Consider the following 72,089-nt stretch of genomic DNA (forward strand, 5'->3'; position numbering starts at 1 on the left):
GATACTGGAATAAAGACTCTGTTTCTATTACGTCGCTTTTGGGTCCTCATTCACCAGCATAACAGCTAAGCCTAGCGTCATCCTAGTTGTGAATGAACAAATACACGTATTACACAAATCAAATCAAATCAAATCGTATTAGTCTGAGCCTGGATCTCAAGCTAAGCACATCTGGGACCTGTTGGATCGGCGGGTGAGGGCTAGGGCCAAAACAAATGTACGGGAACTTGCAGGTGCCTTGGTGGGAGAGTGGGGTAACATCTCACAGCAAGAACTGGCAAATCTGCTGCAGTCCATGAGCAGATGCACTGCAGTACTTAATGCAGCTGGTGGCCACACCAGATACTGTTACTTGTGATTTTGACCCCCCCTTTGTTCAGGGACACATTCCATTTGTTAGTCACATGTCTGTGGAACTTGTTCAGTTTGTCTCAGTTGTTGAATCTTATGTTCAAATAAATATGTGCACGTTAAGTTTACAGGAAATAAACGCAGTTGACAGTGAGAGGAGGTTTGTTTATTAGCTGAGTTTATATCAACAATGGACTGATGAAACGAATACCTGAATTTTTTTGGGGGTGGAAGTGTTCCTTTTAACCAGTCAACTTCAGCACTGAGGCAAAGGTACACATTTCAGGGGTTGAAATTGCCTTGTCTCATGACTTAAATATTGATAAAACAATTTAAATACAGTGCTGGTGGGGCTACCACTCTTAGGAACCATCTTATATTTTCTTTGAGCTAAAATGTGACTTGCACAATTTCCCATGAACCTCCTAGGGGGAAGTGGTCTATTCCAATGTGAATCAATGTACTGCAAATTATATTTTAGATTGTCACAACCAATAGTAATAAAAGTACTAGTCTCTACCAAACCATTACATTAGTCGTGTTTAGTTACAGGGTGTATTCCTGACTAATGGAAAAGTAGTCAACACTTTTAGTTCAGGAACTGTGGGTTTGATTTTAAAAAGGACTTAATACTTTTGAGTGGGCAAGGACAAATAGGAAATGCATGACCTTTCGGTGTTGATTAGAGTAGCTATACCGTAAAAGCTGTCTCGATTATATGTAATGATTTACGAAAACCTGAAATGGGGTCTTTGCAGGCTTCGTAGTGGTGAATGCATTGTGTTAGAAGCTCATTTGCTGGTATTTTTAGGAAGTGTTTGAAATGTTAAAAAAAAAAATAGATATTTCACCTTTATTTAACCAGGTAGGCTAGTTGAGAACAAGTTCTCATTTGCAACTGCGACCTGGCCAAGATAAAGCATAGCAGTTCGACACATAAAACAACACAGTTACACATGGAATAAATAAAACATACTCAATAATACAGTTGAAAAATGTAAAAAAGTCTATATACAGTGAGTGCAAATGAGGTAAGATAAGGGAGTTAAGCCAATAAATAGGCCATGGTGGCAAAGTAATTACAATATAGCAATTAAACACTGGAATGGTAGATGTGCAGAAGATGAATGTGCAAGTAGAGATACTGGGGTGCAAAGGAGCAAGATAAATAAATACAGTATGGGGATGAGGTAGTTGGATGGGCTATGTACAGGTGCAGTGATCTGGTGCTTAAAGCTAGTGAGGGAGATATGAGTCTCCAGCTTCAGTGATTTTTGCAGTTCGTTCCAGTCATTGGCAGCAGAGAACTGGAAGGAAAGGCGGCCAAAGGAGGAATTGGCTTTGGGGGTGACCAGTAAGATATACCTGCTGGAGCGCGTGCTACGAGTGGGTGCTGCTATGGTGACCAAAGAGCTGAGATAAGGCGGGGCTTTACCTAGCAGAGACTTGTAGATGACCTGGAGCCAGTGGGTTTGGCGACGAGTATGAAGCGAGGGCCAGCCAACGAGAGCGTACAGGTCGCAGTGGTGGGTAGTATATGGAACTTTGGTGACAACACGGATGGCACTGTGATAGACTGTATCCAATTTGTTGAGTAGAGTGTTGGAGGCTATTTTATAAATGACATCGCCGAAGTCGAGGATCGGTAGAATGGTCAGTTTTACGAGGGTATGTTTGGCAGCATGAGTGAAGGATGCTTTGTTGCGAAATAGGAAGCCAATTCTAGATTTAATTTTGGATTGGAGATGCTTAATGTGAGTCTGGAAGGAGAGTTTACAGTCTAACCAGACACCTAGGTATTTGTGGTTATCAACATATTCTAATTCGGAGCCGTCCAGAGTAGTGATGCTGGACGGGCGGGCAGGTGCGGGAAGTGATTGGTTGAAGAGCATGCATTTAGTTTTACTTGTATTTAAGAGCAGTTGGAGGCGGCCACGGGAGGCCACGGAAGGAGAGTTGTATGTCATTGAAGCTCGTTTGGAGCTTAGTTAACACAGTGTCCAAAGAAGGGCCAGAAGTATACAGAATGGTGTCGTCTGCGTAGAGGTGGATCAGAGAATCACCAGCAGCAAGAGCGACATCATTGATGTATACAGAGAAAAGTGTAAGCCCAAGAATATAACCCTGTGGCATCCCCATAGAGACTGCCAGAGGTCCGGACAACAGGCCCTCCGATTTGACACACTGAACTTTATCAGAGAAGTAGTTGGTGAACCAGGCGAGGCAATCATTTGAGAAACCAAGGCTGTTGAGTCTGCCAATAAGAATGTGGTGATTGACACGGGCGAAGGCCGTGGCCAGGTCGATGAATACGGCTGCACAGTAATGTCTCTAACCGATGGCGGTTATGATATCGTTTAGTACCTTGAGCGTGGCTGAGGTGCACCCATGACCAGCTCGGAAACCGGATTGCACAGCGGAGAAGGTACGGTGGGATTCGAAATGGTCAGTGATCTGTTTATTAACTTGGCTTTCGAAGACTTTAGAAAGGCAGGGCAGGATGGATATAGGTCTATAACAGTTTGGGTCTAGAGTGTCACCCCCTTTGAAGAGGGGGATGACCGAGGCAGCCTTCCAATCTTTAGGCATCTCGGACGATACGAAAGAGAGGTTGAACAGACTGGTAATAGGGGTTGCAACAATGGCAGCGGATAATTTTAGAAAGAGAGGGTCCAGATATGCCAATTCCGTTTCAAATCGTGTTTGATGCATTTCACACAACTCCATGAAACACCTCTTATTCCTCCACACATTCATAAAAATCCATAACAGATCCACCATAATAGAAGTGGAAAGGGTCCAACGGATTTGCAGACTTCCATTCTTCTGGAGTTCTCCAGCTGTAAAAAAACTGAAACAAACAAGTTAAATTATGCAAATGTTCAACTGCAAGACATGGTGAGAATTTGGAAAAAATAAAAATGCAATACTTTTGAGTTTCAGGACATACTGTGAAGGACTTAGGTCATAAAATAATTATATCCAGCTTTTGTTCGGTATGTTTAATTATTTCAATGCAAAAGCTTTCAAATTAGATTTGTTTAACTTCTTCAGGCTGCAAGCCCGACATCGGGATCAATATGACAACAGCCTGTCCAAGTGCAGAGCGCGAAATTCAAAATCTATTTTTGTAAAATATTTAACTTTCACACATTAACAAGTCCAATACAGCATTTGAAAGATAAACATCTTGTCAATCCAGCCAACATGTCCGATTTTTTAAATGTTTTACAGAGAAAACACCACATATATTTATGTTAGGTCACCACCAAATAAAAAAAGACAGAAAGACATTTTTCACAGCACAAGTAGGCTGCATTTAGCATGCACAAGCCAACCTAACTAACCTAGAACCAACCTAAATAACCTAGAAAAAACTACCTCAGATGACAGTCCTATAACATGTTACACAATAAATCTATGTTTTGTTCAAAAAAAATGCATATTTTAGCTATAAATCAGTTTTACATTACTGCTACCATCATAGTTACAGTAAGAAATCGCACGGGAGTAGCCAGAGAAAATACAGACACCAACGTCAACTACCTTATTACACTTCAGAAAACATTTCAGAGAAATATATGGTGGATAGCTAATGAAAGAGAAAGATCTTGTGAATACAGACAATATTTCAGATTCTTTAAATGTTTTACAGCGAAAACACCACATATATTCATGTTAGCTCACCACCAAATACAAAAAGAGAGACATATTTTTCACAGCACCGGTAGCATGCAGCTAGCATGCAGCTAGCATGCAAAGCCAACCTAACTAACCTAGAACTAACCTAAATAACCTAGAAAAAACTCCCTCAGATGACAGTCCTATAACATGTTACACAATAAATCTATGTTTTGTTCAAAAAAAATGCATATTTTAGCTATAAATCAGTTTTACATTACTGCTACCATCATAGCTACAGTAAGAAATCGCACGGCAGTAGCCAGAGAAAACAGACACCAACGTCTACTTCTAATTTCACATCAGAAAAGATTTCAGAACAATATATGGTGGATAGCTAATGAAAGAGAAAGATCTTGTGAATACAGACAATATTTCCGATTTCTGAAGTGTTTTACAGCGAAAACACAATATATCGTTATATTAGCTTACTACAATAGCTAGCACACAGCAGCATTGATTCTAGTCAAACGCTAGCGATAGCACAGTTCGACAGATATATGAAAAAGCATCCCAAATTGGGTCCTTATCTTTGTTGATTTTCCATCAGAATGTTCTCCAAAGGGTCCTTTGTTCAGAACCGTGTTCATTTGGACCTAGAACGAACGATGTCCCTGTTGAATTAGCATGACACACTGGCCATGCCATGCTAACCTCTCCGTCTTGACAAAATTCTTGCGTCGCATCACGTCTAAAGTCCAGAATAAATTTCAATAATATAATTAAAGTATATTGAAAAAACATACTTTAGGATGATTTTGTGACATGTATCAAAGAAAATCGAAGCTGGAGGTCATATTCACCTATAACGAGTGTTTTCCAGGAGCGCGGTCCAGTTCCTACTTCGCGCCCAGAAAAAATTATAAAGTGCGCACTTATCACTCAAAGAGGTTCCTTTCAGTCCCTGACAGAGATAATCAAGTCCTTTTTTCTCTCACTTCCGCATGACAACCAGGGGAAGATGTGTGACGTGTTTGTACAGTCCCAAGTGCCAAGGCCTTTTATAGAGAGTATCTTGAAGAGAGACATAGCTTCTTGGAAAATTCACTTTTTCCAGAAAATGGGCTGTAAAAAGAGTTATGTTTCACTTAGAGAAATAATTAAACCTGTTTTAGAAACTAGAAGGTGTTTTATATCCAAAGGTAATAAATAATATGCATATTGTACGAGCAAGAATTGAGTACGAGGCCGTTTGAAATGGGCACCTTTTTTCTGGCTACTCAATAATTTCCCTTGCAGCCATAAGAGGTTAACCTTTCATAACAGAGCACTGGGTGTAGCAAGTTAAACTCACCAATCTCTAGGCAACACTAAACCCATTATTACATTAATTAACCCTTATGGCTTTGCCTTTTGCAGTGCTAGACAAATATTACAACAGAAGCTTTATCAAAATGAATCAATATAACATTTGAGGTAAACCAAGAACCTGACAGTGTTAAGTGTACGATAACAAAGTTCCGTTTTTTTTTACACTTTTGAGTAATTTTTTGAAACACTTTTTTGATGGCTCTAATTTGCACCTCTGGGGTGTTGCGTCTGTCATTGTGTTCATCGCTCTCTGAATAATACACTCGCTCTCTGTGAAATAATTATAATGTTAAGGAAACATTTGAACGGTGAAAGCTGACCCGAGAGCAGCGCTGCCTTTCAATCATATCCTCTTTTTCTTATAGATGACCACTGGCTTATAATGCCTTGTAAATTATAGTGCATGTGTTTCCCCCTGCCCACATATCTGTGTTTAATATTAGGCTACATATACAGCCAAAACATTAAGGACTGGCAGTACATCTGTGTCAGTCTCTCTTCCTCTCTCTCTTTTTTCTTCTATTGAATTTGATATAACACCATCTGTGTTTGTCCTAGAACAATGGGATTAGTTTCTGTGGATGCAGACAGATTTCCAGCATTGTGGTTCATTTGACAGGCCCTCCGATGAGTGAATTACAATTTCGGTAGGACTTTCCAGCCTCCAATGGTGTCATGTAATCCTACACCAGAATCCCTAGTTAATACAGTCAAATATGATTTTATATATTGACAAGTCAAATGACTGCTCTAACAATGGAAATGCAACTCCTCAAATATGGCCGGCAGGCAGGAGGTGAGATCAGATGTGACCACTAGCCCATGAGAGGGCAGATACGTGGCTTTTCCTCTTTGCTACAGTTCAGAACCCCTAGTAGCCTCACTGGCTGAAGAGACAATGACATTTTTTTGTTTAAATTTAGAAGTGAAGCAAATAGCCTAAACATTGATAAAACAATTAAAATACACAAACTGCCCCCATCTTCCCCTTTAACAAATTCATTTGGATTATTTAGCATTCATGCATTCAATGTTTTATTTGAATAGGCCTACATGATGACTTGTGTTTAATAAAAAGAACTGTATACATGTCTAGTAGATGGCTATTGCCTTACCTATGTGTCATAAAAGCCAATCTAATGACTTCTTAAGCTATAGGGCAAGTATAGTGCAAGTTTTGATTCCTAATGATGCCTCACATTTAATTATTTGCAAACAGGGACAGTTTCGTGAAAACAAGACACACTGATTTCGCATTGAAGAAATAGGATAAGATGAAAACATGCACTATACAGTTGAAGTCGGAAGTTTACATACACTTAGGTTGGAGTCATTAAAATTAGTTTTTCAACCACTCCACAAATGTCTTGTTAACAAACTATAGTTTTGGCAAGTGGGTTAGGACATCTACTTTGTGCATGACACAAGTTATTTTTCCAACAATTGTTTACAGACAGATTATTTCACTTATAATACACTGTATCACAATTCCAGTGGGTCAGAAGTTTACATACACTAAGTTGACTGTGCCTTTAAACAGCTTGGAAAATTCCAGAAAATTATGTCATGGCTTTAGAAGCTTCTGATAGTCTAATTGACATCATTTGAGTCAATTGGAGGTGTACCTGTGAATGTATATCAAGGCCTACCAGCAGCCAAGACCTCAAAAAAAAATTGTAGACCTGGTTCATCCTTGGGAGCAATTTCCAAAAGCCTGAAGGTACCACATTCATCTGTACAAACAACAGTACGCAAGTATAAACACCATGGGAACACGCAGCCGTCATACCGCTCAGGAAGGAGACACATTTTGTCTTCTAGAGATGAATGTACTTTTGTGCAAAAAGTGCAAATCAATCCCAGAACAACAGCAAAGGACCTTGTGAAGATGCTGGAGGAAATAGGTACAAAAGTATCTATATCCACAGTAAAACGAGTCCAATATCGACATAACCTCTAAGGCCGCTCAGCAAGGAAGAAGCCACTGCTCCAAAACCGCCATAAAAAAGCTAGATTACAGTTTGCAACTGCACATGGGGACAAAGATCGTACTTTTTGGAGAATTGTCCTCTGGTCTGACGAAACAAAAATAGAACTGTTTGGCCATAATGACCATTGTTATGTTTGGAGGAAAAAGGGAGGAGGCTTGCAAGCCGAAGAACACCATCCCAATCGTGAAGCACGGGGGTGGCAGCATCATGTTGTGGGGGTGCTTTGCTGCAGGAGGGACTGGTGCACTTCACAAAATAGATGGCATCACGAGGAAGGAAAATTATGTGGATATATTGAAGCAACATCTCAAGACATCAGTCAGGAAGTTAATGCTTGGTCACAAATGGGTCTTCCAAATGTACAATGACCGCAAGCATACTTCCAAAGTTGTGGCAAAATGGCTTAAGGACAACAAAGTGAAGGTATTGGAGTGGCCATCACTAAGCCCTGACCTCAATCCTATAGAAAATGTGTGGGCAGAACTGAAAAAGCACTTGCGAGCAAGGAGGCCTACAAACCTGACTCAGTTACACCAGCTCTGTCAGGAGGAATGGGCCAAAATTCACCCAACTTATTGTGGGAAGCTTGTGGAAGGCTACCCGGAACGTTTGACCCAAGTAAAACAATTGAAAGGAAATGCTACCAAATACTAATTGAGTGTATGTAAACTTCTGACCCACTGAGAATGTGATGAAAGAAATAAAAGTTGAAATAAATCATTCTCTCGACTTTTATTCTGACATATGGTAGTAGAATGACCTTACTGAATAGCTCAGTGACTTAACGTGGCACCGTCATAGGATGCCACCTTTCCAACAAGTCAGTTCTTTACATTTCTGCAAAGCTAGAGCTTCCCCGGTCAACTGTAAGCGCTGTTATTGTGAAGTGGAAATGTCTAGGAGTAACAACAGCTCAGCCGTAAAGTGGTAGGCCACACAAGCTCACAGAACAGGACCACTGAGTGCTGAAGCGCGTAAAAATCGGAGTAGTGCTCCAAGAACAGGGTTGGAGATCCCTGTGCCTAGTATCCCAAAAGCATCTTTAGGCAAAGTGCATTGTTAGAACCTTTGTAGGAGCATAGTTAAATCTATGAGCTGTTCCCCAAAACCATTCTTATTAAGCTGCACTTGATAAAACTCGTAAACGAATGCTTGCCTCAGAACAGCTAAGTGCATCCAGACATTCTTTTTTGGCCTCCTGTGTCACTTTATACACAGAAGATCTCCGCTAAACATAGAATCACATGGTTTATCTTATCTCTATGACTGCAGATAACTTCAGTACAAAGTTGACTACAAAATAAAGTTGCCTGTGTCTTTGCAATTGATACCAACATGACATAAAAATATTCTTCAAATGAAAACCGCAACCATTAAAATAAAGAGTGGGCCTATTTCAGTCATATTGAAATACATTTCATATTATATTGTGCTAATTGTAGACTGTCTGTAATTTGCCTCAATATATTTCATGACGTGTAGCCGAACGCGCGCAATGGGGCAAATTTGTGATTTAATGCATTTTGATTTGGTAAGCATTAGAATAACCTGCCTCAATATTTTCAGCCATAAGGTGGTAATATCTCTCTAGGAATTGATCCGTCAATTCAAATGTTAAGACACATTTTGAATGGAGAAAGTTTGCACTTTCTTTCGATCCCATCAGTATCGACACATTCTCTCGGCGTGTTGTTTTGGGAAACATGTGTTACATCTTCGGCCGTTGTGGGAAAGATGCATCATTAAAAAAACTCATAAGGCTAAATGCCATTGGACATTATAAATCAAGAATGGGCCACTCCAGTCCTCAGTGGCCAGGGTGATGTCACACTTCTTCCCCATCCCTAGCTAACACAGCTGATTAAACTAATTGTATTTTAAACTAAAGATTATGATTAGTTGATTATTGGAGTCAGGTGTGTCAGGTGTAAAATCCAATGATAGTCTCGGTAATGTGTTTTCGGACCTCCCCTTGGTCGTATTTTCACGGGGCAGAAATCTCAGAGACCAGTTGGTACACTCTGATTTAACCCCCCAAGATATTCCTGAACAACGTCTATTTGCGCCCCTACTGGATGGAAATTATAAGTGTAATGGCTGTGCTCAATGCAATGGCACTTATAAATGCAGATCCTTCAAACACCCACAAACAGGGAAATCGCTCCCAATCAAAGGTGTTATTACGTGCTCCACTAAGGCAGTTATTTATCTTATAACTTGTCCTTGTGGTAAAAATGTGGGTAAAACAAAGCGTGAATTAGAAGTACGTATCTCAGAGCATCGTAGTACCATTAGGTGCCAAAACTTGACCTACCCAGTTACAGCCCACTTTTTGGAGGCAGGCCACTCGATTTCGTCTCTGCGTTAGATTGGCATCGAACATGTCACCCTCCCTAGGAGAGGGAGGTGACCTTGATAATTGATTGTTAAAACGAGAGGCTGCTTGGATCTTTAACTTAAAGACCCTTGCTCCCTTCGGTCTTAACGAGGACTTTGATCTGAAGTTGTTGTTGTGACTTTGTGACTTTGCCATTGTGGTTGTTTGTAGGCTTGTGTGGTCTTAAGTGAGTCTATGATCGTATGCTATCCATTTGTATTTATTGTATGCTGCTCTTTCTATGCCATTTTATTATTTGAGAAATTAACCAATGATATTAGGCCACGATTACAGACACCTGTGTGTCTTGACACTATATAAAACGAGTCATCCCGCACTGTCTGTGATTGTACCCTGATGAAGACAGCTTGCCTGTCGAAACGTTGGTAAATTAAATATTTTTGTATCTGAGCTCCTAGAGTGTGCGGCTCTCCTTTATTTTTAAGTTTTCTACTCCACTAGCCAGCACCTCACCTAAATAGGTGTGCGTTTCTTTTTCTTCTAGTGAGTTGCCACGCAACAGATTTTTCTAACATTTTGCGCCGAAAACAGGTTATTGACCTTACAGTGAAATGCTTACTTAATTAACATGCACCTGTGGATCGGTTAAGTAAGCATTTCACTGTAAGGTGTATATACCTGTTGCATTCAGCGCATGTGACTAATAAAATTTGACAATGAAGATCTGTGAAGTTATTCAGATTAAAGAATCATCTTTGAAAGACAGGGTACTGAAAAAGGGACGTTTCTTTTTTTGCTGAGTTTCGTACCTAAACATTATGTCAGCAATCAAGTTATATCTTAACTTTCAAGATACAGAATCAGGGAGTTGAGGAACTTCCTTTTAGACCTGGGTTACACATTACAAAAGCTCATGCTGGTCAATGAACAAAATGCACAAGACAAAAACCTTAATCTATATATATTTTTTTATCATCCAGAATGCATTTGGGCAGCAAAGTCAGTCCAGTTGAGAATTACGCCATCAGTCAAGAAGCTTTTCCTTTATGTTGAGAGGACCAACAGAAATGTCCTGCTCCCACTGGAAACCTAAGAGCAGAAGACCATGTCTATATAAGGAGAATTCAGAAGAATCAAACTTCACAAAAGCATTGTTTCTCAGTCAATTCCTGGGTGACTCAGTGGGTGCACATTTTTGTTCCAGCCAAGCACTGACCGCCAATTTAGCCAAAGGTTTAGGTGATTCAAGTACCTAGGTACTGGAGTAGGACAAAAATGTGCACCCCAGGGAGGCATCCAGGAATGGATTGAGCAACACTGGACTGAAGTGAACATGTACCTGGATCCGGTTCCCTTCTCATGCCACAGTCTGTGTCACAACAGCCACACACCTGGTCTTTCTTACTGGCCTCGCGCCATCTACTGAAAAGAGAGTGTTGCATATAGTACACGTACAAGCAAAGTGCACACCCTGCCATATATACCCAGACTTACCCATTCGAGAAGGAACAAGCCTTGTTCTCATGATCAATAGGGGCTGAAGCAGTTGTGGCTTTCAGGAGGCAGGTAACGTATAGCTGTTGAAATGACATGTGTTGAAGTCTCAGCATTGGTACCACAAATGAATTAGTAGATTTGACACCAATTTAAAGCAACGTCATGTTGGCCATACTATACTTAATTTATGATTGAAGCTCAAACCTGCCAATTCTATAAATGTGGACATTCCGAAGCTAATTTGCAGAAGATCTCAGGATTAACTACTCACTGAGCCAGTGTTCACAGCATGAAACCTAAAGGCTTCTATCTGGAACTGGAGAGTGTCATCCATGGTGCGAGGTATGAACTGGGACCTGGAGCCTGTCAGCTTGGTGTCGACCAGACAACTGAAGGCCACAAATCAAAATTAGGCTACCTACACTGCTGAAACTCTGGAGGGATGCCATTCAAGATGGCTGTTGATCTGAAGTGTGGGCAGGTGGAGGGAATGGGAAATGCTTTCCTTAGCAGATTAAAGCAAACGATTAGTCCTTGAACTAGATCAAGTACCTTACAAAGGATACTCACCCACGGTTCTCGATGAAGGCATATCTTGGGACAGTGTTGGTGTTTGGGATGACTGTGGCTACACAGTTGTCCACAAAGACTCGGAGGGGCACATGGTAGAACTGGACGACAGAAGCTTCAAAGTTAATATTATCTCCAAGGACGTACTCTTTGCTGGGTCTCTTCAACTGCCAGTTGTCTGCGAAGACAAGGCAACAGTCTAATACTCATTCCAAGTCAGACCCTGCTCTAGTTTATCAGCAGTGTGGTTTTATCATGGCAAATATAACTGCCATCCTTTTGTACTCTGGGGTAGCCACCTCATTCCAATAACTCAGTGGCGGTTACATTTGCCAGTTGGCACCACCATAGTTTACAAACAAGTGCAGAGACAGCACTTAAGTCAAGAGCAATGCCAATAAGGCAAGGACAAGCAGTTACTAACCAGTCATTAGCCTCAGGGAGAAGTAGAGGAGCTCCTCTGCAACCTTAGTGGAGGCATAGGGATTCCAGGTGGGCTTCACTGAATCACTGCTCACATCATGATTTCTGTAAAGGAGTCTTTAAATGTGAAACCAAATGGCCAAGGAAGTGTATCCAAAGTTGATTGAACTGAAGAAAAAGAAAAAACATTGCAGGTGTAGTCAACTCACCTTTGATAGTGGCACTCAACCCATAACACCACTTCTCTAGTCCGAACAATGGGGCTGCTGCCCAGGGTGGCTGGTGTATAACGGAGTGTGAAGACATAGACAAGTGAATCTTCAGTCATCTGGAATCAGAGCAGCAAACGGCATTGTAAGAAAATCAATGGTAGTCAACCTAGAAAAGTCAGAACGACGCTAATGCTCAACTTTACCGTCAGAGTGCTGCCACATTCGTGCAGCTCAGTGACAAAGATCAGAACTTGAGCGGAAGTATCCTCCCCAGTGACAGCACAGCCTCCCAAAGTAAGATCCGCTGGGTGAATGAGTTGGCCGATACCGAGCAGATCTCTCTTGACTTCCACACGAGCAGCAGTCTCCCCACATTGAACTGCAACGCTACTGGCAGGCACAGGCAGCGGTCTCTGCTCATCAATAGCCAATTGTACCTCTTTGACTGGATCTTCAGGATATCTCCAGGTCAAAGGCTCATTGAAGGTCTGCTTTGACTGGAGGAAAGGTTTTTGAACTTGCATCGGTGTCTGGACCCTGGCGGGCCATTGCACAGGCCTTGGTTGAAATCTGGCTGGTTCTTGAACAGGCCTATACTGTGGAACAAATCTCCCAGGGGCATGTGCAGCTTGACTCCGAGCTTCCGCATAAAGCTGCTGAACTGTAGCTGAACAGCCAAAGGTAAGAAGTAGGAGAAATGTAATACAGAGCGCCATTATTCTCTAGTTTCTAGTTTCAATTGTACGTATTTCTTTGACATTTGCAATACCTACAGTGTCTCTGAACAGCCATTTTGTATCACTTTGTCTTAGTGTGACTCCACCCCTTGTTTGATTTACCTAATGATGTTCCAGACATGTTACACGGCTGCACATATACTACAATCTGAACTGGATGTATCTCAATACTGTCAAGTATCTTCATTTATAATAGGGATGGTCAACTCCAGTCCTCGGGGGCCTGATTGGTGTCACACAGCCCCAGCTAACACACCTGACTCCAATAATCAACTAATCATAATCTTTAGTTTAAAATACAATTCGTTTAATCAGCTGTGTTAGCTAGGGATGGGGAAGAAGTGTGACATCACTCTGGCCACTGAGGACTGGAGTGGTCCATTCTTGATTTATAATGTCCTTGGACCGGTTTCTTGAAAGTAATGGCATTTAGCCTTATGAGTTTTTTTAATGATGCATCTTTCCCACAACGGCCGAAGATGTAACACGTGTTTCCCAAAACAACACGCCGAGAGAATGTGTCGATACTGATGGGATCGAAAGAAAGTGCAAACTTTCTCCATTCAAAATGTGTCTTAACATTTGAATTGACGGATCAATTCCTAGAGAGATATTACCACCTTATGGCTGAAAATATTGAGGCAGGTTATTCTAATGCTTACCAAATCAAAATGCATTAAATCACAAATTTGCCCCATTGCGCGCGTTCGGCTACACATCATGAAATATATTGAGGCAAATTACAGACAGTCTACAATTAGCACAATAGAATATGAAATGTATTTCAATATGACTGAAATAGGCCCACTCTTTATTTTAATGGTTGCGGTTTTCATTTGAAGAATATTTTTATGTCATGTTGGTATCAATTGCAAAGACACAGGCAACTTTATTTTGTAGTCAACTTTGTACTGAAGTTATCTGCAGTCATAGAGATAAGATAAACCATGCGATTCTATGTTTAGCGGAGAACTTTTGTGTATAAAGTGACACAGGAGGCCAAAAAAGAATGTCTGGATGCACTTAGCTGTTCTGAGGCAAGCATTCGTTTACGAGTTTTATCAAGTGCAGCTTAATAAGAATGGTTTTGGGGAACAGCTCATAGATTTAACTATGCTCCTACAAAGGTTCTAACAACGCAGGGATCTCCAACCCTGTTCTTGGAGCACTACTCTACCCTCCTGTAGGTTTTCAATCCAACCCCAGTTGTAACTAACTTGATTTTTACGCGCTTCAGCACTCAGTGGTCCTGTTCTGTGAGCTTGTGTGGCCTACCACTTTACGGCTGAGCTGTTGTTACTCCTAGACATTTCCACTTCACAATAACAGCGCTTACAGTTGACCGGGGAAGCTCTAGCTTTGCAGAAATGTAACGAACTGACTTGTTGGAAAGGTGGCATCCTATGACGGTGCCACGTTAAGTCACTGAGCTATTCAGTAAGGTCATTCTACTACCATATGTCAGAATAAAAGTCGAGAGAATGATTTATTTCAACTTTTATTTCTTTCATCACATTCTCAGTGGGTCAGAAGTTTACATACACTCAATTAGTATTTGGTAGCATTTCCTTTCAATTGTTTTACTTGGGTCAAACGTTCCGGGTAGCCTTCCACAAGCTTCCCACAATAAGTTGGGTGAATTTTGGCCCATTCCTCCTGACAGAGCTGGTGTAACTGAGTCAGGTTTGTAGGCCTCCTTGCTCGCAAGTGCTTTTTCAGTTCTGCCCACACATTTTCTATAGGATTGAGGTCAGGGCTTAGTGATGGCCACTCCAATACCTTCACTTTGTTGTCCTTAAGCCATTTTGCCATAACTTTGGAAGTATGCTTGCGGTCATTGTACATTTGGAAGACCCATTTGTGACCAAGCATTAACTTCCTGACTGATGTCTTGAGATGTTGCTTCAATATATCCACATAATTTTCCTTCCTCGTGATGCCATCTATTTTGTGAAGTGCACCAGTCCCTCCTGCAGCAAAGCACCCCCACAACATGATGCTGCCACCCCCGTGCTTCACGATTGGGATGGTGTTCTTCGGCTTGCAAGCCTCCCCCTTTTTCCTCCAAACATAACAATGGTCATTATGGCCAAACAGTTCTATTTTTGTTTCGTCAGACTAGAGGACAATTCTCCAAAAAGTACGATCTTTGTCCCTATGTGCAGTTTGCAAACTGTAATCTAGCTTTTTTATGGCGGTTTTGGAGCAGTGGCTTCTTCCTTGCTGAGCGGCCTTTGAGGTTATGTCGATATTGGACTCGTTTTACTGTGGATATAGATACTTTTGTACCTGTTTCCTCCAGCATCTTCACAAGGTCCTTTGCTGTTGTTCTGGGATTGATTTGCACTTTTTGCACAAAAGTACATTCATATCTAGAAGACAGAATGTGTCTCCTTCCTGAGCGGTATGACGGCTGCGTGTTCCCATGGTGTTTATACTTGCGTACTGTTGTTTGTACAGATTAATGTGGTACCTTCAGGCTTTTGGAAATTGCTCCCAAGGATGAACCAGGTCTACAATTTTTTTTCTGAGGTCTTGGCTGCTGGTAGGCCTTGAAATACATTCACAGGTACACCTCCAATTGACTCAAATGATGTCAATTAGACTATCAGAAGCTTCTAAAGCCATTACATAAGTTTCTGGAATTTTCCAAGCTGTTTAAAGGCACAGTCAACTTAGTGTATGTAAACTTCTGACCCACTGGAATTGTGATACAGTGTATTATAAGTGAAATAATCTGTCTGTAAACAATTGTTGGATAAATAACTTGTGTCATGCACAAAGTAGATGTCCTAACCCACTTGCCAAAACTATAGTTTGTTAACAAGACATTTGTGGAGTGGTTGAAAAACTAATTTTAATGACTCCAACCTAAGTGCATGTAAACTTCCGACTTCAACTGTATAGTGCATGTTTTCATCTTATCCTATTTCTTCAATGCGAAAGCAGTGTGTCTTGTTTTCACGAAACTGTCCCTGTTTGCAAATAATTAAATGTGAGGCATCATTAGGAATCAAAACTTGCACTATACTTGCCCTATAGCTTAAGAAGTCATTAGATTGGCTTTTATGACACATAGGTAAGGCAATAGCCATCTACTAGACATGTATACAGTTCTTTTTATTAAACACAAGTCATCATGTAGGCCTATTCAAATAAAACATTGAATGCATGAATGCTAAATAATCCAAATGAATTTGTTAAAGGGGAAGTTGGGGGCAGTTTGTGTATTTTAATTGTTTTATCAATGTTTAGGCTATTTGCTTCACTTCTAAATTTAAACAAAAAAATGTCATTGTCTCTTCAGCCAGTGAGGCTACTAGGGGTTCTGAACTGTAGCAAAGAGGAAAAGCCACGTATCTGCCCTCTCATGGGCTAGTGGTCACATCTGATCTCACCTCCTGCCTGCCGGCCATATTTGAGGAGTTGCATTTCCATTGTTAGAGCAGTCATTTGACTTGTCAATATATAAAATCATATTTGACTGTATTAACTAGGGATTCTGGTGTAGGATTACATGACATATCCACCACCATTGGAGGCTGGAAAGTCCTACCGAAATTGTAATTCACTCATCGGAGGGCCTGTCAAATGAACCACAATGCTGGAAATCTGTCTGCATCCACAGAAACTAATCCCATTGTTCTAGGACAAACACAGATGGTGTTATATCAAATTCAATAGAAGAAAAAAGAGAGAGAGGAAGAGAGACTGACACAGATGTACTGCCAGTCCTTAATGTTTTGGCTGTATATGTAGCCTAATATTAAACACAGATATGTGGGCAGGGGGAAACACATGCACTATAATTTACAAGGCATTATAAGCCAGTGGTCATCTATAAGAAAAAGAGGATATGATTGAAAGGCAGCGCTGCTCTCGGGTCAGCTTTCACCGTTCAAATGTTTCCTTAACATTATAATTATTTCACAGAGAGCGAGTGTATTATTCAGAGAGCGATGAACACAATGACAGACGCAACACCCCAGAGGTGCAAATTAGAGCCATCAAAAAAGTGTTTAAAAAAATTACTCAAAAGTGTAAAAAAAACGGAACTTTGTTATCGTACACTTAACACTGTCAGGTTCTTGGTTTACCTCAAATGTTATATTGATTCATTTTGATAAAGCTTCTGTTGTAATATTTGTCTAGCACTGCAAAAGGCAAAGCCATAAGGGTTAATTAATGTAATAATGGGTTTAGTGTTGTCTAGAGATTGGTGAGTTTAACTTGCTACACCCAGTGCTCTGTTATGAAAGGTTAAACAAATCTAATTTGAAAGCTTTTGCATTGAAATAATTAAACATACCGAACAAAAGCTGGATATAATTATTTTATGACCTAAGTCCTTCACAGTATTTACTGAAACTCAAAAGTATTGCATTTTAATTTTTTCCAAATTCTCACCATGTCTTGCAGTTGAACATTTGCATAATTTAACTTGTTTGTTTCAGTTTTTTTACAGCTGGAGAACTCCAGAAGAATGGAAGTCTGCAAATCCGTTGGACCCTTTCCACTTCTATTATGGTGGATCTGTTATGGATTTTTATGAATGTGTGGAGGAATAAGAGGTGTTTCATGGAGTTGTGTGAAATGCATCAAACACGATTTGAAACGGAATTGGCATATCTGGACCCTCTCTTTCTAAAATTATCCGCTGCCTTTGTTGCAACCCCTATTACCAGTCTGTTCAACCTCTCTTTCGTATCGTCCGAGATGCCTAAAGATTGGAAGGCTGCCTCGTCATCCCCCTCTTCAAAGGGGGTGACACTCTAGACCCAAACTGTTATAGACCTATATCCATCCTGCCCTGCCTTTCTAAAGTCTTCGAAAGCCAAGTTAATAAACAGATCACTGACCATTTCGAATCCCACCGTACCTTCTCCGCTGTGCAATCCGGTTTCCGAGCTGGTCATGGGTGCACCTCAGCCACGCTCAAGGTACTAAACGATATCATAACCGCCATCGGTTAGAGACATTACTGTGCAGCCGTATTCATCGACCTGGCCAAGGCCTTCGCCCGTGTCAATCACCACATTCTTATTGGCAGACTCAACAGCCTTGGTTTCTCAAATGATTGCCTCGCCTGGTTCACCAACTACTTCTCTGATAAAGTTCAGTGTGTCAAATCGGAGGGCCTGTTGTCCGGACCTCTGGCAGTCTCTATGGGGATGCCACAGGGTTATATTCTTGGGCTTACACTTTTCTCTGTATACATCAATGATGTCGCTCTTGCTGCTGGTGATTCTCTGATCCACCTCTACGCAGACGACACCATTCTGTATACTTCTGGCCCTTCTTTGGACACTGTGTTAACAAACTTCCAAACGAGCTTCAATGACATACAACTCTCCTTCCGTGGCCTCCAACTGCTCTTAAATACAAGTAAAACTAAATGCATGCTCTTCAACCAATCACTGCCCGCACCTGCCCGCCCGTCCAGCATCACTACTCTGGACGGCTCCGAATTAGAATATGTTGATAACTACAAATACCTAGGTGTCTGGTTAGACTGTAAACTCTCCTTCCAGAATCACATTAAGCATCTCCAATCCAAAATTAAATCTAGAATTGGCTTCCTATTTCGCAACAAAGCATCCTTCACTCATGCTGCCAAACATACCCTCGTAAAACTAACCATCCTACCGATCCTCGACTTCGGCGATGTCATTTATAAAATAGCCTCCAACACTCTACTCAACAAATTGGATGCAGTCTATCACAGTGCCATCCGTGTTGTTACCAAAGTTCCATATACTACCCACCACTGCGACCTGTACGCTCTCGTTGGCTGGCCCTCGCTTCATACTCGTCGCCAAACCCACTGGCTCCAGGTCATCTACAAGTCTCTGCTAGGTAAAGCCCCGCCTTATCTCAGCTCTTTGGTCACCATAGCAGCACCCACTCGTAGCACGCGCTCCAGCAGGTATAACTTACTGGTCACCCCCAAAGCCAATTCCTCGTTTGGCCGCCTTTCCTTCCAGTTCTCTGCTGCCAATGACTGGAACGAACTGCTAAAATCACTGAAGCTGGAGACTCATATCTCCCTCACTAGCTTTAAGCACCAAATCACTGCACCTGTACATAGCCCATCCAACTACCTCATCCCCATACTGTATTTATTTATCTTGCTCCTTTGCACCCCAGTATCTCTACTTGCACAGTCATCTTCTGCACATCTACCATTCCAGTGTTTAATTGCTATATTGTAATTACTTTGCCACCATGGCCTTAACTCCCTTATCTTACCTAATTTGCTGTATATAGACTTTTTTTACTTTTTTCAACTGTATTATTGAGTATGTTTTGTTTATTCCATGTGTAACTGTGTTGTTGTATGTGTCAAACTCCTATGCTTTATCTTGGCCAGGTCGCAGTTGCAAATGAGAACTTGTTCTCAACTAGCCTACCTGGTTAAATAAAGGTAAAATATCTATATATTTTTTTAAACATTATTTCAAACACTTCCTAAAAATACCAGCAAATGAGCTTGTAACACAACGCATTCACCACTACAAAGCCTGCAAAGACCCCATTTCAGGGTTTCGTAAATCATTACATATAATCGAGACAGCTTTTACAGTATAGCTACTCTAATCAACACCGAAAGGTCATGCATTTCCTATTTGTCCCTGCCCACTCAAAAGTATTAAGTCCTTTTTAAATCAAACCCACAGTTCCTGAACTAAAAGTGTTGACTACTTTTCCATTAGTCAGGAATACACCCTGTAACTAAACAAGACTAATGTAATGGTTTGGTAGAGACTAGTACTTTTATTACTATTGGTTGTGACAATCTAAAATATAATTTGCAGTCCATTGATTAATTTTAATGGGCTGGATATAGTACATTGGAATAGACCACTTCCCCCTAGGAGGTTCATGGGAAATTGTGCAAGTCACATTTTAGGTCAAAGAAAATATAAGATGGTTCCTAAGAGTGGTAGCCCCACCAGCACTGTATTTAAATTGTTTTATCAATATTTAAGTCATGAGACAAGGCAATTTCAACCCCTGAAATGTGTACCTTTGCCTCACTGCTGAAGTTGACTGGTTAAAAGGAACACTCCCCCCCAAAAAAATTCAGGTATTCATTTCATCAGTCCATTGTTGATATAAACTCAGCTAATAAACAAACGTCCTCTCACTGTCAACTGCGTTTATTTCCTGTAAACTTAACGTGTACATATTTATTTGAACATAAGATTCAACAACTGAGACAAACTGAACAAGTTCCACAGACATGTGACTAAGAAATGGAATAATGTGTCCCTGAACAAAGGGGGGGTCAAAATCACAAGTAACAGTATCTGGTGTGGCCACCAGCTGCATTAAGTACTGCAGTGCATCTGCTCATGGACTGCAGCAGATTTGCCAGTTCTTGCTGTGAGATGTTACCCCACTCTCCCACCAAGGCACCTGCAAGTTCCCGTACATTTGTTTTGGCCCTAGCCCTCACCCGCCGATCCAACAGGTCCCAGATGTGCTGAGCTTGAGATCCAGGCTCTACACTGGCCTTGGCAGAACACTGGCATTCCTGTCTTGCAGGAAATCACACACAGTATGGCTGGTGGCATTGTCATGCTGGAAGGTCATGTCAGGATGAGCCTGCAGGAAGGGTACCACATGAGGGTGGAGGATGTCTTGCCTGTAGCGCACAGCGTTGAGATTGCCTGCAATGACAAGCACAGTTCGATGACGCTGTGACACCGCCCCAGACCATGACGGACCCTCCACCTCAATTCCGCTCCAGGACCCGGTGTAATGCTCATGCCTTCGACGATAAACGCGAAGCCGACCATCACCCCTGGTGAGACAAAAACGCGACTCATCCATGAAGAGCACTTTTTTGCCATTCCTGACTGGTCCAGCGACGGTAGGTTTGTGCCCACAGGCAATGTTGTTGCCGGTGAGGACCTGCCTTACAACAGGCCTACAAGCCCTCAGTCCAGCCTCTCTCAGCCTATTGCGGACAGTCTGAGCAGTGATGGAGGGATTGTGCGTTCCTGGTGTTACTCTGGCAGTTGTTGCGATCCTGTACCGGTCCCACAGGTATGATGTTCGGACATACCGATCCTGTGCAGATGTTGTTACACATGGTCTGCCACTGCGAGGACGATCAGCTGTCCATTTTGAATGGAGAAAGTTTGCACTTTCTTTCGATCCCATCAGTATCGACACATTCTCTCGGCGTGTTGTTTTGGGAAACACGTGTTACATCTTCGGCCGTTGTGGGAAAGATGCATCATTAAAAAAACTCATAAGGCTAAATGCCATTACTTTCAGGAAACCGGTCCAAGGACATTATAAATCAAGAATGGACCACTCCAGTCCTCAGTGGCCAGAGTGATGTCACACTTCTTCCCCATCCCTAGCTAACACAGCTGATTAAACGAATTGTATTTTAAACTAAAGATTATGATTAGTTGATTATTGGAGTCAGGTGTGTTAGCTGGGGCTGTGTGACACCAATCAGGCCCCCCAGGACTGGAGTTGACCATCCCTATTATAAATGAAGATACTTGACAGTATTGAGATACATCCAGTTCAGATTGTAGTATATGTGCAGCCGTGTAACATGTCTGGAACATCATTAGGTAAATCAAACAAGGGGTGGAGTCACACTAAGACAAAGTGATACAAAATGGCTGTTCAGAGACACTGTAGGTATTGCAAATGTCAAAGAAATACGTACAATTGAGACTAGAAACTAGAGAATAATGGCGCTCTGTATTACATTTCTCCTACTTCTTACCTTTGGCTGTTCAGCTACAGTTCAGCAGCTTTATCGGGAAGCGGAAGCTCGGAGTCAAGCTGCACATGCCCCTGGGAGATTTGTTCCACAGTATAGGCCTGTTCAAGAACCAGCCAGATTTCAACCAAGGCCTGTGCAATGGCCCGCCAGGGTCCAGACACCGATGCAAGTTCAAAAACCTTTCCTCCAGTCAAAGCAGACCTTCAATGAGCCTTTGACCTGGAGATATCCTGAAGATCCAGTCAAAGAGGTACAATTGGCTATTGATGAGCAGAGACCGCTGCCTGTGCCTGCCAGTAGCGTTGCAGTTCAATGTGGGGAGACTGCTGCTCGTGTGGAAGTCAAGAGAGATCTGCTCGGTATCGGCCAACTCATTCACCCAGCGGATCTTACTTTGGGAGGCTGTGCTGTCACTGGGGAGGATACTTCCGCTCAAGTTCTGATCTTTGTCACTGAGCTGCACGAATGTGGCAGCACTCTGACGGTAAAGTTGAGCATTAGCGTCGTTCTGACTTTTCTAGGTTGACTACCATTGATTTTCTTACAATGCCGTTTGCTGCTCTGATTCCAGATGACTGAAGATTCACTTGTCTATGTCTTCACACTCCGTTATACACCAGCCACCCTGGGCAGCAGCCCCATTGTTCGGACTAGAGAAGTGGTGTTATGGGTTGAGTGCCACTATCAAAGGTGAGTTGACTACACCTGCAATGTTTTTTCTTTTTCTTCAGTTCAATCAACTTTGGATACACTTCCTTGGCCATTTGGTTTCACATTTAAAGACTCCTTTACAGAAATCATGATGTGAGCAGTGATTCAGTGAAGCCCACCTGGAATCCCTATGCCTCCACTAAGGTTGCAGAGGAGCTCCTCTACTTCTCCCTGAGGCTAATGACTGGTTAGTAACTGCTTGTCCTTGCCTTATTGGCATTGCTCTTGACTTAAGTGCTGTCTCTGCACTTGTTTGTAAACTATGGTGGTGCCAACTGGCAAATGTAACCGCCACTGAGTTATTGGAATGAGGTGGCTACCCCAGAGTACAAAAGGATGGCAGTTATATTTGCCATGATAAAACCACACTGCTGATAAACTAGAGCAGGGTCTGACTTGGAATGAGTATTAGACTGTTGCCTTGTCTTCGCAGACAACTGGCAGTTGAAGAGACCCAGCAAAGAGTACGTCCTTGGAGATAATATTAACTTTGAAGCTTCTGTCGTCCAGTTCTACCATGTGCCCCTCCGAGTCTTTGTGGACAACTGTGTAGCCACAGTCATCCCAAACACCAACACTGTCCCAAGATATGCCTTCATCGAGAACCGTGGGTGAGTATCCTTTGTAAGGTACTTGATCTAGTTCAAGGACTAATCGTTTGCTTTAATCTGCTAAGGAAAGCATTTCCCATTCCCTCCACCTGCCCACACTTCAGATCAACAGCCATCTTGAATGGCATCCCTCCAGAGTTTCAGCAGTGTAGGTAGCCTAATTTTGATTTGTGGCCTTCAGTTGTCTGGTCGACACCAAGCTGACAGGCTCCAGGTCCCAGTTCATACCTCGCACCATGGATGACACTCTCCAGTTCCAGATAGAAGCCTTTAGGTTTCATGCTGTGAACACTGGCTCAGTGAGTAGTTAATCCTGAGATCTTCTGCAAATTAGCTTCGGAATGTCCACATTTATAGAATTGGCAGGTTTGAGCTTCAATCATAAATTAAGTATAGTATGGCCAACATGACGTTGCTTTAAATTGGTGTCAAATCTACTAATTCATTTGTGGTACCAATGCTGAGACTTCAACACATGTCATTTCAACAGCTATACGTTACCTGCCTCCTGAAAGCCACAACTGCTTCAGCCCCTATTGATCATGAGAACAAGGCTTGTTCCTTCTCGAATGGGTAAGTCTGGGTATATATGGCAGGGTGTGCACTTTGCTTGTACGTGTACTATATGCAACACTCTCTTTTCAGTAGATGGCGCGAGGCCAGTAAGAAAGACCAGGTGTGTGGCTGTTGTGACACAGACTGTGGCATGAGAAGGGAACCGGATCCAGGTACATGTTCACTTCAGTCCAGTGTTGCTCAATCCATTCCTGGATGCCTCCCTGGGGTGCACATTTTTGTCCTACTCCAGTACCTAGGTACTTGAATCACCTAAACCTTTGGCTAAATTGGCGGTCAGTGCTTGGCTGGAACAAAAATGTGCACCCACTGAGTCACCCAGGAATTGACTGAGAAACAATGCTTTTGTGAAGTTTGATTCTTCTGAATTCTCCTTATATAGACATGGTCTTCTGCTCTTAGGTTTCCAGTGGGAGCAGGACATTTCTGTTGGTCCTCTCAACATAAAGGAAAAGCTTCTTGACTGATGGCGTAATTCTCAACTGGACTGACTTTGCTGCCCAAATGCATTCTGGATGATAAAAAAATATATATAGATTAAGGTTTTTGTCTTGTGCATTTTGTTCATTGACCAGCATGAGCTTTTGTAATGTGTAACCCAGGTCTAAAAGGAAGTTCCTCAACTCCCTGATTCTGTATCTTGAAAGTTAAGATATAACTTGATTGCTGACATAATGTTTAGGTACGAAACTCAGCAAAAAAAGAAACGTCCCTTTTTCAGTACCCTGTCTTTCAAAGATGATTCTTTAATCTGAATAACTTCACAGATCTTCATTGTCAAATTTTATTAGTCACATGCGCTGAATGCAACAGGTATATACACCTTACAGTGAAATGCTTACTTAACCGATCCACAGGTGCATGTTAATTAAGTAAGCATTTCACTGTAAGGTCAATAACCTGTTTTCGGCGCAAAATGTTAGAAAAATCTGTTGCGTGGCAACTCACTAGAAGAAAAAGAAACGCACACCTATTTAGGTGAGGTGCTGGCTAGTGGAGTAGAAAACTTAAAAATAAAGGAGAGCCGCACACTCTAGGAGCTCAGATACAAAAATATTTAATTTACCAACGTTTCGACAGGCAAGCTGTCTTCATCAGGGTACAATCACAGACAGTGCGGGATGACTCGTTTTATATAGTGTCAAGACACACAGGTGTCTGTAATCGTGGCCTAATATCATTGGTTAATTTCTCAAATAATAAAATGGCATAGAAAGAGCAGCATACAATAAATACAAATGGATAGCATACGATCATAGACTCACTTAAGACCACACAAGCCTACAAACAACCACAATGGCAAAGTCACAAAGTCACAACAACAACTTCAGATCAAAGTCCTCGTTAAGACCGAAGGGAGCAAGGGTCTTTAAGTTAAAGATCCAAGCAGCCTCTCGTTTTAACAATCAATTATCAAGGTCACCTCCCTCTCCTAGGGAGGGTGACATGTTCGATGCCAATCTAACGCAGAGACGAAATCGAGTGGCCTGCCTCCAAAAAGTGGGCTGTAACTGGGTAGGTCAAGTTTTGGCACCTAATGGTACTACGATGCTCTGAGATACGTACTTCTAATTCACGCTTTGTTTTACCCACATTTTTACCACAAGGACAAGTTATAAGATAAATAACTGCCTTAGTGGAGCACGTAATAACACCTTTGATTGGGAGCGATTTCCCTGTTTGTGGGTGTTTGAAGGATCTGCATTTATAAGTGCCATTGCATTGAGCACAGCCATTACACTTATAATTTCCATCCAGTAGGGGCGCAAATAGACGTTGTTCAGGAATATCTTGGGGGGTTAAATCAGAGTGTACCAACTGGTCTCTGAGATTTCTGCCCCGTGAAAATACGACCAAGGGGAGGTCCGAAAACACATTACCGAGACTATCATTGGATTTTACACCTGACACACCTGACTCCAATAATCAACTAATCATAATCTTTAGTTTAAAATACAATTAGTTTAATCAGCTGTGTTAGCTAGGGATGGGGAAGAAGTGTGACATCACCCTGGCCACTGAGGACTGGAGTGGCCCATTCTTGATTTATAATGTCCAATGGCATTTAGCCTTATGAGTTTTTTTAATGATGCATCTTTCCCACAACGGCCGAAGATGTAACACATGTTTCCCAAAACAACACGCCGAGAGAATGTGTCGATACTGATGGGATCGAAAGAAAGTGCAAACTTTCTCCATTCAAAATGTGTCTTAACATTTGAATTGACGGATCAATTCCTAGAGAGATATTACCACCTTATGGCTGAAAATATTGAGGCAGGTTATTCTAATGCTTACCAAATCAAAATGCATTAAATCACAAATTTGCCCCATTGCGCGCGTTCGGCTACACGTCATGAAATATATTGAGGCAAATTACAGACAGTCTACAATTAGCACAATATAATATGAAATGTATTTCAATATGACTGAAATAGGCCCACTCTTTATTTTAATGGTTGCGGTTTTCATTTGAAGAATATTTTTATGTCATGTTGGTATCAATTGCAAAGACACAGGCAACTTTATTTTGTAGTCAACTTTGTACTGAAGTTATCTGCAGTCATAGAGATAAGATAAACCATGTGATTCTATGTTTAGCGGAGATCTTCTGTGTATAAAGTGACACAGGAGGCCAAAAAAGAATGTCTGGATGCACTTAGCTGTTCTGAGGCAAGCATTCGTTTACGAGTTTTATCAAGTGCAGCTTAATAAGAATGGTTTTGGGGAACAGCTCATAGATTTAACTATGCTCCTACAAAGGTTCTAACAATGCACTTTGCCTAAAGATGCTTTTGGGATACTAGGCACAGGGATCTCCAACCCTGTTCTTGGAGCACTACTCCGATTTTTACGCGCTTCAGCACTCAGTGGTCCTGTTCTGTGAGCTTGTGTGGCCTACCACTTTACGGCTGAGCTGTTGTTACTCCTAGACATTTCCACTTCACAATAACAGCGCTTACAGTTGACCGGGGAAGCTCTAGCTTTGCAGAAATGTAAAGAACTGACTTGTTGGAAAGGTGGCATCCTATGACGGTGCCACGTTAAGTCACTGAGCTATTCAGTAAGGTCATTCTACTACCATATGTCAGAATAAAAGTCGAGAGAATGATTTATTTCAACTTTTATTTCTTTCATCACATTCTCAGTGGGTCAGAAGTTTACATACACTCAATTAGTATTTGGTAGCATTTCCTTTCAATTGTTTTACTTGGGTCAAACGTTCCGGGTAGCCTTCCACAAGCTTCCCACAATAAGTTGGGTGAATTTTGGCCCATTCCTCCTGACAGAGCTGGTGTAACTGAGTCAGGTTTGTAGGCCTCCTTGCTCGCAAGTGCTTTTTCAGTTCTGCCCACACATTTTCTATAGGATTGAGGTCAGGGCTTAGTGATGGCCACTCCAATACCTTCACTTTGTTGTCCTTAAGCCATTTTGCCACAACTTTGGAAGTATGCTTGCGGTCATTGTACATTTGGAAGACCCATTTGTGACCAAGCATTAACTTCCTGACTGATGTCTTGAGATGTTGCTTCAATATATCCACATAATTTTCCTTCCTCGTGATGCCATCTATTTTGTGAAGTGCACCAGTCCCTCCTGCAGCAAAGCACCCCCACAACATGATGCTGCCACCCCCGTGCTTCACGATTGGGATGGTGTTCTTCGGCTTGCAAGCCTCCTCCCTTTTTCCTCCAAACATAACAATGGTCATTATGGCCAAACAGTTCTATTTTTGTTTCGTCAGACCAGAGGACAATTCTCCAAAAAGTACGATCTTTGTCCCCATGTGCAGTTGCAAACTGTAATCTAGCTTTTTTATGGCGGTTTTGGAGCAGTGGCTTCTTCCTTGCTGAGCGGCCTTAGAGGTTATGTCGATATTGGACTCGTTTTACTGTGGATATAGATACTTTTGTACCTATTTCCTCCAGCATCTTCACAAGGTCCTTTGCTGTTGTTCTGGGATTGATTTGCACTTTTTGCACAAAAGTACATTCATCTCTAGAAGACAAAATGTGTCTCCTTCCTGAGCGGTATGACGGCTGCGTGTTCCCATGGTGTTTATACTTGCGTACTGTTGTTTGTACAGATGAATGTGGTACCTTCAGGCTTTTGGAAATTGCTCCCAAGGATGAACCAGGTCTACAATTTTTTTTTGAGGTCTTGGCTGCTGGTAGGCCTTGATATACATTCACAGGTACACCTCCAATTGACTCAAATGATGTCAATTAGACTATCAGAAGCTTCTAAAGCCATGACATAATTTTCTGGAATTTTCCAAGCTGTTTAAAGGCACAGTCAACTTAGTGTATGTAAACTTCTGACCCACTGGAATTGTGATACAGTGTATTATAAGTGAAATAATCTGTCTGTAAACAATTGTTGGAAAAATAACTTGTGTCATGCACAAAGTAGATGTCCTAACCCACTTGCCAAAACTATAGTTTGTTAACAAGACATTTGTGGAGTGGTTGAAAAACTAATTTTAATGACTCCAACCTAAGTGTATGTAAACTTCCGACTTCAACTGTATAGTGCATGTTTTCATCTTATCCTATTTCTTCAATGCGAAATCAGTGTGTCTTGTTTTCACGAAACTGTCCCTGTTTGCAAATAATTAAATGTGAGGCATCATTAGGAATCAAAACTTGCACTATACTTGCCCTATAGCTTAAGAAGTCATTAGATTGGCTTTTATGACACATAGGTAAGGCAATAGCCATCTACTAGACATGTATACAGTTCTTTTTATTAAACACAAGTCATCATGTAGGCCTATTCAAATAAAACATTGAATGCATGAATGCTAAATAATCCAAATGAATTTGTTAAAGGGGAAGATGGGGGCAGTTTGTGTATTTTAATTGTTTTATCAATGTTTAGGCTATTTGCTTCACTTCTAAATTTAAACAAAAAAATGTCATTGTCTCTTCAGCCAGTGAGGCTACTAGGGGTTCTGAACTGTAGCAAAGAGGAAAAGCCACGTATCTGCCCTCTCATGGGCTAGTGGTCACATCTGATCTCACCTCCTGCCTGCCGGCCATATTTGAGGAGTTGCATTTCCATTGTTAGAGCAGTCATTTGACTTGTCAATATATAAAATCATATTTGACTGTATTAACTAGGGATTCTGGTGTAGGATTACATGACACCATTGGAGGCTGGAAAGTCCTACCGAAATTGTAATTCACTCATCGGAGGGCCTGTCAAATGAACCACAATGCTGGAAATCTGTCTGCATCCACAGAAACTAATCCCATTGTTCTAGGACAAACACAGATGGTGTTATATCAAATTCAATAGAAGAAAAAAGAGAGAGAGGAAGAGAGACTGACACAGATGTACTGCCAGTCCTTAATGTTTTGGCTGTATATGTAGCCTAATATTAAACACAGATATGTGGGCAGGGGGAAACACATGCACTATAATTTACAAGGCATTATAAGCCAGTGGTCATCTATAAGAAAAAGAGGATATGATTGAAAGGCAGCGCTGCTCTCGGGTCAGCTTTCACCGTTCAAATGTTTCCTTAACATTATAATTATTTCACAGAGAGCGAGTGTATTATTCAGAGAGCGATGAACACAATGACAGACGCAACACCCCAGAGGTGCAAATTAGAGCCATCAAAAAAGTGTTTCAAAAAATTACTCAAAAGTGTAAAAAAAAACGGAACTTTGTTATCGTACACTTAACACTGTCAGGTTCTTGGTTTACCTCAAATGTTATATTGATTCATTTTGATAAAGCTTCTGTTGTAATATTTGTCTAGCACTGCAAAAGGCAAAGCCATAAGGGTTAATTAATGTAATAATGGGTTTAGTGTTGCCTAGAGATTGGTGAGTTTAACTTGCTACACCCAGTGCTCTGTTATGAAAGGTTAAACAAATCTAATTTGAAAGCTTTTGCATTGAAATAATTAAACATACCGAACAAAAGCTGGATATAATTATTTTATGACCTAAGTCCTTCACAGTATGTCCTGAAACTCAAAAGTATTGCATTTTTATTTTTTCCAAATTCTCACCATGTCTTGCAGTTGAACATTTGCATAATTTAACTTGTTTGTTTCAGTTTTTTTACAGCTGGAGAACTCCAGAAGAATGGAAGTCTGCAAATCCGTTGGACCCTTTCCACTTCTATTATGGTGGATCTGTTATGGATTTTTATGAATGTGTGGAGGAATAAGAGGTGTTTCATGGAGTTGTGTGAAATGCATCAAACACGATTTGAAACGGAATTGGCATATCTGGACCCTCTCTTTCTAAAATTATCCGCTGCCATTGTTGCAACCCCTATTACCAGTCTGTTCAACCTCTCTTTCGTATCGTCCGAGATGCCTAAAGATTGGAAGGCTGCCTCGGTCATCCCCCTCTTCAAAGGGGGTGACACTCTAGACCCAAACTGTTATAGACCTATATCCATCCTGCCCTGCCTTTCTAAAGTCTTCGAAAGCCAAGTTAATAAACAGATCACTGACCATTTCGAATCCCACCGTACCTTCTCCGCTGTGCAATCCGGTTTCCGAGCTGGTCATGGGTGCACCTCAGCCACGCTCAAGGTACTAAACGATATCATAACCGCCATCGGTTAGAGACATTACTGTGCAGCCGTATTCATCGACCTGGCCACGGCCTTCGCCCGTGTCAATCACCACATTCTTATTGGCAGACTCAACAGCCTTGGTTTCTCAAATGATTGCCTCGCCTGGTTCACCAACTACTTCTCTGATAAAGTTCAGTGTGTCAAATCGGAGGGCCTGTTGTCCGGACCTCTGGCAGTCTCTATGGGGATGCCACAGGGTTATATTCTTGGGCTTACACTTTTCTCTGTATACATCAATGATGTCGCTCTTGCTGCTGGTGATTCTCTGATCCACCTCTACGCAGACGACACCATTCTGTATACTTCTGGCCCTTCTTTGGACACTGTGTTAACTAAGCTCCAAACGAGCTTCAATGACATACAACTCTCCTTCCGTGGCCTCCCGTGGCCGCCTCCAACTGCTCTTAAATACAAGTAAAACTAAATGCATGCTCTTCAACCAATCACTGCCCGCACCTGCCCGCCCGTCCAGCATCACTACTCTGGACGGCTCCGAATTAGAATATGTTGATAACTACAAATACCTAGGTGTCTGGTTAGACTGTAAACTCTCCTTCCAGACTCACATTAAGTATCTCCAATCCAAAATTAAATCTAGAATTGGCTTCCTATTTCGCAACAAAGCATCCTTCACTCATGCTGCCAAACATACCCTCGTAAAACTGACCATCCTACCGATCCTCGACTTCGGCGATGTCATTTATAAAATAGCCTCCAACACTCTACTCAACAAATTGGATGCAGTCTATCACAGTGCCATCCGTGTTGTTACCAAAGTTCCATATACTACCCACCACTGCGACCTGTACGCTCTCGTTGGCTGGCCCTCGCTTCATACTCGTCGCCAAACCCACTGGCTCCAGGTCATCTACAAGTCTCTGCTAGGTAAAGCCCCGCCTTATCTCAGCTCTTTGGTCACCATAGCAGCACCCACTCGTAGCACGCGCTCCAGCAGGTATAATATACTGGTCACCCCCAAAGCCAATTCCTCCTTTGGCCGCCTTTCCTTCCAGTTCTCTGCTGCCAATGACTGGAACGAACTGCTAAAATCACTGAAGCTGGAGACTCATATCTCCCTCACTAGCTTTAAGCACCAAATCACTGCACCTGTACATAGCCCATCCAACTACCTCATCCCCATACTGTATTTATTTATCTTGCTCCTTTGCACCCCAGTATCTCTACTTGCACATTCATCTTCTGCACATCTACCATTCCAGTGTTTAATTGCTATATTGTAATTACTTTGCCACCATGGCCTTAACTCCCTTATCTTACCTCATTTGCTGTATATAGACTTTTTCAACTGTATTATTGAGTATGTTTTGTTTATTCCATGTGTAACTGTGTTGTTGTATGTGTCAAACTCCTATGCTTTATCTTGGCCAGGTCGCAGTTGCAAATGAGAACTTGTTCTCAACTAGCCTACCTGGTTAAATAAAGGTAAAATATCTATATTTTTTTAAACATTATTTCAAACACTTCCTAAAAATACCAGCAAATGAGCTTGTAACACAACGCATTCACCACTACAAAGCCTGCAAAGACCCCATTTCAGGGTTTCGTAAATCATTACATATAATCGAGACAGCTTTTACAGTATAGCTACTCTAATCAACACCGAAAGGTCATGTATTTCCTATTTGTCCCTGCCCACTCAAAAGTATTAAGTCCTTTTTAAAATCAAACCCACAGTTCCTGAACTAAAAGTGTTGACTACTTTTCCATTAGTCAGGAATACACCCTGTAACTAAACAAGACTAATGTAATGGTTTGGTAGAGACTAGTACTTTTATTACTATTGGTTGTGACAATCTAAAATATAATTTGCAGTCCATTGATTCACATTTTAATGGGCTGGATATAGTACATTGAAATAGACCACTTCCCCCCCAGGAGGTTCATGGGAAATTGTGCAAGTCACATTTTAGCTCAAAGAAAATATAAGATGGTTCCTAAGAGTGGTAGCCCCACCAGCACTGTATTTAAATTGTTTTATCAATATTTAAGTCATGAGACAAGGCAATTTCAAGCCCTGAAATGTGTACCTTCGCCTCAGTGCTGAAGTTGACTGGTTAAAAGGAACACTCCCCCCAAAAAATTCAGGTATTCATTTCATCAGTCCATTGTTGATATAAACTCAGCTAATAAACAAACGTCCTCTCACTGTCAACTGCATTTATTTCCTGTAAACTTAACGTGTACATATTTATTTGAACATAAGATTCAACAACTGAGACAAACTGAACAAGTTCCACAGACATGTGACTAACAAATGGAATAATGTGTCCCTGAACAAAGGGGGGGTCAAAATCACAAGTAACAGTATCTGGTGTGGCCACCAGCTGCATTAAGTACTGCAGTGCATCTCCTCATGGACTGCAGCAGATTTGCCCCACTCTCCCACCAAGGCACCTGCAAGTTCCCGTACATTTGTTTTGGCCCTAGCCCTCACCCGCCGATCCAACAGGTCCCAGATGTGCTGAGCTTGAGATCCAGGCTCTACACTGGCCTTGGCAGAACACTGGCATTCCTGTCTTGCAGGAAATCACACACAGTATGGCTGGTGGCATTGTCATGCTGGAAGGTCATGTCAGGATGAGCCTGCAGGAAGGGTACCACATGAGGGTGGAGGATGTCTTGCCTGTAGCGCACAGCGTTGAGATTGCATGCAATGACAAGCACAGTTCGATGACGCTGTGACACCGCCCCAGACCATGACGGACCCTCCACCTCAAATCCGCTCCAGGACCCGGTGTAATGCTCATGCCTTCGACGATAAACGCGAAGCCGACCATCACCCCTGGTGAGACAAAAACGCGACTCATCCATGAAGAGCACCTTTTTGCCATTCCTGACTGGTCCAGCGACGGTGGGTTTGTGCCCACAGGCAATGTTGTTGCCGGTGAGGACCTGCCTTACAACAGGCCTACAAGCCCTCAGTCCAGCCTCTCTCAGCCTATTGCGGACAGTCTGAGCAGTGATTGTGCGTTCCTGGTGTAACTCAGGCAGTTGTTGCGATCCTGTACCGGTCCCACAGGTATGATGTTCGGACATACCGATCCTGTGCAGATGTTGTTACACATGGTCTGCCACTGCGAGGACGATCGGCTGTCCATTTTGAATGGAGAAAGTTTGCACGTTCTTTCGATCCCATCAGTATCGACACATTCTCTCGGCGTGTTGTTTTGGGAAACACGTGTTACATCTTCGGCCGTTGTGGGAAAGATGCATCATTAAAAAAATTCATAAGGCTAAATGCCATTACTTTCAGGAAACCGGTCCAAGGACATTATAAATCAAGAATGGACCACTCCAGTCCTCAGTGGCCAGAGTGATGTCACACTTCTTCCCCATCCCTAGCTAACACAGCTGATTAAACAAATTGTATTTTAAACTAAAGATTATGATTAGTTGATTATTGGAGTCAGGTGTGTTAGCTGGGGCTGTGTGACACCAATCAGGCCCCCGAGGACTGGAGTTGACCATCCCTATTATAAATGAAGATACTTGACAGTATTGAGATACATCCAGTTCAGATTGTAGTATATGTGCAGCCGTGTAACATGTCTGGAACATCATTAGGTAAATCAAACAAGGGGTGGAGTCACACTAAGACAAAGTGATACAAAATGGCTGTTCAGAGACACTGTAGGTATTGCAAATGTCAAAGAAATACGTACAATTGAAACTAGAAACTAGAGAATAATGGCGCTCTGTATTACATTTCTCCTACTTCTTACCTTTGGCTGTTCAGCTACAGTTCAGCAGCTTTATCGGGAAGCGGAAGCTCGGAGTCAAGCTGCACATGCCCCTGGGAGATTTGTTCCACAGTATAGGACTGTTCAAGAACCAGCCAGATTTCAACCAAGGCCTGTGCAATGGCCCGCCAGGGTCCAGACACCGATGCAAGTTCAAAAACCTTTCCTCCAGTCAAAGCAGACCTTCAATGAGCCTTTGACCTGGAGATATCCTGAAGATCCAGTCAAAGAGGTGCAGTTGGCTATTGATGAGCAGAGACTGCTGCCTGTGCCTGCCAGTAGCGTTGCAGTTCAATGTGGGGAGACTGCTGCTCGTGTGGAAGTCAAGAGAGATCTGCTCGGTATCGGCCAACCCATTCACCCAGCGGATCTTACTTTGGGAGGCTGTGCTGTCACTGGGGAGGATACTTCCGCTCAAGTTCTGATCTTTGTCACTGAGCTGCACGAATGTGGCAGCACTCTGACGGTAACGTTGAGCATTAGCGTCGTTCTGACTTTTCTAGGTTGACTACCATTGATTTTCTTACAATGCCGTTTGCTGCTCTGATTCCAGATGACTGAAGATTCACTTGTCTATGTCTTCACACTCCGTTATACACCAGCCACCCTGGGCAGCAGCCCCATTGTTCGGACTAGAGAAGTGCTGTTCTGGGTTGAGTGCCACTATCAAAGGTGAGTTGACTACACCTGCAATGTTTTTTCTTTTTCTTCAGTTCAATCAACTTTGGATACACTTCCTTGGCCATTTGGTTTCACATTTAAAGACTCCTTTACAGAAATCATGATGTGAGCAGTGATTCAGTGAAGCCCACCTGGAATCCCTATGCCTCCACTAAGGTTGCAGAGGAGCTCCTCTACTTCTCCCTGAGGCTAATGACTGGTTAGTAACTGCTTGTCCTTGCCTTATTGGCATTTCTCTTGACTTAAGTGCTGTCTCTGCACTTGTTTGTAAACTATGGTGGTGCCAACTGGAAAATGTAACCGCCACTGAGTTATTGGAATGAGGTGGCTACCCCAGAGTACAAAAGGATGGCAGTTATATTTGCCATGATAAAACCACACTGCTGATAAACTAGAGCAGGGTCTGACTTGGAATGAGTATTAGACTGTTGCCTTGTCTTCGCAGACAACTGGCAGTTGAAGAGACCCAGCAAAGAGTACGTCCTTGGAGATAATATTAACTTTGAAGCTTCTGTCGTCCAGTTCTACCATGTGCCCCTCCGAGTCTTTGTGGACAACTGTGTAGCCACAGTCATCCCAAACACCAACACTGTCCCAAGATATGCCTTCATCGAGAACCGTGGGTGAGTATCCTTTGTAAGGTACTTGATCTAGTTCAAGGACTAATCGTTTGCTTTAATCTGCTAAGGAAAGCATTTCCCATTCCCTCCACCTGCCCACACTTCAGATCAACAGCCATCTTGAATGGCATCCCTCCAGAGTTTCAGCAGTGTAGGTAGCCTAATTTTGATTGTTGTGGCCTTCAGTTGTCTGGTCGACACCAAGCTGACAGGCTCCAGGTCCCAGTTCATACCTCGCACCATGGATGACACTCTCCAGTTCCAGATAGAAGCCTTTAGGTTTCATGCTGTGAACACTGGCTCAGTGAGTAGTTAATCCTGAGATCTTCTGCAAATTAGCTTCGGAATGTCCACATTTATAGAATTGGCAGGTTTGAGCTTCAATCATAAATTAAGTATAGTATGGCCAACATGACGTTGCTTTAAATTGGTGTCAAATCTACTAATTCATTTGTGGTACCAATGCTGAGACTTCAACACATGTCATTTCAACAGCTATACGTTACCTGCCTCCTGAAAGCCACAACTGCTTCAGCCCCTATTGATCATGAGAACAAGGCTTGTTCCTTCTCGAATGGGTAAGTCTGGGTATATATGGCAGGGTGTGCACTTTGCTTGTACGTGTACTATATGCAACACTCTCTTTTCAGTAGATGGCGCGAGGCCAGTAAGAAAGACCAGGTGTGTGGCTGTTGTGACACAGACTGTGGCATGAGAAGGGAACCGGATCCAGGTACATGTTCACTTCAGTCCAGTGTTGCTCAATCCATTCCTGGATGCCTCCCTGGGGTGCACATTTTTGTCCTACTCCAGTACCTAGGTACTTGAATCACCTAAACCTTTGGCTAAATTGGCGGTCAGTGCTTGGCTGGAACAAAAATGTGCACCCACTGAGTCACCCAGGAATTGACTGAGAAACAATGCTTTTGTGAAGTTTGATTCTTCTGAATTCTCCTTATATAGACATGGTCTTCTGCTCTTAGGTTTCCAGTGGGAGCAGGACATTTCTGTTGGTCCTCTCAACATAAAGGAAAAGCTTCTTGACTGATGGCGTAATTCTCAACTGGACTGACTTTGCTGCCCAAATGCATTCTGGATGATAAAAAAATATATTGAGATTAAGGTTTTTGTCTTGTGCATTTTGTTCATTGACCAGCATGAGCTTTTGTAATGTGTAACCCAGGTCTAAAAGGAAGTTCCTCAACTCCCTGATTCTGTATCTTGAAAGTTAAGATATAACTTGATTGCTGACATAATGTTTAGGTACGAAACTCAGCAAAAAAAGAAACGTCCCTTTTTCAGTACCCTGTCTTTCAAAGATGATTCTTAAATCTGAATAACTTCACAGATCTTCATTGTCAAATTTTATTAGTCACATCAAATCAAATGTATTTATATAGCCCTTCGTACATCCGAAAGGCTATATAGCCTAAAACCCTCAGCCTAAAACCCCAAACAGCAAGCAATGCAGCTGTAGAAGCACGGTGGCTAGGATAAACTCCCTAGAAAGGCCGAAACCTAGAGAGGAACCAGGCTGAGGGGTGGCCAGTCCTCTTCTGGCTGTGCCGGATGGAGATTATAACAGAACATGGCCAAGATGTTGAAATGTTCATAAATGACCAGCATGGTCAAATAAACACAGTTGTCGAGAGTGCAGCAAGTCAGCACCTCAGGAGTAAATGTCAGTTGGCTTTTCATAGCCGATCATTAAGAGTATCTCTACCGCTCCTGCGGTCTCTAGAGTTGAAAACAGCAGGTCTGGGACAGGTAGCACGTCTGGAGAACAGGTCAGGGTTCCGTAGCCGCAGGCAGAACAATTGAAACTGGAGCAGCAGCACGGCCAGGTGGACTGGGGACAGCAAGGAGTCATTATGCCAGGTAGTCCTGACGCATGGTCCTAGGGCTCAGGTCCTCCGAGAGAATTAGAGAGAGCATACTTAAATTCACACAGGACACCGGATAAGACAGAAGTACTCCAGATATAACAAACTGACCCTAGCCCCCCGACACAAACTTCTGCAGCAAATATACTAGAGGCTGAGACAGGTGGGGTCAGGAGACACTGTGGCCCCATTTGATGATACCCCCGGACAGGGCCAAACAGGAAGGATATAACCCCACCCACTTTGCCAAAGCACAGCCCCCACCCATCTAGAGGGATATCTTCAAACACCAACTTACCATCCTGAGACAAGGCCGAGTTTAGCCCACAAAGATCTCCGCCACGGCACAAACCAAGGGAGTGCCCCAACCCAGACAGGAAGATCACGTCAGTGACTCAAGTGACGCACCCCTCCTAGGGACGGCATGAAAGAGCACCAGTAAGCCAGTGACTCAGCCCCTGTAATAGGGTTAGAGGCAGAGAATCCCAGTGGAGAGAGGGGAACCGGCCAGGCAGAGACAGCAAGGGCGGTTCGTTGCTCCAGAGCCTTTCCGTTCACCTTCAGACTACACTCAATCATATGACCCACTGAAGAGATAAGTCTTCAGTAAAGACAAAGGTTGAGACCAAGTCTGCGTCTCTCACATGGTTAGGCAGACCATTCCATAAAAATTGAGATCTATAGTAGAAAGCCCTGCCTCCAGCTGTTTGCTTAGAAATTCTAGGGACAATTAGGAGGCCTGTGTCGTGCGACCGTAGCGTACGTGTAGGTATGTACGGCAGGACCAAATGGGAGAGATAGGTAGGAGCAAGCCCATGTACCGCTTTGTAGGTGAACAGTAAAACCTTGAAATCAGCCCTTGCCTTAACAGGAAGCCAGTGTAGGGAGGCTAGCACTGGAGTAATATGATACCATTTTTGGGTTCTAGTCAGGATTCTAGCAGCCGTATTTAGCACTAACTGAAGTTTATTTAGTGCTTTATCCGGGTAGCTGGAAAGTAAAGCATTGCAGTAGTATAACCTAGAATTAACAAAAGCATGGATGAATTTTTCTGCATAATTTTTGGACAGATCATTTCTGATTTTTGCAATGTTACGTAGATGGAAAAAAGCTGTCCTTGAAACAGTCTTGATATGTTCGTCAAAAGAGAGATCAGGGTCCAGAGTAACGCCGAGGTCCTTCACAGTTTTATTTGAGACGACTTTACAACCATCAAGATTAATTGTCAGATTCAACAGAAGATCTCTTTGTTTCTTGGGACCTAGAACAAGCATCTCTGTTTTGTCCGAGTTTAAAAGTAGAACGTTTTCAGACATCCACTTCGTTATGTCTGAAACACAGGCTTCTAGCGAGGGCAATTTTGGGGCTTCACCATGTTTCATTGAAATGTACAGCTGTGTGTCATCCGCAAAGCAGTGAAAGTTATGCAGAGCCTCAGTCTGACGCCATTAAAAGATAATTTACCACATTCACAAGTGCAGTCTCAGTGCTATGATGGGGTCTAAACCAGACTGAAGCATTTCATATACATTGTTAGTCTTCAGGAAGGCAGTGAGTTGCTGCGCAACAGCTTTTTCTAACATTTTGCTCCGAATACAACAGGTATATAGACCTTACAGTGAAATGCTTACTTAAACAATTAATTAACATGCACCTGTGGAACGGTTAAGACAGTAACAGCTTACAGACAAGGGCAATAAAGGTGAAAGTTATAACTAAAGAGGCCTTTCTACTGACTCTGAAAAACACCAAAAGAAAGATGCCCAGGGTCCCTACTCATCTGCGTGAATGTGCCTACAAGAAGGCATGAGGACTGCAGATGTGGCCAAGGCAACAAATTGCAATGTCCGTACTGTGAGACGCCAACGATAGCGCTACAGGACGGACAGCTGATCGTCCTCGCAGTAGCAGACCACGTGTAACATCTGCCTGAGTTACACCAGGAACGCACAATCCCTCCATCACTGCTCAGACTGTCGGTAATAGGCTGAGAGAGGCTGGACTGAGGGATTGTAGGCCTGTTGTAAGGCAGGTCCTCACCAGACATCACCAGCAACAACATTGCCTGTGGGCACAAACTCACTGTCGCTAGACCAGACAGGAATGGCAAAAAGTGCTCTTCATGGATGAGTCACGTTTTTGTCTCACCAGGGGTGATGGTCGGCTTCGCGTTTATCGTCGAAGGCATGAGCATTACACCGGGTCCTGTACCCTGGAGCGGAATTGAGGTGGAGGGTCCGTCATGGTCTGGGGCGGTGTCACAGCGTCATCGAACTGTGCTTGTCATTGCAGGCAATCTCAACGATGTGCGTTACAGGGAAGACATCCTCCACCCTCATGTGGTACCCTTCCTGCAGGCTCATACTGACATGACCTTCCAGCATGACAATGCCACCAGCCATACTGTGTGTGATTTCCTGCAAGACAGGAATGCCAGTGTTCTGCCAAGGCCAGCGTAGAGCCTGGATCTCAAGCTCAGCACATCTGGGACCTGTTGGCTCGGCGGGTGAGGGCTAGCCCCCCCCCCCCCACCCCAGAAATGTACGGGAAATTGCAGGTGCCTTGGTGGGAGAGTGGGGTAACATCTCACAGCAAGAACTGGCAAATCTGGTGCAGCCCATTAGGAGGAGATGCACTGCAGTACTTAATGTAGCTGGTGGCCACACCAGATACTGACTGTTCCTTTTGATTTTGACCCCCCCCCCCTTTGTTCAGGGACACATTATTCAACATGACTCCATTTCTATTTGTCACATGTCTATGGAACTTGTTCAGTTTATGACTGTTGACTTATGTTCATACAAATATTTACACTTTAAGATTGCTGAAAATTAACGCAGTTCACAGTGAGAGGACGTTTATTTGCTGAGTTTATATCAACAATGGACTGATGAAACGAATACCTGAATTTTTGGGTGGAGTGTTCCTTTTAACCGGTCATCTTCAGCAGTGAGGCAAAGGTACACATTTCAGGGCTTGAAATTGCCCTTTCTCATGACTTAAATATTGATTAACATTTTTTTTTAAATACGCTGCTGGTGGGGCTACCACTCATAGGAACCATCGGATATTATATTTGAACTAAAATGTGACTTGCACAATTTCCCATGAACCTCCTGGGGGGGAAGTGGTCTATTCCAATGTTCTATATCCAGCCCATTAAAATTAATCAATGGACTGCAACAATGCAAATTATATTTTAGATTGTCACAACCAATAGTAATAAAAGTACTAGTCTCTACCAAACCATTACATTAGTCTTGTTTAGTTACAGGGTGTATTCCTGACTAATGGAAAAGTAGTCAACACTTTTAGTTCAGGAACTGTGGGTTTGATTTAAAAAGGACTTAATACTTTTGAGTGGGCAGGGACAAATAGGAAATGCATGACCTTTCGGTGTTGATTAGAGTAGCTATACTGTAAAAGCTGTCTCGATTATATGTAATGATTTACGAAACCCTGAAATGGGGTCTTTGCAGGCTTTGTAGTGGTGAATGCGTTGTGTTACAAGCTCATTTGCTGGTATTTTTAGGAAGTGTTTGAAATAATGTTTAAAAAAATATATAGATATTTTACCTTTATTTAACCAGGTAGGCTAGTTGAGAACAAGTTCTCATTGCAACTGCGACCTGGCCAAGATAAAGCATAGGAGTTTGACACATACAACAACACAGTTACACATGGAATAAACAAAACATACTCAATAATACAATTTGGTCTTTTTGGACCGTGGTGCTGCATTGTCATGTCAGTGTTACATCAAACAGAACTTTAGTTGTCATTTAGGTCCAGAATGACTAATTGTCCCATTTTATCAACAGTGCTGAAGCTATTGGGTGTTGAGGATTTACAATCTGGTTGGCTTTTTAGTTTGTCAAGGCTGCCAATATGCCAATTCCGTTTCATATCGTGTTTGATGCATTTCACAGAACTCCATGAAATACCTCTTCTTCCTCCACACATTCATAAAAATACATATTTATCCACCATAATAGAAGTGGAAAGGGTCCAACGGATTTGCAGACTTCAATTCTTCTGGAGTTCTCCAGCTGTAAAAAAACAGAAACAAACAAGTTAAATTATGCAAATGTTCAACTGCAAGACATGGTGAGAATTTGGAAAAAATAAAACTTTTGATTTTCAGTAAATACTGTGAAGGACTTAGGTCATAAAATAATTATATCCAGCTTTTGTTCGGTATGTTTAATTATTTCAATGCAAAATCTTTCAAATGAGATTCGTTTAAGTTTTCATGAAAGAGCAATGGGTGTAGCAAGTTAAAACATCTTATGGCTGGGATCCCGGGATCGATATGACAACAGCCAGTGAAAGTGCAGGGCGCCAAATTCAAAATAACAGAAATCTCATAATTAAAATTCCTCAGAAATACAAGTATTTGACACCATTTTAAAGATAAACTTGTTGTTAATTCCACCACAGTGTCCGATTTCAAAAAGGCTTTACGACGAAAGCACAACATATTTGTAACGACTTTCTTCCTGGGATGAATGAGAGGACCAAAATGCAGCGCGGTTAGTGTTCAACATGTTTAATTTGACTATACACGGTGAACATTTAACAAATAACAAAATAACAAACGTGAAAGCCGAGACAGTCCTATCTGGTGCAAAACACAAACACAGAGACAGGAAACAATCACCCACAAAATCCCAACACAAAACAAGCCTCCTATATATGATTCTCAATCAGGGACAACGATTACCAGCTGCCTCTGATTGAGAACCATATTAGGCTGGACACAGAAACAGACAAACTAGACACAAAACATAGAATTCCCACCCAGCTCACGTCCTGACCAACACTAAACAAGCAAAACACATAATAACTCTGATCAGGACGTTACAATATTATGTTAGGTCAGCACCTGTTCACAGAAAAACAGCAATTTTTCCAGCCAAAGTCACAAAAAGCAGAAAGAGATAAAATTAATCACTAACCTTTGATGATCTTCATCAGATGACACTCATAGGACTTCATGTTACACAAGATATGTATGTTTTGTTCGATAAAGTTCATATTTATATCCAAAAATCGCAGTTTACATTGGCGCGTAATGTTCAGTAATGTTTTGCCTCCAAAACATCCGGTGATTTTGCAGAGCCACATCAATTTACAGAAATACTCACAATAAACATTGATAAAAGATACAAGTATTATACATGGAACTTTAGATAAACCTCAACTTAATGCAATCGCTGTGTCAGATTTCCCAAAAACTTTACGGAAAAAGCACACCATGCTATAATCTGAGTACAGCGCTCAGAGCCCAAACAAGCCATGAAGATATCCGCCATGTTGTGGAATCAACAGATGTCAGATTAGCAATATAAATATTCACCTACCTTGGATGATCTTCATCAGAATGCACTCCCAGGAATCCCAGTTCCACAATAAATGTTTGATTTGTTCCATAAAGTCCATCATTTATGTCCAAACACCTCCTTTTTGTTTGCGCGTTCAGTACACAATCCAAACTCACGACGCACGGGCAAGTACATGCGAAAGTTCAGACGAAAAGTCATATTACAGTTTGTAGAAACATGTCAAACGAAGTATAGAATCAATCTTTAGGATGTTTTTAACATAAATCTTCAATAATGTTCCTCACGGAGAATTCCTTTGTCTTCAGAAATGCAATGGAACGCAAGCTAACTATCTCCCGTGAACGCGCCTGGTCAGCTAATGGCACTCTGCCAGAGCCCTGACTCAAAGAGCCCTCATCCCCCCCTCCTTCACAGTAGAAGCATCAAACAAGGTTCTAAAGACTGTTGACATTTAGTGGAAGCCTTAGGAAGTGCAATATGACCAAAATCCCACTGTATCTTCGATAGACAATAATTTAAAAACCTACAAACCTCAGATTTCCCACTTCCTGGTTGGATTTTTTCTCAGGTTTTTGCCTGCCATATGAGTTCTGTTATACTCACAGACTTCATTCAAACAGTTTTAGAAACTTCAGAGTGTTTTCTATCCGAATCTAATAATATGCATATATTAGCAACTGGGCATGAGTAGCAGGCAGTTTACTCTGGGCACCTTATTCATCCAAGCTACTCAATACTGCCCCCAGCCATAAGAAGTTAAACTCACCAATCTCTAGGCAACACTAAACCCATTATTACAATAATTAACCCTTATGGCTTTGCCTTTTGCAGTGCTAGACAAATATTACAAGCTTTATCAAAATTATTCAATAGAACATTTATTGAGATAAACCAAGATCTTGACAGTGTTAAGTTTACACTAACAAAGTTACGTTTTTTTAAACATTTTTGAGTAATTTATTTTACACTTTTCTATGGCTCTAATTTGCAGCTGTGGTGTTGCATCTGTCATTCTGTTTATCGCTCTCTGACAAAGACCCTCGCTTTCTGTGAAATAATTATGTTCAGGAAACACTTGAATGGTGAAGGCTGACCCAAGAGCAGCTCTGCCTTTCGATCCTATCAGTATCGACACCTTCTTCAACGATACACATAGCGACCCTTCTCTCTGCGTGGTGTTTTGGGAAACGCTTGTTACGTTGTAGGAAAGATGCATCGTTAAAACACTCAGAGGCCTCCGTTCCATCGCTATCGTGAAACCGGGCCCAGGTCTACTGGAAGCTGAGTGTACCATCTCTAGACAATGTTTTCTCACATTGTTTCACGTGTTCCTAAATTTGCATTTCCAGTTTGCTTGTTTCTCTTTTATTTTGCTATTTATTCAGATGTATCTAATAATTAGCATGGAAATGGGGCCTCTTTGTGGGAAGAAAAGACCACCTTGCAGAGAGAGATTATTTCTGCGGTATCTTTTTCTCTATGGATGCATATAAAATAATGAAAAGCATTCATAAAATATTTCGAAGGCACATTAGTTTATGGAGATTGGCAGGTTTTCGCCCATAATAACATGCTAATAATTGGGACTTTCTAGTTGCTATTTATGGAAGTCTAATCAGAAACAATGGGTAAAAAGTTGTGAAGAACAATCAACCAAAATGTTGTTTGTAACACTTTGCTTGTGACCCTTTAATTGTGACCCTTTAATTGTGACCCTTTAATTGTGACCCTTTAATTGTGACCCTTTAATTGTGTTTCTTGGCAGTCATCCACATTGTTTTTATTCACTAATTATCAGAAATTAAGTATGCAGCGTATTCCTACTGTAGTTCGCATGAAATGAAAAGTAGGCCGTAAGTGTTTTTTAAGGGTGGCACTTTAATAAAAATGTAAATGTATTTATCAAAGGCGGAGAGATGAATGTCAGATTAAATGCCCCAATGCACACAGCTCTTGGTGATCCATTGCTAAGGGACATGCAAATCTGTCTCTTTAAAGGCCTGGTGAGAGTGCAAAATGTATCTCCTACCTAATTGGGACCTGTTAGACTGCTTTGATTTTCTCAAATGGCATAGGAACACTGTACTCACCAACCACACACAGGGACTCTGACAGACGGACAGCCGGCTGCCTTCTGTCTGTCGGTCTGTCTATATGTTTGTCTGTAATTGCACGGTGCCCTAAACATCCGTTACTGTCCTTTTGAAAATAGTGGCCTTCAAAATAAATGTTTTCCCTGTCTGTGACTGTGCTATTATGATGTCACATAGAATTTAATTAACAAGAACAGTGCTTACTGTATTCCCTTTCCATAGAGCACAATGTCAAGACAGATGTTATTTCCTGCCTTGAAATGTCATGTCCAAAGAAATGGTACACTTTCTGAAGCCAGATCTCTTAGATATAACGGAAGGGCCCATCCTGTTTCAGTACATGTGTGGTCAAACTGTATGACAGCTATTTTCTAAACGGAGACGTACCCATCAGAACTAGATGTTCAAGTCGCAGACCAACTTCATTCATGTGACACATTTCTGTCATAGTCCAGCAAAGTGTAGAACACTGTGTGACCGAGTCGTTGTGAGACTGGAGGAGGAGAAGGGGACAGAATGGGAGTGTAATCATGGGATGGATGGCCAGGAGCAGAGGTGACTGGAGAAGTGTATGGCTCAGCAGATTCTGCGGGACTGCTCGCTTGTCTTCCGCTGACCCTCGACCTTGTCTGTCCAAACCTCCTCTCCCATGGCCTCCAGAGTGTCCCCGAAAACTCTTACACCCAGTCCTCTGCTCCAACCCTGTGCTGTGGTTAACACTTTCCAAGGATCTTGTTCCTCAACTTCTTAAATGAATGGACTTTTCTCCTAAGAAATGTGTTGCAGGCAACATGAATTTAGTCCATTTTATGTGGTAAAGCAGAATGTCTCAGCATCTGTCCTTGTGAGCAGGTGTGTTCCAGTCCTCACTTAATTATGTTAAATTGGTCAATTAATTGACTAATGGTGTGCATATCAGACCACTTGAAGACGGTTAACTAAGGGTTAGGAAAATACACAGGACTTCCGGGACTAAAACCCATCTTTTTAGACAGAGAGACGGATCAGGAAAGGCATGCCTACAGGGATGACAGAGTAAGAGGTAGAGGGAGAAAGACAGATGTTCAGAATATAGTCGTTTTGTGACAGCCTCTCAAGGGTCCTCATATATGCAGGCTGTTAATTATTTAGATGCAGTTGTGTTTTTCCTCTCCTCCTTGATTAGTCCCGGCTGAGTGACTGTGCGTCTTTTAGGGTCCCCAGGGAAGACTATTCCAATGCAAGGTCGTAGGGTGACGAGTCTTAACAGAACAGCGGACATTGTTTTATGTTGGTCTTAAAGACATAATCCCACATTTCCTGGGGTCAAACACATACAAAAAAACATTCAGAAGTGGTCGCACCAAGTTTGCTTGTGCTTTTTTTCCAGAGGAAATAAAACGTTAAAAGCATCTGCTAATTGGCCATATTTCTTAAGAACTTGTGCCCAAAACTTAGACAAGGATTGGCTAATCACTGAAGATGAGTAGGATGTGGAAGAGAGGGGGCGTGCTTGCTCTACCCACAGCCACACCAGAAGAGGTTTGTTAGAAGGGGTCTGTTGTGTCCCAAAATCTAATCCAATCCCTCATCCACTTTCAGGAGCATGTTCGTGTTCCTCTGGTGGCCTCGTTTAAGCTGTCCACCTGAGGCTCACACACTGACACCATCTCCTCCATTACCCCACATACCCATTTATTAGTAATTTAGGCCTCTATTAAATCTGCATTGCGGAAGTTCAGCTTTACAGCATGATTGAAATTTAAAGGCAATGTTCCTGCTTTAGCGACGACTGCATCATGGTAAATGCTCCATATGTTGGCTCAATCTGAAATAGCCTCTAAATATCTATTGCGGAATCTGTAACGCTTCAGCGTTACAGCAGATTCAAGGTCTTTCTATAAACTAGGGTACCAGTGAGGATGTCCTACACTGGACAGACAACTTGTTACAGCTGTTGATAATTCATTGATAATAATTTTGTTCATGTCATTACATTAAGCTTTAAGGGGATCATAGCTATATCAATAAAATTCACTAGCTGATTTAGAACCTACAGTATGTTTAATCCTTTATCATGATTGGTGTCTTGAGGATTTGTCCAAAATCATGTGACATACATTACTTTTTCCCCATGTGTTATGGCAGTTAAGCATTAATCAGTTAAATTAGACATTGAACTTGAACCCTGTAAAAATCCCTGATGTTGCTGTCGGACAGTTTTAATTGTATAGAGATCTCAGAAATGCAGTATAACTAGGTAACATTTCATGTCTCCTTATGTTACGGGGTGAAAGTCATTTTCATGGGCACCCAAATCCAACATAAAGTATGCATTGCAAAATTGAATGCTTCTAACCAAAAGAATGACCTTACCTTGACACGTAAACCCTAAATGTATACTGTCATTAACGTGGTTCTTCAATAATTATGTTAATAATTGTTTGATGCACATTTGGTGTCCAACTGATTAGTTCAGCATGGATATTTTCACACATCATCATCTGATCCAGGAAGGAATTTTCCGAATGACAGTCAAGTGACAAACAGCTGTTGTGACAGGTCATGTGATGCAACAACAAGCCCATGTGCTGGAAAAAAAATGTTCCTGAGGAATGTCAAGAATATTTTGGTGTCTCATTGTTATGCCTTTAAAGACAGTTGTGCATGGATCCACGTTGGATCGAATATGCCTAGCCAATTGATGTTGATCATCTGTTGTTGTCTGCTTGATTTACAGCAGGGTCTTGTTAGAATTACAGAGAAAGCATCAATGTAATGAGTTCATGGTTTCATATGTTTTTGTGCCTTGGATTGGACACCGAGTCCACTGTGCGCAATTGTGTAGGGGAAACTATTGCGCAAGACCCAATTATTTTCCTATTAATTATACTGAATATAATGACAACAAATTACATAGCCTAGTGGGCTTATTCACAATATGATCTGGTTATGAAATTTAACTTCTTGTCAATATGGGGGTGCTGTTTCCACTCCAAAATCGTGCCCAAATTAAACTGCCTCGTACTCTATTCTAGATCGTACAATATGCATATTATTGGATAGAAAACACTCTCAAGTTTCTAAAACTGTTTGAATTATATCTGTGAGTAAAACAGAACTCATTTTGCAGCAAACTTCCAGACAGGAAGTGAAAAAACTGAAAACGATGCTCTGTTCCAGGGCCTGCCTATTGAATTGCCTTATATTTATGGATTTGCATGCACTGCATACGCCTTCCACTAGATGTCAGCAGGCAGTGGAAGGTGGAATGGGGTGTCTAGCTTGATCTGAGGTCGAACAAGAGCTCTTGGAATGACGTGATCAGAATTTCCTTTCTCTACCTAGGCGCGGGAAGTACCTCCATATTGTCTTATGATAAGCGTTCGGTATACACGGCTAATATCTCCGGCTTTGTTTTTATTTGATACATATTAGAAAAACATCATAAAGTAGGTTTTTTCAACCGAGTTTCATCAGTTTATTCAACGTTTAATGGGACTTTTGGAGTTTTCCGTTCTCTGCGTCGAGAGAAATTGGGAACGTCACTGTCACGTCCTGACCATAGTGCTTATGTGTTTTGCTTGTTTTAGTGTTGGTCAGGACGTGAGCTGGGTGGGCATTCTATGTTGTGTGTCTAGTTTGTCTGTTTCTGTGTTCGGCCTAATATGGTTCTCAATCAGAGGCAGCTGTCAATCGTTGTCCCTGATTGAGAATCATATATAGGTGGCTTGTTTTGTGTTGGGATTTTGTGGGTGGTTGTTTCCTGTGTCAGTGTTTGTGCCACACGGGACTGTGACGGTTGGTTCGTTTGTTGTTTTGTATTTTGTCTAGTTTTCTTGTTATTAAATCATGGAAACTTACCACGCTGTACATTGGTCCTCCGATCCTTCTTGCCTCTCCTCGTCCGATGAGGAGGACGACTTAGACTGCCGTTACAGAACCACCCACCAAACCCGGACCAAGCAGCGTGGCAACGGGCAGCAGCGACAGCAGCAGCGGTACCAGGAGGAATGGACATGGGAGGAAATTCTAGATAGTAAAGGACCCTGTGCAGAGCCAGAGGAGTGTCGCCGCCCCAAAGCGGAGCTGGAGGCAGCAAAAGCGGAGAGGCGGCATTATGAGGCGCTAGCAAGGCAGAGCGGCTGGAAGCCCGAGAGGCTCACCCAAAAATGTCTTGGGAGGGGCTAAAGGGGAGTGTGGCGAAGTCAGGTAGGAGACCCGCACCAACTTCCTGTGCTTACCGTGGAGTGAGAGGGCGTCGTACTGGTCAGACACCGTGTTATGCGGTGGAGCGCACGGTGTCCCCAGTACGCGTGCTTAGCCCAGTGCGGGCTATTCCACCTCGCCGCACTGGTAGGGCTAGGTTGGGCATCGAGCCGGGTGTCATGAAGCCGGCCCAACGCATCTGGTCTCCAGTGCGTCTCCTCGGGCCGGCGTACATGGCACCAGCCTTACAAATGGTGTCCCCGGTTTGCCAGCATAGCCCAGTGTGGGCTATTCCACCTCGCCGCACTGGCAGGGCTACGGGGACCATTCAACCAGGTAAGGTTGGGCAGGCTCGGTGCTCACGAGCTCGTGTACTCCTTCACGGTCCGGTATATCCGGCTCCACCTTCCCGCCCCAGCCCAGTACCATCAGTGCCTACACCACGCACCAGGCTTCCAGTGCGTCTCCAGAGCCCTGTTCCTCCTCCACGCACTCTCCCTGTGGTGCGTGTCTCCAGCCCAGTACCTCCAGTTCCGGCACCACGCACTAAGCCTCCTGTGCGTCTCCAGAGCCCTGTACGCACTGTTCCTGCTCCCCGCACTAGCCTTGAGGTGCGTGTCTCCAGTCCGGTACCACCAGTTCCGGCACCACGCACCAGGCCTACTGTGCGCCTCAGCAGGTCAGAGTCGGTCGTCTGCCCAGCGCCGTCTGAGCTGCCTGCCTGCCCAGCGCCGTCTGAGCTGCCTGCCTGCCCAGCGCCGTCTGAGCTGCCTGCCTGCCCAGCGCCGTCTGAGCTGCCTGCCTGCCCAGCGCCGTCTGAGCTGCCTGCCTGCCCAGCGCCGTCTGAGCTGCCTGCCTGCCCAGCGCCGTCTGAGCTGCCTGCCTGCCCAGCGCCTTCTGAGCCATCCATCTGCCCAGCGCCATCTGAGCCATCCGTCTGCCCAGCGCCATCTGAGCCGCCCGTCTGTCCCGAGCCGTCAGAGCCGCCCGTCTGTCCCGAGCCGTCAGAGCCGCCCGTCAGTCAGGAGCCGCTAGAGCCGTCAGTCAGTCAGGAGCCGCCAGAGCCGCCAGCCAGTCAGGAGCCGCCAGAGCCGCCAGCCAGTCAGGAGCTGCCAGAGCCGCCAGCCAGTCAGGAGCTGCCAGAGCCGCCAGCCAGTCAGGAGCTGCCAGAGCCGCCAGCCAGTCAGGAGCTGTCAGAGCCGCCAACCAGTCAGGAGCTGTCAGAGCCGCCAGCCAGTCATGAGCTGCCCTCCAGTCATGAGCTGCCTTCCAGTCATGAGCTGCCTTCCAGTCATGAGCTGCCTTCCAGTCATGAGCTGCCCTCCAGTCATGAGCTGCCCTCCAGTCATGAGCTGCCCTCCAGTCATGAGCTGCCCTCCAGTCATGAGCTGCCCTCCAGTCATGAGCTGCCCTCCAGTCATGAGCTGCCACTCTATGATTTATACCTCAAGTATGCACATTTTCGAACAAAACATACATTTATTGTATAACATGTTATAAGACTGTCATCTGATGAAGTTGTTTCTTGGTTAGTGACTAATTATATCTCTATTTGGTCGGTTTTGTGATAGCAACCTATGCGGTAGAAAAATTGTGAAAATATGCGGTTGAGTCTTTTGCTATTGTGGTTAGCTAATAGAAATACATATTGTGTTTTCGCTGTAAAACATTTTAAAAATCGGAAATGATGGCTGGATTCAGAAGATGTTTATCTTTCATTTGCTGTATTGGACTTGTGATTTCATGAAAATTATATTATATGATATCCCTGTCGCGTTAGGCTAGGCTATGCTAGTCAGCTTTTTTGATGAGGATGCTCCCGGATCCGGGATGGGTAGCAATGAAAGGTTAAAACAGTATATGTTTTTTCCCCCCATGTTAGAAATGCAACAACAACAAAAAAATCCCCAATTTCGTGATATCCAATTGCGATCCAATAACGATCTTCTCTCATTGCTGCAACTCTCCAACGGGCTTGGGAGAGGCGAAGGTCGAGTCATATTTTTACATGACCCGCAAAACTGCGCCTCTTAACACCCGCCCGCTTAACCTAGGAGAGCATCAATCTGTCGTGTTCATTCAACCGACGACCGTCGTCAGCCTGCAGATTCACGGCCCGCCACAAGGAGTCGCTAGAGTGCAATGAGACAAGTAAAGCCACCCTGGCCAAACCCTTCCCTAACCTGGATGACGCTGGGCCAATTATGCACTGCCCTATGGAACTCTAGGTTGTGACACTGCCTGGGATCAAAACCGGTTCTGTAGTGACGTCTCATTCACTGCGATGCGGTGCCTTAGACAGCTGCACCACTCGGGAGGCCTTGTCCTGCAATTTTAAACAATATAAGGGTCTTGAACTTGAATTTGTAGGCTACCGGAATAGTCCTACTGTTAAAATCAGATTTCCTCAATTTGATGCTTGAAAAGTTATTGTAATTATTGTAGCCAACTTATAAGTTCTCCTGCTCCCTTACAATTATCTGTGACTTCATTTTTTATCAGTTTTTGTGAGTGATGTGACCGCTTTCGTTTGTTTCCCGCCGCTTCAAAAGAAGGGTGTTGCGCTACTCAGTTGCGGTAAAACCACCTGCAGCTACTATGAGGACGACAACATCCAACTTGACTTTCCATACAAATCCTTCCATTAAAAAAATAACCTGTTTTTTGGTCAATTTCTCATTATAAAAACAGCGATGTTGAGATTCAAAGGGTGAGATTAATGCTACCGCTATTCATGGATTTATTATGTATGCCTGTGTAAGCCACATTGACTACATAAAAATCGCCATGAATGACTCCAACCTAATTAGTCAGGCAATGTCCACATGATTCTCAAATATTTTAGAATGTAATAGTAATTTTAAAATCAATGCATTGGCAAGGCCCCTCAAAAAAATCATTATTCTTAACCCTCCTGTTCATTTCATGTTAATTAATTCTGTGTTCCCGGTCCAAAATGACCGCCCCATTATAGCTGATTATAAATCCATAATAATACATATATTATCACCTAATGTTGTGTTCGATCTTTTTATTAACTGAAGTTCTTGTAAACATTACAAGTTTTGAACTTCTATTTTCTATTTATGGCCTGTAGGCCTCATTGACCTGAGCTCATACAACTCGTTTTTGAATAAAAAAAGCATAATGTATGGATTATTTTGACTATAACAAATACTCAGATGAAACATATTGTGCTATTTATCACAGACTACTTTGTGTCAAAGTTTAACAAGGACTCTCTCCTCCTCACAAGTGTCATGATCAAAGATATGATCAAGAGCCTCACATACAGAGCCTCACATATCGTTTGGCCATTGTGCTACCACAGAATGAATTGTGAGCAAGGCCTCAAAAAAGCTTTATATATTTAAACAATGTTGCAATTGTTTGTGAGAATGACAACAGGTGTGGTTCCTGTGAGGGACAGATTCTATTGGGGAAAGGTTCCCGTGGGGGTTGCCATGGAAGCCAAGAAGGGGAGTGAGGTGTGTGTGTGTGTGTGTGTGTGTGTGTGTGTGTGTGTGTGTGTGTGTGTGTGTGTGTGTGTGTGTGTGTGTGTGTGTGTGTGTGTGTGTGTGTGTGTGTGTGTGTGTGTGTGTGTGTGTGTGTATGTATGCGTGTGCGTGTGTGTGTGTGCTCGAACACACATGCATGTGGAGGTCTGGGAGAGGATGTTCGTCCATCTGATGAATTGGCATGTGCCTGAACTCAATTTTATACACTAATTGTAGTCTCACCCATTGATTTCTAATGACCTGTCATTTTTGACCGGGAACACCAACAGGTGTATAAAAGTTAAATAAAACACCCAAAATGTTATGAAAATTATCAAAATGTATTTTGTGTTCAGATGCCCTGTGTGGACGAAGTCATGGAACCTTATGACAATCATATTAAATTAACTACATTTTTCAGAGAGAGAAATTGTAAATCGGTCCAATTGGACCGGAACACAGCAGGAGGGTTAAATTGGTAAGTAAATTATACAATAGTATAACATTGTATAATGTTATGTCACACATTGGCCCCATTATTTATAGAAAGACCTTTAGACCCAAAGAGGGGAAGTTCTTTGGAAGTTCCCTTTGTTGTTACTTTAATATTGAAGGATTCTTATTTCTCTTAACTAAAATTAAGCATGCTTGGATTTATTTGTACACATTGTCTATAGACTGTGGCACCATTTTAATGGCACACACATTTAATGGCACACATAACAACATGAAAAGTATGACCCATAACACTGTCTAATTCATAATTACTGCTACAGCCATTAACATAAATAGGTTTTGGAATATTCCTGTGGTGGTATATGAAGGTGGACATGCATGTGAGCCAGCAGCCAGGGTTTTGGTGTTAAAGGGGGTATGTGTGTGTGCACGTGCGTGTGTGCGTGCATGTCTCTGTGAGTGGGTGAGGGATGTGCTGCTTTTGTACAATGAATACAGTATTCATCAAATAAGGTCTCAGGGCTCTACGCTGACCTCTTTTACAAGGAGAACGTGTGCGCCCAAGTTGAAAAATGTAGGCGCACACAAATAAATTTAGGAGCACAATGAAAATATTTTAAGTAATAAAGCTAGAATCCTTAATTTTTCTGGGCGCACTGGTGCTCCTATATAAATGAAAATTCCATGTCTCAGTGTCACGACTTCCGCCGAAGTCAGCTCCTCTCCTTGTCCGGGCGGCGTTCGGCAATCGAAGTCACCGGCTTTCTAGCCATCACCGCTCCATCTTTCATATATCCATTTGTCTTGTCTTGTTTCCATACACACCTGGTTTTCATTTTCCCAATCAATCTACTTGTATTTAACCCTCTGTTTCCCATCATGTTTTGTGTGTAATGTAGTTCTCTCGTTTTTGGAACTATAATAAAAGTGTGCCTGTTCATTATACTCTGCTCTCCTGCACCTGACTTCGCCTCCAATACACCATTGACAGAATTACACACCTCCAATGGAGTCAGCAGGAGCAGGTACCCCGGTTAGAGGAGTCGAGGAGCGCGTCCAGGAACATTCGGCCATGTTACATCATCTTGGTGCCATGATGGATCGCGTTGTCCAGACCATGGACCGCTGGGAGAGACCAGCACAACCGGGGTTGTCTCCACCCGTTCCATCCGGAGAGAATTCCAATGGGATACGTCTCTCCCTTCCCAGGGAGTATGATGGAACGGCAGCACAGTGCCAGTGATTCTTGTTATAACTGGACCTCTACCTGGCCACTGTGCACCCAGCTCCCTCAGGAGGGGAGAGAGTGGCCGCCCTCGTCTCCTGCCTCACAAGAAGAGCGCTGGAGTGGGCAAACGCTGTGTGGAGAGAAGGAGACAAGGCGCCAGACCACTTCGAGGAGTTCACTTGTCGCTTCAGGGCCGTCTTCGACCATCCACCTGAGGGCAGAGCGGTGGGGGAGAGGCTCTTCCATTTGAAACAGGGGATGAGGAGCGCCCAGGACTTCGCCCTGGAATTCCGGACCTTGGCCGCCGGAGCAGGCTGGAACAACAGGGCCCACATCGACCATTATCGATGTAGCCTACGAGAGTACGTCCGACGTGAGCTGGCCTGCAGGGATGCCACCATTTCCTTTGGTGGATTTGTCCATCTGGTTGGATAACCTGCTGGTCACCTGCTGACGTCCAGAGGGGGCTCTGTCGGTCCATCATCCAGCACCCCCGCTCCGGTGCCCACGGAGTTAGGAGGGGCTGCTCACAGGGAGACTGGAGGAGGAGCCTTCACGTGCGCCATCTGTGGCCGCAGAGGACACACTGTCGATCGGTGCCGTGTTGGTTCCTCTGGGAGTCGAGGCAACAGACAGGGCACTCTGGCGTCACCCCAGGTGAGTTTGCACCACACTCATCCAGAGTCCTCTGTTGATCAACTGTTTGTGCCTGTTTGTTTCCCTGAGTTTTCCCCACATTCCCAGCATAATGCGCTCATCGATTCAGGCGCAGCTGGGAATTTTATCAACAGATCATTAGCCATTAGGTTAGGGATCCCCATTTTTCCTGTCACTGTCACGACTTCCGCTCTCCTTGTTCGGGCGGCGTTCGGCGATCGACGTTACCGGCTTTCTAGCCATCACCGCTCCATGTTTCATATATCCATTTGTCTTGTCTTGTTTCCATACACACCTGATTTTCATTTCCCCAATCAATATACTTGTATTTAACCCTCTGTTTCCCATCATGTTTTGTGTGTAATGTAGTTCTCTCGTTTTTGGAACTATAATAAAAGTGCGCCTGTTCATTATACTCTGCTCTCCTGCACCTGACTTCGCCTCCAATACACCATTGACACACAGCTAAATATTTAGGCGCATATGCGAGTAAAATGGTCGCACTATAGAGCTCTGTCTCTTGTATCCAGAGACAAATGAATGTCTCTGTACTGGAAGATGGCGTTAGATAAGAATTGCTTTGTTGTAGGACAGAATAGATCTTTGTCAGTGAAGAGATATGAGAGCCTCCACATTCGTTCCCTGAAAACGTGTCTTCAATTTCTAAGTGTATGAACTTGAACCTGTAACATAGTTTTACAGCTGTATGTCTGTCTTCTCAAACTGACAAATGGGTGGCTCTTGCTTAAGATGAATGGCCATTTTAATCATCAGCAACACATTTGTCTTGTTCCGAGAGATATTTCTGTGTTGCTGTTGACAAACAGACTGCTGTGTATTATGTGAACAGGTACCGTCTGATGGTTGAATATGATTCTCTTTTAGTGTTTGATTGGATGTGTCTGCCCATGTACGTCAACAATAATTCACATTTTGCAACTCTAACTAGTATGATCACAGGTAGGGGTTGCAAAATTCTGGTAACTTTCCCCAAATTCCCAAGTTTTTCAGAAATCCCGGTTGAAAGATTACTCAAATCAAAAGTGAATATATAGGAAATCCGGAGTCTTCCAACCAGAATATCTGGAAAACCATGGAATTTGGGGAAAGTTACCAGAATTGTGCAGCTCTAGTCACACGGTAAAGAACTTGTGCTGTCTACAGTACCTCAAGGTAACTATGGTTGCCTAGATGAGTCATCCCCTCGATGGGGACCCTCCCTGGGTGGGTCACGTGTGCCAATCTCTCATCAAGTTCCTTACTTTAATGCTAAATTGTAATTATTTTGCCTCTATGGCCTATTTATTGCCTATCTCCCTACTCTTCTACATTTGCACACACTGTACATAGATTTTTCATATTTTTTCTATTGTGTTATTGACTGTACGCTTGTTTATGTGTAACTCTGTTTTGTTGTTTTTGTCGCACTGCTTTGCTTTATCTTGGCCAGGTCACAGTTGTAAATGAGAACTTGTTCTCAACTGGCCTACCTGGTTAAATAAAGTTTAAATAAATAAATTAAATAAAACTTTGATTGTAACGTTCAAGCAGAGGTCAGAATGACCTGAATGTTATGTGATTCTAGCCCGTAGTGGGCCGGTGATATTTCTGCTAATTAGTATATTAACCCAGTTGTCACAGTCAAAGGAAAACAACACACACTGTACGTGCTGTACTAGGAGACAGTGTTCCCTCATTCAATAATGATGTTTCTAATTAATACTGCGCACAGGGAACATTAATATGTTGCTTCTACAGTAAACCAAATGCCTCAGATATGAAGCATATGCTGAAGTATAATTCAGTAATAAAAACAGCACAAAGCTAAACTCAAGACAAAAGGTCAACTCTAACCCTCAGTGCCAATGGTTTCCTATTGTGCTCTCTGTATCCATTTCAAACATTGTTTGAATGTATAGTGGAGTTGAACTCAAGTGTCTGTGCAGAAGGGAGAGGGTTTGCTTCGATGAACTCTCCTGAATTTGTTTACCTTTCCACATTGTAGTCATGACAACCCTTGCCCTTGTGGGATGTGGAGATTTTCTTGAGGCTAGGACTCTATTTTACACACATTTATCTACCCTTCTCTCACTGTGGATCTTACCCAAGTTTATACACCCTTGTGGATTTTATCTTCTCTCACTGGATCTTACCCACGTTTATCTACCCTTCTCTCACTGTGGATCTTATCCACGTCTTATCCACGTCTCCACGTCTTATCCACGTCTCCACGTCTTATCCACGTCTCCACGTCTTATCCACGTCTCTTTCAAGTTTTCAAGGATATGCCAGAGTCATTTTGGATTTGGACCCACATCCCTTACTTGTGATGTGCAAAATATAGATGTAGGCTGTCTGATGCGTCTTTTCAACACTGCTAAGACGAGGTGACCTTTCTGTGTTATTGCTTTTACAGGGTCCTGGAGTTGAGATGAAAAAGCCCTGTGCATTCTAAGGTTACCTGTCTGCTGTATTAGTTCTAACCCTCTGCCTGGAAAACCATTCAGTGCATCAATATCTAGTTGGTTGATTATACAGAATCTATTTCTGTAAACATGTATAACCAAAAAGATATGGATGCTCTGAATGATGGTATACTGTTGTACAAAATACTCACGCTGAAGCTTAACTAAGTTGTGCAGACACCTATGGAAACTAACAATTAAATGTCTGTGTATTTGTGTCTGTGTGTGGGTGTATATGTAAACTCAGAAAAAAAAGAAACGTCCTCTCACTGTCAACTGCGTTTATTTACAGCAAAGTTAACATATGTAAATATTTGGATGAACATAACAAGATTTAACAACTGAGACGTACACTAAACAAGTTCCACAGACATGTGACTAACAGAAATTGAATAATGTGTCCCTGAACAAAGGGGGGGGGGGGTCAAAATCAAAGTAACAATCAGTATCAGGTCTGGCCACCAGCTGCATTAAGTACTGCAGTGCATCTCCTCATGGACTGCGCCAGATTTGCCAGTTCTTGCTTTGAGATGTTAACCCCCTCTTCCACCAAGGCACCTGCAAGTTCCCGGAGATTTCTGGGGGGAATGGCCCTAGCCCTCACCCTCCGATCCAACAGGTCCCAGACGTGCTCAATGTGATTGAGATCCGGGCTCTTCGCTGGCCATGGCAGAACACTGACATTCCTGTCTTGCAGGAAATGACACACAGAATGAGCTGTATGGCTGGTGGCATTGTCATGCTGGAGGGTCATGTCAGGATGAGCCTGCAGGAAGGGTACCACATGAGGGAGGAGGATGTCTTCCCTGTAACGCACAGCTTTGAGTTTGCCTGCAATGACAACAAGCTCAGTCCGATGATGCTGTGACACACCGCCCCAGACCATTACAGACCCTCCGCCTCCAAATCGATCCCGCTCCAGAGTACAGGCCTTGGTGTAATGCTCATTGACTTACAACAGGCCAACAAGCCCTCAGTCCAGCCTCTCTCAGCCTATTGTGGACAGTCTGTGTTTGTGACAATCAGATGATCAGCTGTCCGTCCTGTCTCCCTGTAGCGTTGTCTTAGGCGTCTGACAGTACGGACATTGCAACTTAATTCCCTGGCCACATCTGCAGTCCTCATGCCTCCTTGCAGCATGCTGGTCATGTGTGCACCTTAGCCACGCTCAAGGTCCTAAACGATATCATAACCGCCATCGATAAGAGACATTACTGTGCAGCCATATTCATCGACCTGGCCAAGGCTTTCGACTCTGTCAATCACCACATTCTATTCACTTCCGGCGCCGACAGAGATGGCCGCCTCGCTTCGCGTTCCTAGGAAACTATGCAGTATTTTGTTTTTTTACGTGTTATTTCTTACATTGGTACCCCAAGTAATCTTAGGTTTCATTACATACAGTCGGGAGGAACTACTGAATATAAGAGCAACGTCAACTCACCATCGTTACAACCAGGAATATGACTCTCCCGAAGCGGATCCTGTGTTTTGCTTTCCACCCAGTACAATGGATCTGATCCCAGCCGGCGACCCTAAACAACGACGCCGTAAAAGGGGCAAACGAAGCGGTCTTCTGGTCAGGCTCCGGAGAAGGGCACACCGCGCTCCACTCCCTAGAATACTACTCGCCAATGTCCAGTCTCTTGACAACAAGGTTGATGAAATCCGAGCAAGGGTAGCATTCCAGAGATACATCAGAGACTGTAACGTTCTTTGCTTCACGGAAACATGGCTCACTCGAGAGACGCTAACGGAGTCGGTGCAGCCAGCTGGTTTCTTCACACATCGCGCCAACAGAAACAAACATCTTTCTGGTAAGAAGAGGGGCGGGGGGGTATGCCTTATGATTAACTTCTTATGGCTGCAGTCCCGTTAACGGGATCGATATGACAACAGCCAGTCGAAGTGCAGGGCGCCAAATTCAAAAAACAGAAATCTCATAATTAAAATTTCTCAGACATTCATGTGTCATTTTAAAGTTAATCTTGTTGTTAATCCCACCAAAGTGTCCGATTTCAAATAGGCTTTTCAGCGAAAGCACTACAAACGATTATGTTAGGTCACCACAAAACCACAATAACCACAGCCATTTTTTCCAGCTAAAGATAGCTTTCACAAAAAACAGAATAGAGATAAAATTAATCACTAACCTTTGATTATTTTCATCAGATGACACTCATAGGACTTCATGTTACACAATACATGCATGTTTTGTTTGATTAAGTTCATATTTATATAAAAAAATCTGAGTTTACATTGAGGCGTTAGATTCACTAGTTGCAAAAACATCAAGTGACTTTGCATAGCCACATCGTTTCAACAGAAATACTCATCATAAATATAGATGATAATACACGTTATACACATGGAATTATAGATATACCTCTCCTTAATGCAACCGCTGTGTCAGATTTCAAAAAAACCTTACGGAAAAATAAACCATGCAATAATCTGAGACGGAGCTCAGATGAATAGCCAAATTAGCCGCCATGTTGGACTCAACAGAAACCAGAAAATACATGATAAATGTTTCCTTACCTTTGATGAATTCATCAGAATGCAGTCCTAGGAATCCCAGGTCCACAATAAATGCTTGATTTGTTCGTTAATGTCCGTTATTTATGTCAAATTAGCTACTTTCGAATTGTTAACCAAACACCCTAACCAAAGTCTCAAAGCGCGACCACTATAACGTGACGAAATGTCCAAACATTCTGTTACAGTCAGTAGAAACATGTCAAACGATGTACTGAATCAATCTTTAGAATGTTTTTAACATACATCTTGAATAACGTTCCAACCGGAGAATTAAATCGACTTCAATTGAGAGATGGGACGCAGCTGCCTCTCACGTGAACGCGCGTGTTGAATGCATGGTCACCTCATGGCAGTGATTACTAATTTCTGTCTCCTTCGACCCCCCTTCACAGTAGAGTCATCAGACTTAGTTCTATTCACTGTTGACATCTAGTGGAAGCCGTAGGAAGTGAAAACCCATCCATATCGCTCTGTATTTTCAATGAGAGCTTGGTTGAAAATATGGCACCCCCAGAAAAAATCCAAACAGGAAGTGGAACTTTTCAGGTTTTTGCCTGCCATATGAGTTCTGTTAATCTCACAGACATAATTCAAACAGTTTTAGAAACTTTAGAGTGTTTTCTATCCAATACTAATAATAATATGCATATATTAGTAACTGGGACTGAGGAGCAGGCCGTTTACTCTGGGCACCTTTCATCCACGCTACTCAATACTGCCCTGCAGCCATAAGAAGTTAACGAGACGTGGTGTGATCATAAAAAGCTACAGGAACTCAAGTCATTCTTCACCTGACTTAGAATTCCTCACAATCAAATGTCGACCGCATTATCTACCAAGGGAATTCTCTTCGATTATAATCACAGCCGTATATATTCCCCCCCAAGCAGACACATCGATGGCCCTGAACGAACTTTATTCGCTGGTCCGACCAATCTGATTCCACGCTTCAAGACTGCTTCGATCACGTGGATTGGGATATGTTCCGCATTGCATCCAACAACAACATTGACGAATACGCTGATTCGGTGAGCGAGTTCATTAGAAAGTGCATCAGCGACGTAATACCCACAGCAAAGATTAAAACATTCCCAAACCAGAAACCGTTGATGGATGGCAGCATTCGCGCGAAACTGAAAGCGCGAACCATTGCTTTTAACCTCTCTGAACCACCCGGGTCCGGGAACATTGTCATCGGAAACGCTGACTAGCATAGCCTAGCATAGCGCCACAGGTAAATAATATAATATAATATCATGAAATCACAAGTCCAATACAGCAAGTGAAAGATAAACATCTTGTGAATCCAGCCAACATGTCCGATTTTTTTAATGTTTTACAGCGAAAACACAACATATATTTATGTTAGCTCACCACCATATCTAAACATTTTAAAAATCGGACATATATATATATATACAGTGGGGAGAACAAGTATCTGATACACTGCCGATTTTGCAGGTTTTCCTACTTACAAAGCATGTAGAGGTCTGTCATTTTTATCATAGGTACACTTCAACTGTGAGAGACGGAATCTAAAACAAAAATCCAGAAAATCACATTGTATGATTTTTAAATAATTAATTTGCATTTTATTGCATGACATAAGTATTTGATCACCTACCAACCAGTAAGAATTCCGGCTCTCACAGACCTGTTAGTTTTTCTTTAAGAAGCCCTCCTGTTCTCCACTCATTACCTGTATTAACTGCACCTGTTTGAACTCGTTACCTGTATAAAAGACACCTGTCCACACACTCAATCAAACAGACTCCAACCTCTCCACAATGGCCAAGACCAGAGAGCTGTGTAAGGACATCAGGGATAAAATTGTAGACCTGCACAAGGCTGGGATGGGCTACAGGACAATAGGCAAGCAGCTTGGTGAGAAGGAAACAACTGTTGGCGCAATTATTAGAAAATGGAAGAAGTTCAAGATGACGGTCAATCACCCTCGGTCTGGGGCTCCATGCAAGATTTCACCTCGTGGGGCATCAATGATCATGAGGAAGGTGAGGGATCAGCCCAGAACTACACGGCAGGACCTGGTCAATGACCTGAAGAGAGCTGGGACCACAGTCTCAAAGAAAACCATTAGTAACACACTACGCCGTCATGGATTAAAATCCTGCAGCGCACGCAAGGTCCCCCTGCTTAAGCCAGTGCATGTCCAGGCCTGTCTGAAGTTTACCAATGACCATCTGGATGATCCAGAGGAGGAATGGGAGAAGGTCATGTGGTCTGATGAGACAAAAATAGAGCTTTTTGGTCTAACTCCACTCGCCGTGTTTGGAGGAAGAAGAAGTATGAGTACAACCCCAAGAACACCATCCCAACCGTGAAGCATGGAGGTGGAAACATCATTCTTTGGGGATGCTTTTCTGCAAAGGGGACAGGACGACTGCACCGTATTGAGGGGAGGATGGATGGGGCCATGTATCGCGAGATCTTGGCCAACAACCTCCTTCCCTCAGTAAGAGCATTGAAGATGGGTCGTGGCTGGGTCTTCCAGCATGACAACGACACGAAGCACACAGCCATGGCAACTAAGGAGTGGCTCCGTAAGAAGCATCTCAAGGTCCTGGAGTGGCCTAGCCAGTCTCCAGACCTGAACCCAATAGAAAATCTTTGGAGGGAGCTGAAAGTCCGTATTGCCCAGCGACAGCCCCGAAACCTGAAGGATCTGGAGAAGATCTGTAGGGAGGAGTGGGCCAAAATCCCTGCTGCAGTGTGTGCAAACCTAGTCAAGAACTACAGGAAACGTATGATCTCTGTAATTGCAAACAAAGGTTTCTGTACCAAATATTAAGTTCTGCTTTTCTGATGTATCAAATACTTATGTCATGCAATAAAATGCAAATTAATTACTTAAAAATCATACAATGTGATTTTCTGGATTTTTGTTTTAGATTCCGTCTCTCATAGTTGAAGTGTACCTATGATAATAATTACAGACCTCTACATGCTTTGTAAGTAGGAAAACCTGCAAAATCGGCAGTGTATCAAATACTTGTTCTCCCCACTGTATATACTGTATATATATACATATGTGTAAATATACACTGCTCAAAAAAATAAAGGGAACACTAAAATAACACATCCTAGATCTGAATGAATGAAATATTCTTATTAAATACTTTTTTCTTTACATAGTTGAATGTGCTGACAACAAAATCACACAAAAATGATCAATGGAAATCAAATTTATCAACCCATGGAGGTCTGGATTTGGAGTCACACTCAAAATTAAAGTGGAAAACCACACTACAGGCTGATCCAACTTTGATGTAATGTCCTTAGAACAAGTCAAAATGAGGCTCAGTAGTGTGTGTGGCCTCCACGTGCCTGTATGACCTCCCTACAACGCCTGGGCATGCTCCTGATGAGGTGGCGGATGATCTCCTGAGGGATCTCCTCCCAGACCTGGACTAAAGCATCCGCCAACTCCTGGACAGTCTGTGGTGCAACGTGGCGTTGGTGGATGGAGCGAGACATGATGTCCCAGATGTGCTCAATTGGATTCAGGTCTGGGGAACGGGCGGGCCAGTCCATAGCATCAATGCCTTCCTCTTGCAGGAACTGCTGACACACTCCAGCCACATGAGGTCTAGCATTGTCTTGCATTAGGAGGAACCCAGGGCCAACCGCACCAGCATATGGTCTCAAAAGGGGTCTGAGGATCTCATCTCGGTACCTAATGGCAGTCAGGCTACCTCTGGCGAGCACATGGAGGGCTGTGCGGCCCCCCAAAGAAATGCCACCCCACACCATGACTGACCCACCGCCAAACCGGTCATGCTGGAGGATGTTGCAGGCAGCAGAACGTTCTCCACGGCGTCTCCAGACTCTGTCACGTCTGTCACATATGCGTTGTTGCCCTCCTACGGCCTCCTCCACGTCTCCTGATGTACTGGCCTGTCTCCTGGTAGCGCCTCCATGCTTTGGACACTACGCTGACAGACACAGCAAACCTTCTTGCCACAGCTCGCATTGATGTGCCATCCTGGATGTGCTGCACTACCTGAGCCACTTGTGTGGGTTGTAGACTCCGTCTCATGCTACCACTAGAGTGAAAGCACCGCCAGCATTCAAAAGTGACCAAAACATCAGCCAGGAAGCATAGGGACTGAGAAGTGGTCTGTGGTCACCACCTGCAAAACCACTCCTTTATTGGGGGTGTCTTGCTAATTGCCTATAATTTCCACCTTTTGTCTATTCCATTTGCACAACAGCATGTGAAATTTATTGTCAATCAGTGTTGCTTCCTAAGTGGACAGTTTGATTTCACAGAAGTGTGATTGACTTGGAGTTACATTGTGTTGTTTAAGTGTTCCCTTAATTTTTTTGAGCAGTGTATATATATTTGTGTGTGTATATATATATATATTCTGCACATCTACCATTCCAGTATTTAATTGCTATATTGTAATTACTTTGCCAATATGGCCTATTTATTGCCTTATCTCCCTTATCCTACCTAATTTGGACATACTGTATATAGACTTTTTCTACTGTATTATTGACTGTATGTTTGTTTATTCCATGTGTAACTCTGTGTTGTTGTATGTATCGAACTGCTTTGCTTTATCTTGGCCAGGTCGCAGTTGCAAATGAGAACTTGTTCTCAACCAGCCTACCTGGTTAAATAACGGTGAAATAAAATAATATAAATAAAATTGTCTAAGGCACGTTCACGCAGATGAGCAGGGACCCTAGGCATCTTTCTCTTGGTGTTTTTCAGGGTCAGTCGAAAGGCCTCTTTAGTGTCATAAGTTTTCATAACTGTGACCTTAATTGCCTACCGTCTGTAAGCTGTCACTGTCTTAGCGACCTTTCCACAGGTGCATGTTCATTAACTGTTCATGGTTCATTGAACAAGCAGTTCAAACAGTATTTAAACCCTATACAATGAAGATCTGTGAAGTTATTAGGATTTTTACAAATTTTCTTTGAAAAACAGGGTCCTGAAAAAGCGACGTTTCTTTTTTTGCTGAATTTATGTGTGCGTCTGTGTGTATGAATACAATCTGTTTCCGTTTTCTGTTTCCATCACAAAGAGGTTTAGAACTCAATCAGCAGTAACCCTGCCATTGATTGTGACGCCTGTTGACGTGTACTTTGTGGTATAAAGCCAATGCGATCACGCTCTGCTGTTAGTCAAAGCGCAAGTCAATAATCCAAGGATATTACTAAATGCAGTGCATTGATTCTTTGCTCTGCAAAGTAGACAGGAGGGCTGGAGGAGCGAATAAGGTGATTGATTACACATATTACTGCGACTTAAGGAATGCTCACACCCATATCCTCTCACCCCGTCTGATCATTGCGTCTCTGCAAACCACAGGGGATACAAATGCATTTACGTGCTGACACACACACACACACACACACACACATCTGTGTATGCTGAAGGACACTGATCTCTTATTGATTCACACAGTGGGAATAATAGAAAGGGATTGAATCGAAAAATAAGGATTACCTCTCTGGTTTTGCTGAACATGCGACTGTCATGAAGTTTGGGAGTTTAGTCTCTCTGACCTTTCGGAAACATAGATACAGAAAGTACTTAGTCACTCCTCAACACTCTCTGTTGAGTATAACGCCAGACAGTTATTTGCAGCTTTACAGAAAATACTTAGTAACATTTCCATTGTCTTCAAAGACATGATCTTTATAATGTCATTAGATAGCTTTATATGGGAACCTGAAACATTTCTGCATTCATTTAAAGGGATACTTTGGGATTTTGGCAATGAAGCGCTTTATCTACTTCCCCAGAGTCAGATGAACTCATGGATACCATTTTTATGTCTCTGCATCCAGTATGAAGGAAATTGGAGGTAGTTTTGCGAGCCAATGCTAACTAGCATTAGCGCAATGACTGGAAGTCATGGTATCTACTAGCATGCTAGCAGTTACCATAGACTTCCAGTCATTGTGCTAACACTAGTTATCAACTTCTTTCAAACTGCATGCAGAGACATAAAAATGGTATCCACAAGTTCATCTGACTGGAGGAAGATAAAGGGCCTGAAGTATTCCTTTAACACCCCAATACATTTGTTCATCTAGATACTTTTCCATGCACATATGGTGTATTTTAGATGTTAAAATGCGAGTGGTCTGTGGATGTAATTTTTTAGTGAGCAGTATGATGGAGCTCTTGGACTAAAGTTTGCCATCTTTCAGGAGAAGGACACAGTCAAAGCAGAGTGACAGTAACTGTCACTCTCCCCTTCAACGAGTGGGACGTGCTCTGCAGAGTAAAGTCCTTTCAGCCGGATGAAGTGCTTACCACACTGAAAACTTCAATAAACTGATGTGACACTTGTCTCCTTCTATACAGAAACTCTAGGAATGTCTGAGATGGTAAGACCCACATGAAGATGACACAGCAGTGTTTTTTTAGGAGACGCTGCTACAAAACAAGCAGTTGTTTTGGAACAGGTGGACTGTAACATCAGTGTTCTCTTCTAAAGGAAAAGTTAGCATGTGGATATTGTGAAATTCCTTGTAGCTTTGCATTTGATCTTAAACCAGGCAATAACTAAGTTAGAACTGCTGAGTGGGACTCTTATGTAAGCTTTCTTCCATTAAAACCTGGTTGAAAATATATTCTAAATCGATTGAGGCATACGTATTTAGCAGATCTTGTATAACTTACAAGAGGTAACAATATTCAAGCCCCTTTATTTGCGGTGCAGTTGTGACCATAATAGACCAAACTGTCTCGTTCTCTAACAGGCACCAGATATAGAATCTAATTAGACAAGTTTAAATATTTAATGCTTAACAAAGAACGTATAAGAATGGCTGCCTCTCACCTACCTTCTCTGTGTCTGTGTCTCTCTTTCTCTCTCAGTTTCATGGTAACCTACCTGAAATATCACGCTGGCTTGAATTAGCCTACTTTTCTGCATTAATATTTCATCTTGGCAAAGGAAGGATGATTCTCTCTAAGGGAAAGGTCTTCCTTCGCTGACAGACACCAGTACTGTATTATATAGGGCTTTCTGAAAAGAAAACACTTTTTACCTAACTGTTCCCCTCTGGGTCTCTTGACAATCTAATGTCTACCACAGAAAGGTTCATGTCATAATCCTGACCTACATGTACTATGGGTCTCTGAGAGTTTGCTTTCTTCAAGTCTGACACAATGGCGTCCAACAGACATATCACTTAGAAGAAAGTGTAGCTTTCAAGTCAGCTTATTTTTACTCTTCACTGTGACCTGGGAAAACCTTTGAACGATACGTTGTCTTCACACACAAGAGCGAGCACTGCCCAAAAATATAGTATGGAATTAAAAGTAATGCAACTAAATGTTGGGTAATGTTATAAAGAACCATAGAAGGCCTTTTCACCATATATTATAAAGTTTAACTCATATTAGATGTACATTGGGACGTCAGCATCATTTCAGAGGCATGAGATGAAGAAGGTCATTAAACCCCTTAGAGTCGATTGACGCACCGGTGCATAATAATAAAATCCCCATCAAAATCTGTCAATTTAAACTAGAGATATCTGTTTTTTACATTGGATGTTTAAAAAAAATAATAATGGTGGGAAAATGACTGGAACCATTTCCTTGTTTGACCACTAGGTTTTATGGGTATTATGCCTCATACTGTGGTACCCTATGGAAAGGGGAGACTCTCACGAACACGATGGTCTCCGTTTTTCTCTACGACCCCCACAAGTATCAGGGGACTCGTCTGAAGTCGGTACCGTCAATGTGCCAACTTCTGCTTGTAGCGTCGGAACCGTTTGGGCAACAAAATAATGTGACCCCACTTTGGAAAGTGAAGATTCTCACGAACAAGATGGTTTTCTCTGTTGTTCTGTATGTCCCCCACAAGTGTCACAGGACTCGTCTGAAGGTAACCGGTACACGTTTAATACAATTAATGTAAGTATGAAGGTAGTTTTGTGTCTACCCCCCAAAAAAGGGTTAAATATGTGTAAAAAATAGATATAGGAGATATAAGAAACACAGGAAATATATCTATAAGAGATAGGAGATATAAGACCCTCCCACGGCTTAGACGTACTTTTACGAATTAAAAGAACCTGACTAATGGCATTAGAGAGAAAGTATGTTTTTTTGTTTATGATCATGTAAGAAAGTACTAAGTGATTTCAGGTATTTCTGACTCGTCTTCATTGAACACCATAGGGAAGTGGGAAAAGCTGGGACACATGGAGCCAAATGTCTTCCGGTAGTGTCTGAACAACGAAAGTGCTTTTCAGATGCTGGCACACAAATGTCCCTCGCCAGGGGATGGGTGGATCTGGTTTTGAATTAAGGTGTTTGTGTTAACTGGTAGTCCGTAGAGGATGGTGGTGAGACCATTAGAGAGCAGAGTAGGAATCTCACCTCCGTGTTTTAGCATGGATAGACTGTTCTTCTTACTTTGTGTTTTTTCTTCTAAGGCCATGAGGGCAGGAGTCAGGGCTATACTAGAGGCAGCTGTTCAATCAGTCAATAACCATTGAAAACAGCATGCTGAATTAATTTGCAGCTGAATTTTCCCCCTGCTATTCAGTGTGCACTATTGATTACACATCTAACAAAATCCCCAAGGCATTGTAATCCAGTCGAAGCAGTTTGCAGTCTAGTTGGTATGCTCCAGACTTTGGCTCACCCTCCAAAGCTTCTGTCATCTGGCATATCTAATTGGATACAACTTCCTACCAGTGCTGGAGGTTATGACAACATGTGACCATTGTTGATGAAGAGAAAGTGAGAGACAGACATATGTTTTTCAAGGTCTGGACAATGAAGTAAAAACAATCTGACATAAGTGGCTAAAACATGATCACATACATGATCACATGAGGTAATTTGATTTCTCTCACAGGAAATAATTGACTGGTTTCAGTCAGAACAGATTTGTGAAAATCCCACAGAATTGTAACAAGAGCCCAAATACACGAGTGCTTGGGGAGGGACTTTCAAATCAACCAAACTCTCACTAATTATGACTATGGGCTTTCTAGCTGGGTAGTGTACTTGCTCTGAGGATCCATTGATCTATTTGTGGGGAAGATGCACTCTCCCAAGGCCTACCACTTTTTGGCATGTGAACTCAAGGGATGACGCCATCACAGAAAATCAAAGGGTTCTGAGGTCGATTGAAGTTAAGTAGCTCTAGCGAAGGGAAGGAAAGACGAGGGGAAAGTGCAAATGGACTTTGACAACTACTGTGATACCCATAATGCAGTTTGCCCTCTGATCAAAGCATGACCCGTATATGACCACCGTTCTCTGACCCATCACCACTTCCTCTCAGCCTCTCTTGCCTCCCTCTGCACTCGAGGAAAGTCAGAATAATCCATATTAAGAAAAGCATTAGATGTGTTTCAGCTTTGATGTAATGCAGAGAAGATTTAAAATGTGAATTTATAGCGTCATAGCTTTTAGATGGACCAAAAAATGCATAAGGCTGTGAGTGCAGGATAATGTGGTTTGGTTCGAGTACTGAGAAGCATAGTCTGAAGCATCCATCCAACACAGTGCTAAAGCATGGACAAAGGAAACGTTTTAAGTCGTAATAGGAAAAAAGAGCCTATTCCAATCCCTAGGAAGGTGAACATTTCTCTAATATGTGAGTCTTTCAGCCCTAAGGCAGTATGCATTAGTTTCCTCCCTACTATATTTGATTCTGAATACATTTGTAAGCTGACTTGCTTTAGCTATGATGATTTACCCTGAATTAATACTATAATGAATATCTGACTAATACAACCAGTATAAACCTAGTAACCAAGTCCTGTACTATTTTCATATTCCAGTGTAGGTTTTGGGTCAACGCGGAGCATCAATTAAAATGTATTCACAAAATGAAAGAATTGTCAGTGGAAGTGATTGATCAGAGTTGAAATAGATGTATGAACCAAACACTACTTATGTTAGCAATTAACCCAGTTAACACACAAAGTTGTGTTCATCAGACTGAAAGGCTAGTTATGAGTACATTTTAAACCTGTATTTTTCCAGCTTTCTATGAATCAGACCCACTGAGCCATCCCTGAAGGACCCAGGTGCTGAAGGACCCCAGCTGGGAATTGAACCTGTGCCCAGTCATGACAGGGCTGCCCTAATGATTGCCTGATGTTTTCTGACACATAAAGGCTATACCCAGTAGGCCCAGGTCAGGAACAAAGCCTGGAACATCAATATTTCATCAGCCTCACACCTCTGCAGTGAACAGCACGGACAATCCCATCCAGAACACTGCTGCTTACCCAACTCACATTTTTGCCATGGGGCTTGAAATAACTGAGAACCTCACTGGGCTTAAATGTAAAGTTGCTTTACTTCTCCCCCAGTCCCCTATGGGAGACCTCTGGAGTGGGCTTTAACCATAGCACTGCACATTGTGCATCAGTGCTTCATGGGAGACCTCTGGAGTGGGCTTTAACCATAGCACTGCACATTGTGCATCAGTCCCCTATGGGAGACCTCTGGAGTGGGCTTTAACCATAGCACTGCACATTGTGCATCAGTCCCCTATGGGAGACCTCTGGAGTGGGCTTTAACCATAGCACTGCACATTGTGCATCAGTCCCCTATGGGAGACCTCTGGAGTGGGCTTTAACCATAGCACTGCACATTGTGCATCAGTCCCCTATGGGAGACCTCTGGAGTGGGCTTTAACCATAGCACTGCACATTGTGCATCAGTGCTTCATGGGAGACCTCTGGAGTGGGCTTTAACCATAGCACTGCACATTGTGCATCAGTCCCCTATGGGAGACCTCTGGAGTGGGCTTTAACCATAGCACTGCACATTGTGCATCAGTGCTTCATGGGAGACCTCTGGAGTGGGCTTTAACCATAGCACTGCACATTGTGCATCAGTCCCCTATGGGAGACCTCTGGAGTGGGCTTTAACCATAGCACTGCACATTGTGCATCAGTGCTTCATGGACCCACATGTGACATGAATGGTGAATGTTGATATTCAATAAATGCTGTGATTCGCAGAGCATATTAACGTTCCAGTGAGCCACTGAAGCAGAAAAACTAATGGTTAACTCTAGGAATCTGGTGATTATACGGAATTCATATCTCAATGGGACAGATGATAAAAACATACCAACACACACGTACACACCACAACACACGTACACACCAACACAGACGTACCCACCAACACACACATACACACCACAACACACATACACACCAACACACACGTACACAAAGTCTAGGTCCAAAAGGCTCCTTAACAGCTTCTACCCCCAAGCCATAAGACTGCTGAACAATTCATCAAATGGCCACCCAGACTTTTTACATTGACACTCCCTCCCCCCTCTATATAGCCTCGTTATTGTTATTTTATTGTGTTACTTTTTATTACATGTTTTACTTTAGTTTATTTAGTAAATATTTTCTTAACTCTATTTCTTGAACTGCATTGTTGGTTAAGGGCTTGAAAGTAAGCATTACACCTGTTGTATTCGGCGCATGTAAAAAATACAATTTGATTTGATTTGACATGCACTCTCAACTCTGGCACCTTATATAGACAGGTGTGTGCCTTTCCAAATCATGTCCAATCAATTGAATTTACCACAGCTGGACTCCTATCAGGTTGTTGAAACATCTCAAGGATGATCAACGGAAACAGGATGCAGCTGAGCTCAATTTCGAGTCTCATAGCAAAGGGTCTGAATACTTATGTAAATAAGATATTTCAGTTTTAAATATTAATATATTTGCAAACATTTCTACAACGTTTTCACTTTGTCATTATGGGGTATTGTGTGCAGATTGATATATATTTAAATCTAGATTTAATCCATTTTAAAATAAGGCTGTAACATAACAAAATGTGGAAAAAGTCAAGGGGTCGGGAAATACTTTCGGACTGTACATTACGCTGTACATTACGTATTTTTTAACCAGGTGCAGGAGAAAAGTTATTAAAACCCAGACCTAATGAAGATCTATGAAAAAAAACATTTCCACATGGGAGCGTAGATAGCGGTGTGCAGAGACATTTTTACCTTTTGTTAAAAGATGCCTCTTCCAACAGACCCTCCTTCCCAAAGAAATTTGTCTAATTATGTTTCGTGTGGAGAGAGAGAGAGAGAGAGAGAGAGAGAAAGAGAGGGAGAGAGTGAGAAAGTGTGCACAGTGGGCTCTGCCAGCAGGTAAGATGACTCCTCTCTGAGTTTCTTCCTGGGTGATGATTGCCTATCGGTGCAACCTCACAGCCCTCATCAAAGTCTCTGTCTGGGAGGCCAAATCATACTGTGACACCACCTAGCGACTCAACTGTTCTCTTTTTAGT

General features: G+C 42.7%; 3 protein-coding genes across 7 annotated transcripts; 2 read left to right on the forward strand and 1 right to left on the reverse strand.

Moving 5' to 3' along the window:
- Positions 1-10,622: 10,622 nt before the first annotated feature.
- LOC139578192 (zona pellucida sperm-binding protein 3-like) lies at positions 10,623-13,160 on the reverse strand. 2 transcript variants are annotated; one of them, XM_071405493.1, is made up of 8 exons: positions 12,578-13,160; positions 12,372-12,490; positions 12,164-12,267; positions 11,740-11,917; positions 11,441-11,558; positions 11,167-11,249; positions 11,012-11,094; positions 10,623-10,761 (listed from the first exon to the last, which is right to left on the reverse strand). In XM_071405493.1, the coding sequence occupies exons 1-8, from the start codon at positions 13,088-13,090 to the stop codon at positions 10,697-10,699; spliced, it is 1,263 nt and encodes a 420-aa protein (XP_071261594.1). In that variant the 5' UTR covers positions 13,091-13,160; the 3' UTR covers positions 10,623-10,696. The 2 variants fall into 2 exon arrangements, with proteins under 2 accessions (XP_071261594.1, XP_071261593.1); XM_071405492.1 differs by having other exon boundaries at positions 11,012-11,091; positions 12,578-13,147.
- Positions 13,161-21,695: 8,535 nt separating this feature from the next.
- On the forward strand, positions 21,696-24,305 carry LOC139578193 (zona pellucida sperm-binding protein 3-like). 2 transcript variants are annotated; one of them, XM_071405494.1, is made up of 8 exons: positions 21,696-22,350; positions 22,438-22,556; positions 22,661-22,764; positions 23,011-23,188; positions 23,370-23,487; positions 23,679-23,761; positions 23,834-23,916; positions 24,167-24,305. In XM_071405494.1, the coding sequence occupies exons 1-8, from the start codon at positions 21,832-21,834 to the stop codon at positions 24,229-24,231; spliced, it is 1,269 nt and encodes a 422-aa protein (XP_071261595.1). In that variant the 5' UTR covers positions 21,696-21,831; the 3' UTR covers positions 24,232-24,305. The 2 variants fall into 2 exon arrangements, with proteins under 2 accessions (XP_071261595.1, XP_071261596.1); XM_071405495.1 differs by having other exon boundaries at positions 23,837-23,916.
- Positions 24,306-33,984: 9,679 nt separating this feature from the next.
- On the forward strand, positions 33,985-36,551 carry LOC139578195 (zona pellucida sperm-binding protein 3-like). Of its 3 annotated transcripts, XM_071405496.1 has the most exons (9): positions 33,985-34,018; positions 34,125-34,594; positions 34,682-34,800; positions 34,905-35,008; positions 35,255-35,432; positions 35,616-35,733; positions 35,925-36,007; positions 36,080-36,162; positions 36,413-36,551. In XM_071405496.1, the coding sequence occupies exons 1-9, from the start codon at positions 34,000-34,002 to the stop codon at positions 36,475-36,477; spliced, it is 1,239 nt and encodes a 412-aa protein (XP_071261597.1). In that variant the 5' UTR covers positions 33,985-33,999; the 3' UTR covers positions 36,478-36,551. The 3 variants fall into 3 exon arrangements, with proteins under 3 accessions (XP_071261597.1, XP_071261599.1, XP_071261598.1); XM_071405498.1 differs by having other exon boundaries at positions 34,014-34,594; positions 36,083-36,162; XM_071405497.1 differs by having other exon boundaries at positions 34,015-34,594.
- Positions 36,552-72,089: the final 35,538 nt, after the last annotated feature.

Source organism: Salvelinus alpinus, chromosome 6 (genome assembly GCF_045679555.1).
Source record: "Salvelinus alpinus chromosome 6, SLU_Salpinus.1, whole genome shotgun sequence".
Lineage (NCBI taxonomy): Eukaryota > Metazoa > Chordata > Actinopteri > Salmoniformes > Salmonidae > Salvelinus > Salvelinus alpinus.

Coding starts and splice junctions, on each gene's coding strand:
- LOC139578192 (XM_071405493.1), bottom strand. CDS start 13,090: ATGGCGCTCTGTATTACATTTCTCCTACTTCTTACCTTTGGCTGTTCA. Junction 12,491..12,577: donor AATGTGGCAGCACTCTGACG/GTAAAGTTGAGC, acceptor CTCTGATTCCAG/ATGACTGAAGATTCACTTGT. Junction 11,250..11,440: donor ATGCTGTGAACACTGGCTCA/GTGAGTAGTTAA, acceptor TCATTTCAACAG/CTATACGTTACCTGCCTCCT.
- LOC139578195 (XM_071405497.1), top strand. CDS start 34,076: ATGGCGCTCTGTATTACATTTCTCCTACTTCTTACCTTTGGCTGTTCA. Junction 35,433..35,615: donor GCCTTCATCGAGAACCGTGG/GTGAGTATCCTT, acceptor TGTGGCCTTCAG/TTGTCTGGTCGACACCAAGC. Junction 35,734..35,924: donor ATGCTGTGAACACTGGCTCA/GTGAGTAGTTAA, acceptor TCATTTCAACAG/CTATACGTTACCTGCCTCCT.
- LOC139578193 (XM_071405494.1), top strand. CDS start 21,832: ATGGCGCTCTGTATTACATTTCTCCTACTTCTTACCTTTGGCTGTTCA. Junction 23,488..23,678: donor ATGCTGTGAACACTGGCTCA/GTGAGTAGTTAA, acceptor TCATTTCAACAG/CTATACGTTACCTGCCTCCT. Junction 23,917..24,166: donor GAGAAGGGAACCGGATCCAG/GTACATGTTCAC, acceptor TTCTGCTCTTAG/GTTTCCAGTGGGAGCAGGAC.